At 38.9% G+C, this 72,089-nt stretch overlaps 3 protein-coding genes across 4 annotated transcripts; 2 read left to right on the top strand and 1 right to left on the bottom strand.

Moving 5' to 3' along the window:
• Nucleotides 1-40,140: 40,140 nt before the first annotated feature.
• On the bottom strand, nt 40,141-51,450 carry LOC135482362 (small ribosomal subunit protein uS15m-like). The gene is made up of 7 exons (XM_064762304.1): nt 51,237-51,450; nt 44,361-44,450; nt 43,764-43,839; nt 43,226-43,274; nt 41,925-42,009; nt 41,275-41,333; nt 40,141-40,820 (listed from the first exon to the last, which is right to left on the bottom strand). Exons 1-7 carry the CDS (start codon nt 51,448-51,450, stop codon nt 40,344-40,346), a joined length of 1,050 nt encoding a protein of 349 aa, XP_064618374.1. The 3' UTR covers nt 40,141-40,343.
• A 151-nt stretch (nt 51,451-51,601) lies between these two features.
• Nucleotides 51,602-54,921, top strand: LOC135482161 (parkin coregulated gene protein-like). The gene is made up of 5 exons (XM_064762016.1): nt 51,602-51,765; nt 52,303-52,437; nt 52,847-53,018; nt 53,274-53,423; nt 54,187-54,921. The coding sequence occupies exons 1-5, from the start codon at nt 51,694-51,696 to the stop codon at nt 54,345-54,347; spliced, it is 690 nt and encodes a 229-aa protein (XP_064618086.1). The 5' UTR covers nt 51,602-51,693; the 3' UTR covers nt 54,348-54,921.
• Nucleotides 54,922-58,326: 3,405 nt separating this feature from the next.
• On the top strand, nt 58,327-69,255 carry LOC135480768 (procathepsin L-like). Of its 2 annotated transcripts, none has more exons than XM_064760693.1 (10): nt 58,327-58,408; nt 61,583-61,766; nt 62,253-62,392; nt 62,901-63,056; nt 63,696-63,728; nt 63,927-64,118; nt 65,513-65,678; nt 66,576-66,681; nt 67,478-67,595; nt 68,057-69,255. In XM_064760693.1, exons 2-9 carry the CDS (start codon nt 61,592-61,594, stop codon nt 67,575-67,577), a joined length of 1,068 nt encoding a protein of 355 aa, XP_064616763.1. In that variant the 5' UTR covers nt 58,327-58,408; nt 61,583-61,591; the 3' UTR covers nt 67,578-67,595; nt 68,057-69,255. The 2 variants fall into 2 exon arrangements, with proteins under 2 accessions (XP_064616763.1, XP_064616772.1); XM_064760702.1 differs by lacking the exon at nt 58,327-58,408 and adding an exon at nt 61,028-61,147.
• The last annotated feature ends 2,834 nt before the right edge of the window (nt 69,256-72,089 follow it).

Raw genomic sequence — 72,089 nt, 5'->3', positions numbered from 1 at the left:
ACATTATATTAAAATTGAACTAAAACTGCTGCTGTTTGGTTAAAAATTTAAATATAAAATATGACTTAATACCAGTATTAGCTTAAAACACTTTAAAACAACTGGGCCCTGGCCCCCCGCAGTAACGACGCCTGAGATTTGTTTTGCTCACATAAATTACTATTGACAGGGCAATCAAGATTGAACTCCTACTGCAATTCTGGAAAACAAGAGAGCTACAATGAAAACACTTATCGGCGTGATCTACCAAAATGTCTTTTCTTGAACTGACCACTACATTGTTGCGTTATTGGCTTCATGGTGAAAAACGTGAAATCATGAAAAGAGTCATTTTGAACGCCCTCTGGCACCGCTCATGCGCTCATGAAGTAACTTTGCAATCCAGGTCAATGCGTTCATTACCATGTAAACTAATGATTCTGCACTTTTTTCTTGCTGTATGAACTATCTACTTGCTTATTCTTGTCAACAAAAATCAACAAAGGCTTTGGTAGCCTTGTAAGCATCATACGAACTGCCTATGCTTAAAACAGAAATTTTTTGCTTAGTCACAGAACGGTTTCCAAAAAAAAACTGCATTCGTGTTTGTGAATTAATCTTGAGTTCTGTGATTCAATCAGTTAATCAATAAGTCAGTCGATTTTGATACATTTTGTTCGGTGTCAGTGGGCAATATGCCAGGCGTTGGTCATAGAATCATATCTTCCCTTTGAATCATGATCTCGCAGGAAGGTTTCTTTGTTAATTTCACATTTTGTCTGTAAGGAAACAATGGTGAAACTGCTGTAGTGATTCAAGTGTTGAAAGTATGTTAACCTCTATTCGTGGAGGTACATAACTGAGGACGATTTGATATTGCTGAAACAATGACACGTCGACGAAGTAGTTCTACACGGTCACAGTTCGAGAACAAAACTCGAAGCAAAATAAGCACCAGGAAACAAGCTCCATGTATCCATATTAACTGTCAGGTATGATTCACATTCCGTCTTCAGGTAACACTAAGGAATAAAACAGTCGTGCACAAGCATTGCATTATCTGCACTTCAAGGTGTGGGGAGTACATTATACACAGTAAAACGAAAGCAGCGACGACAGTGTGATATAGTTGACAAATGGTCATATACATAGCCGGTGAAATACGACCTTGTCAATTTACCTCAGTTTGGGATTTATTCTAACTGTTCATTTGAATGCTTAAATAGTGGCAAATTACTCGCCCCTAGCACCATGATTTAAGCAGAATTAGGTAAAAAAATATGCAGTGGTGTTATTTGCAAAATACTAAACTTCGCTGGTCTAGAATTACTGAAAATTCATCACATTTAACAGACACATAGCGGATTATCTATAGATTACAGTGCAAGAATGCTCCTATATATGATTCGTAATGTCTCCAATGTCCCCATGCTGCCCTTCTGAGCACTGAGATAAGTGCTCATTGAAAACACGTGTATTTAGCATTAATACCTACGTTTATGAAACTGATCAGTGCTACACGAAATCCCACCACACACCCACCAATCAATACCCCCCCCACCCCCACCCGACTCCTCCCCAATAGCACGGTTTATAGTTTATATAAGATTTTATACGCCAGAAGTCGTATAAATAAGGGCACAGTGGTATTTCTCTACTGTGCATTTATCATCTGTATTAGTTAACTTCTTAAGCTTTATAAGCAGGATGAAGGCCTTATGTCCTTTTCAGTGGATGGCATATCCAATAAAGAATTTATAACTACTTGCTTTTAGAAGTTGGTGAGGAAATATACTGATAAGTTATTCTTTATGAATATACAGTTGGTTGCTAACTATAGCACCAGACAAACGTGGGCACACTCTTTAGTTAAAAGAAAAGAACACATTTATACAAACTATATCTTAAATGAAAGAGCTATATAAACTGTTTAGATTTTTAAAATAGTTTTCATAAGAGAGAAAGACGGTTTTAAACATCGTCATTTTTTTTCCAAAATCCACCAATTCGAGGCACATTGAAAGTCCCGGCATGTTTTATGGCTTGTCCCATGAAAAGCCTCCTTTCCACCCCTTGATATTCATTGTGCCGTCAATGGGCTCAAAGTTTTGCTCTCACCATATGATTAACGTGGATTTCCAGTCAGCTAAATACGTACGTATATCGTGATAATTGTGGATTTTAAGGTCTGTGGAAGCTTAGAAGAAAGGGTTTGGAACGTACTTCAGGGCCACATTAAACTATTAAATACTCAGATAACAAGTGCTGCTGACAGAAAATCTAGATATTTTATTTAATCATCAGTATAACTCTTTCATTTAAGGTATAGGTTGTATAAATGTGTTCTTTACTTGTAATTGTCTTTTGACTGTAGCGTGTTCTCACTACGACAGAACTGTAAATCCTTCAATGGAGAACGCTCGGCCGTCACCCATTATACTCTGGCCTCTGTCGTATAAATGAAACATTCTTGAGTACGATGTTAAAGACTAATCAGAGAATCAATCATAGGTGACGTGTGAACACATAAAAAATGATTTTCACTTTATGTTTGTTTAGGTTTAACCCAGTTGACTTTGATACCTTCTTGATTACATCCGCTGATTCCGATGCGAAGTCTTAAAAATTAGGGCAGACAGTAATTGTGTATGAGGCTGCAAATGACTGATACCCATAGTTACAATACAAAGGACTATAGCACTCGCGACAGTAGTTTTTGGCAAATGCATTGCCTCCCGTAACCTGTTAAATCAGGCCTCGTGTCAGTTTACCTCAGGATCTATTCTGTCTTTTCGAACAAATTCCTAAAACGTACTCACATCAACATCCCCCTATAGTACAATGGCTTAAGCAGCTTTTGTTAAAAAAAATAAATGCAATGATGTTAAATGAAAGGTTTCTTTCTAGAATGACGACAATTCCTGATCAAATGTCACCAAGGTTCTTTTAAATCTGTTTTTATCTGTTTTCGTTTAACCTTGAATCAAGGGATATGCGACTGGTCATGATCAAATGTCCTCAAGTCTCATTAAAGACAAAGAAAACACTAAAATGAAGTATGTTCGCTCATTTACTACCAGGAGAGATCATCGACTTCATGATAAAATATGATAAGAAATCTTCATTTATCATCGATGTTTTGAACAAATATAATTTAACATCCGCCCACTAGGGAATGGTGTGGTTTTGGTGGTGCTGCTTCCAATAACGGTGCCACGAATTTTTTTTGTTTGTGCGCTTGTTGGAATTCGTTTACTATAATAAGCACTAAAAGTTGAAGAATGGAAAGAGAATCGTAGTGCCAGTACTATGCTGCTACGGTCCTCGCCCAATGTAATAGTGTGTTTGATTATAGTCAGAACATTCCTTGCATCTTTCAGCATCAGTGTGAACTGCCGACTGATTCTCGTTACATGGTTCCATCCTAATTTTTGCACTATATATATTTTCATCGTTCGTTGGTGAGGTCGTTTTAGGAATTGACATTGCCATTATTGACCTAGAACGTCCATTGTGATTAATAGCTGCTATACGAATGTCAGTTTTGACGCATGGATTCAACCCTTGGCAGATATCACATGTGGAACAGTGACCGTTAAAAGCTGAAGGCTACAAGGATTTTGGTAATCCAGCCAACTTGGGCCATTGCTCTGTACTTTGTACTATTGGCAGCTTGGGAATAAGGTTTAACAAGGCTTGAACAGCGGGTACCCGATGGTACCAGATGAGGTATTTCCTGACAACGTACAGTCTTTAAAAAAGACATTATTGTGACTATTTATTTCAACAATTCTGAACACAATTTTTCTGTGATATAATTTCTCCAATCATTTATTATTTATACATTTGATTGGTGTTTTAGGCCGTATACAAGAATATTTCACTTATACGACGGCGGCACGCGTTATGGTGGGAGAAAACATGCAGATGGTCGTGGGAGTCGATCCACGAACATCTGCAGGTTGCTTGCAGACCTTCCCACGTACGGCCGGAGAGAAAGCCCAGCATGAGCTGGACTCACAGCGACCACAAGGGTGGGAGGCCCCGGGGCAATCGTTATGAAACATTTAGGCATTACAACCTCTATGGTCACGATGTTTATGTCGTCTGTGGTTTTATATCCTGAAAGCTCACATTCCAAGGCTGAAGTGTTTTAATTTTCACCGTTGTTTAATATGAGACTTGTCATCATGGTCTTATACAACGGGCAGCACTTCAAATAAGCGTATGTTGATTCATTTACTTCCCATTCCTTATGTATTGCAAGTCTTTGCATAGTTGAGAGTGAGTATCTCTGTGCCACAACAAGTTTTCCCATCGATATGAAATGTTTAAAACACTAAGCGTTTTACGCACGGTCCAATAAATCGCGTAGACCGTTCTCTTAAACCAGACTTGTTAGCTGTGTGAAATGAGTGAACGAGGTGTGTCAGAAATGCCTGGTTAGCCCTACAGGCATACATGCAAATAGCAGTTTGTTTGGTGACAAACTAAACACTTGTAACACGCTTCTTTTCTGTTATTATTTTGTTTTGAATATGCCCGTTTATTGCTCATATAGAAATCCGACGACAGCCCTAATAAATGTTGCCTTCTCGCAGACAATACCGGTGTGAATCATTTAATCCCGTCCATTGTCCTGACATTACCTTCAAAATGTCAAAGTGTAAGCATCCATGAAGACAACGCAGTCGCTAATGGCAAACCCTTCTCCAGAGATTGCGTTATTTTTCGTGGAATCTGCAGGAACCAACTGTACCATCTTTACCAGAAACACATGATGATATTGATTTTTTTTGGTCTCCTCACATCCTCTTTATTTTTCAATATGACAAGGTTACACTAAGGACTCCAGACACCCGCGAAATAACCTCAAACGCCCGACTTCATGCGTATAGATTTAGCTGATTCATATGCCACACATCGGCAACACCACTCCACAGGCACACAAGGATCACTAACCCAGTTTACAATATTGTCCTGGAATGATAGGTCAAATGAAAAAAAAAGGTCCTGGATCTTACACCAGAATACATGTTAGGCCTATAGTTCCTTATGTGTTCACAGTCTGGGCTGTGAGCCATCTGTTGTGGGCAGGTTTATGGGTAGCGAAAAGCGGATAGAGCTTAAGGGTAAACCAAAAAAAATGATATGGTAACCGGAAATATGGGATTCTGATTTCCTTCACGTTGTCACATTGGCTCTCAGCTAGATGCTGTTGCGTTTCGAATTTGAATGGGGACCTATCAAACGCTCTGCAGCAGGACGTTGACGTCATTTCATTGACGTCAGATGTTCCTTTCCTAGCTCATCATAATGACGTCACGTCAAAGACAGTACGACGTTACAGTGAAAACTGATACATTCTAACGGTGTAAACGGCACACTTCACACTAGTGCCACCTCATGGGATTCAAAAATAGGCCTCCTCCCCATTGTTGCTGTGCAATGACGATCGCCTTACGCTACTACAGAACATCCCCGAACCATTGTAAAACGGCTGCGTTAGTGTACAATCAGGATGTAAAGATATCCTGAAAACAGCATAGAGACATTCTGACGCAGACCAGAGTGTGGCTATCAAAGAAGAGGGGAATCGGGACAAAGCGTTATTCTAGACGTCTTGTATAATCCCAACGTATGGCTAAAAAATCCGCCTCAATAAATCCAATAAGGAATATTGTTTCAAAATATACTTTTTTAGACTTATATCTCATACTTTTCATCCCGATTGTCACCACATCACTATCATAATCATCCGTGCCACATCTTCATTACCATCGACAGCATCAACTTCACAATCACCACATCATGATCATCATCGTCATAGTTATCAAAGTAATCATCACCATCATCGTCGTCGTCGTCGTCATCACCATCGTAGTCGTCGTCATCATCATCGTCAACAACAACAACCTCATCATCATCTTCATCGTCGTCATAATCATCATCATCATCATCTGCAGCAGCACCACCACCACCACCACCACCACCACCACCACCATCATCATCATCATCCTGGCCTTTATATTACAATTTTGTAACGTTATTATCACCCATCGTGGAACTGGATCTTGTGAAATTTGCACGGACTGTAAAGAAGTCGTTTCATTCTAATATTTTATACCTGAAGCATAACTGAAATATTTGTTCACTGGGAGTTACAGATCCATTTTTAAATACACTTAATTATTTTTCTCATATTACCATTACAGACAGGAGCCGGTCAGTTAATTGCTCGGCCAAAGTGGATTCCTAAGATTTGTCATTGTACGGAAATTCATTGTTATCAATCACAGTGTTATTAACAACAAAGCGATATTCTTAGTCACTTTGGATTGATTGCCGCATAAGAGGGACCCGAACGCTGTCCTTAAACATCTGATGTACATCACGACATCAAAAAGCCCTACTTGATTTATCTATTCCGATAATCAACAATGTAATTACAGTCTGACAGAATAGTGTTAAGCCCTACTAAAAGCTGAAAGTTCTGACTGATATATCTGTAGACAAGCTTAAACTTTTGACCCTAGGACAGGGTGACCTAGGGATTTTTGGGGTTTCTCTTTGATCCTTTTGATGTACCATGGGTACTGCTTTCCAAAGGTTTCTCTTTTTGTGTTCATCAGACAGTGGCTCCAAATACATTTCGCAGCACGCTGTCCTCTCCACAATCTAGTATGCTTTCTCTTTTGCATTCATATTACCAACGTGTGTAAGGCGATATCGTCGTGGGGGAAATTAATGCCTAACACATACTACATGATTCCTTTTTGTTTTTGTTTAACAATAATGAAAAGTTCCACTGCCACGTTGAAGTTTGACCTTTTGGTATCCTTTTGTTGGAGGTGACCCATTTTATGAAGGCCATTTTTAATTTCTTTGACAGTTAGTTTCAAACGGAATCAGACGACCTCGCATTTATTTCAATTATCACGAACAAAAGAAAAACAGATAACAAAAACAGACATTGCTCTTACAGGTATAGTTTAAGTTTTACCAACCGCTGCATAGCTCGTTATTATTTTCGTCTACATTTAGCATTCGTTATTTAATGAAGAAATTCCAAGTCTACACAATAACTGAAGAGAAACCAACATCATGATGGGGATGACTGTTCTTTTAATGTGCCAGAAGAATGTGTAAGTAAACAAGGCAAACTAATCCTAATTGTAAAAGACGAAAAAATAGTCTTCATTAGCCATGGTAAAAGTAATACTACATAGGAAAACATGGGTTGACTTAAATGCTATACATTATGCATGCATAAGTAACTCACAATAGTGACTCTCATACAAACTTATATATACAGGGTGTGACATATATGTCATGTTGTAAGCCTATATTCCCATGACATAACACATGATGGCATTATTAACAGAAAAAATTGATATTTCACAGCTTGTCACTAGTTTTCATTGGGTAGAATGGTGCCAGATTTTGTGACCCAAGTTACACAAAAGTTTGTTTACATGTCAAAAACAATTCAAGATTGTGTAACCTCACAGATTTTATATATATTTAACTTTTGTTAGTACTAATCAATTTTCTAAAACACCATGTGGATCACAATGTGAGTTTCGACACTGTTGTTTACAACTGCGCACTTAACGAAAACAACTGCCACTGCTGACACAATACGTAACCAAACTTCAAGAGTACAAGAAAGCTTTCTAACACAAAGCACACAGAAAATGAATGTAATATGCTAACGATTAAGTTATATCTGACAAAAAGTACAATAAAACTGTATTTTACCTTGTTTTCTCGACAACGGTGTGACCAACTAAGCGAGGCATACCATATATGGGCATTGACTAAGCTACTGTGGTGGGCAGGACATCACATAGCAATTTATATGGCATATTCCAGCATATTACATTAAGCGAGGTCAAATTCTACTTACCTTCAAAAACCAGAGAGCACACCGAAAATTTTCTTAGCTACATTTCACGTTAAGTTTTAGTCCAGTGACCTAAGCAGTCCTTATGTAGAGGGCAAAATCTTTGAATTTGGTCTTAGAAGTCACGTAAGGACGAGACGGTTTCGTGGGTAGAGCAAACCATGATCTTAATCACGTCATTGTGGAAAGTGGCAATAGTGTTTTATCATATGGAACTCATCTGGCAGCAGGTGCGCGCATTGGGATATTGCTGTGTGGCGCACTGATACGAAACGGTTAAAAGTGGTTCCTTCGTATTCCATTACCATAGCATGTCACTGTCGCGGAAGGATTCTTCTTGCGCCTGTATTTTGCAATATCTCCACAGAAGCCGAGAACGCAGTCGTTCGTGGGGAAAATGTATATTGTGTAATAACTATATAAAGACGATAAAGACTAGCATAGAGAATAAATAAATAAAAGAAATAAAAGAAGCGTCGCGACGACAATATGATTATTGGCAAATGGTCACATGTAACTTGTGTAATACGGTCTCTTGCCAGTTTACCTCAATCAGGGTTTTATTCTAACTGATCACGTAAATGCTTAAATAGTAGCAAGTAACACGCTCCCTGACAACACGGCTTAAGCAGAATTAGATAGAAGAAACGTTAGCAGTGATGTTAATGGCAATATGGCCTATATTAAACGTCACTGGTTCAGAAGTACCCAAAATACTGTGCTGTCATCATATTTAAATATACAAACACACTCCGAGATGCTTAGTCCACCAGCAGAATCCTGGTTTATACAGGAATGAAATATAGTTATACTAGACGTATAGCACAGAGAGCAAAAAGCCAGAGCAGCGACGACAGAGTGGTATTTGGTAACTATGTATATATACGACCTCTTGTCAATTTATCTCAATTAGGGTTGTATTCTAACTGGATATGTAAATACTTACATAAGTATCTTAATTACTACGCTATATTCCTCCACCCCCATATATAAAATATAATTCCCAAAAAGGGGTTTTTTGTGCCACCTGATACACACTCCTTTGTGTTGAATTTTTGTGATAGGCGTCTATATATTACGCAAAATCGACCCCGCCTCCCCGCCTTGGCGTCAACCCTCCCAGCTCCTTTTGTGCTTCGTGGTTAGTGCCTCCCGGTCAGGGTAGATGGTGAGTAGTTGGATAATCAACAAATTTAGCAGAATGGAGGCAGTTAATATAACTGATATCAAGATAATTAAGTTAACCGTAGACAACATCGGTCTTAAACCTGACACGTTTCTTTGATTGCAAACTGGCAGCTAACTGTTAACTGGAAACTACAGGGGAACTAACACTGACATTGTGACCGATGCTTAGCAAAACATACGGTGGTTTCCTCCCAGTGCTGTCCGGTTTCTCCCAATGTATTAGCCTAATCACCATTCAGGATTTGAAAATCAATCAACGACTCAATCAATCAAAAAAAGTGTTTTTATTTGTATTTGAAACACAGGCGTTCAGTCTATCCTAAATTGTACAAATAATGGTTACGTGTAATGCACAATAGAAAGAAACCTGAAAAATAAGGTATGCATTTATAGAATTAAAAGTAAGGCTGATGTAGCGTGTGTTACTTATTATTTAATTTTTTAAAAATTTTTATATTTTGTTGTCACTGAATTAAAAGCACTCAGATGTCTGGGTTGTAAAGTAAATATGAACCATATTCATAATCTTTTCACGCACTGAGAGGTAAAAATAAGGAAACGGGGCTCTTTGGTACGATGCCAGTTCAAAAGTGACTGGGTAAGATGTCATGTGTGGGGTCTTCGGCATGATGCTTCAGCGGAGGAAGAACTTTCAACTCACCCTGCCACAAGAATGTACAGTATATGTACACACACCTGGTGATTCCTCGTCGTCATATATGACTGAAAAATTGTTATGTTAAACCAAAAGCATACATACATTCAAATCTCTATTTTGCACTCAGTAGTCCGCATACACTATTCACGATATATCAAACATAGCAACTCCATTCTTTGCTGTTAACCACACGCAATGATCGCTTAATATGTTTATCATTCACAGAGCAACCAAGCTCCCTAATGCTGTGAAAATCCTTCAAACAGAATTATTGCCCATGAAAGGCATTGTTACAGCAAAACAGCTCCAAAATGTCCATAAAATAGTGTTCGTACATCAACATAGCTCTTTGATGTCTCTAAAACATACCTCATACAGCGTTACGACTGCTAAAGAAATCTTTGCTAATTAGTTGCGATGAAAATCAACATGGCTGAAAGAATAACCTTTGTTTTCATTTGCACAAGCGCAACCCTTTGACCGTAAGGCGGCAAAGGCAACCAGGAGTGAGACTACCCGTTGGTGACAAACGGGACTGGTTTCGCAAGCTGATCCCGGATCTTGAAATTGACACAATTTTCAGCTATCCGAATTCGGTTAAAACAGGTCAACCCATACACCAGAGGGCTTCTCGGCTATCTTTTCCTATAGGTAGAGGGTAGAGTTTAGCTGTGTGCTTCGGTGTTTGTGCTGATTATCCTCTCTGGGTCATGGAACATCCAACCACGAACAATAAAGCATCCATTCCCAGAAAACTTAAACTGCTATGAAAAATACCTTGTTGTACATGGTACAAGCATAAATCATTTAGGCCTATGGTGCAAGGAAGTACAGTAGTTCCATTTGCCCTAATGGGCAGTTGACTAGCCAGGAGGTGATATTTTAGGTTAAAACGTCGCCTTAGCTAGTTGATGTACTGGTCAGAGCGCCAGGGCGACATTTTACCATAAAATGTCCTGTGGTCACGTTGGTGACATTGTCCCATTGCAACGTTTAAAGTTAAAATATCTGGATGTTGCGCTGGCGCATTGTGACCAATTAAACTTGTTGTCTTCCGGTTAAAGATATACGCATGTGCACAGTAGAACAATAAACACCATGCCGAGCAATCCGCGTAGTTTGCGCCCAGTGAAACTTTTGAAAATCATAGCTGTTTGAACTCCCGGCGACGCCCAAATGTGTTACCGGAAACGATATTTTTCAAATTAAATGCCGTGTTTCCAGGAACATGAAGAAAGGCATGCCAAAAAATGAGAACAGAATTATTTTAGAAACATATTAATTTCGAATTTTTTAATAATCTCTCTAATTTATACATATCTTCCCCGTCCGTGGTCGGGAATATTCGGAAATGAGGTCAGGGATTAACATACTGGGAACGCGGGACCAGCTTAGAGGCCCTAATTCGAACCCCCCCCCCTTCCTTTTCGCTCCAACCCCCACCAACAATGTTTTGACAGGTATCACTGTTGACGTTACCACAGCTGTCTACTTAATTTCCGTACCGACCGTTGGGGTTTTACGAAATCTGCAATTTTAAGCCATTTTCCCGCAAAACGAACAAAGCCGATACACTTTTGTGTAGTTTTACGTGTTAGGTCACATCATATGCGACGCATTAGGATATAAACACGTTTCATGTATCCTTTTAATTATAAAATATCGAGTTAGCAGTGGATGTAGGCTACCAAAAGTAGAAAACCTCGCCATCCCAAGGTTAAATTAGCGTGGTTCTTTGTCTCTCTCTTCTGTTTGATAGGCCAACAACTCGACAAGACGGCATTTTATTTTTAAAATGGCACGTGTTCCTCTTGTGCAAATAAAGAACGACGGAGTGACAGTGACAAAAATGACGTGTTGTCTTAAAACTATTCTGTTACGCTTTGAACACAGGAAGTTCATTTCTGCTTTGAGAAAACACTTGGTTTCCGATTTTCTCCATTTTATCATCTGAAATACCTGAGCTCTTAATATCTGGTTTTGCTCAGTTTGAAAGCCGAGGAGCTACAGGTCATGCATGCACTCATTTATCTTATTCTTCCACAAATGCATGCAGTCACCTACCCATAAAACTGGTCGCCCTTGCTTGTATGTAAATGTATCCACCTACGCTGGCTAGCAAATGTGCTCCACCAGCCTGAAAAAAAAATCTTCAAAACCGTCCCTGCATGTAAAGACACCAAGGCATCTCTAGAACGTAAAATGGAATCGTCCTATCGGGCAGTGCCTTGCCATGCAGCATGGTATACCGCTAGTCGAAAGGTGTTGACACCATGACAGCTCTCGATAAGCTAGAATGTGCTATACCTTACCAGGGGTGACTGAAAGGAATGTCACCTGGCGTTGTCGTGCACGGTCAGGGGAGGTGGGGGGTATTTTGCTCAGGTGATGCTCAAAGAATGTCTCATTAATTCAGTGACCTTCCAGGTGGGATCAAATAACGGGGAACCTGCTCTTCTTCCTGTGTCAGATCACCGGGCTTCCTCTTCAGTCAGACGAAAAATTGAGGTATTGTAGACCCTTTTTTGTATTTTGCCCTCCTTGATTTTCAGTTTGGTTATCTCACAGATCTTTCACTTAAGTTTGGGAATATGAAATGACTGATACATTGAATAACATGACGTTTTGATATTTGATCAACTAGAAATCAATTGAAAGGGATTCAATGTTTCCGTGATTTTCTGTATTTCGGTTTAAAGCTTTGGTTTTACAAAAGGTGTATAAGATTATCCCACTGGCACTGCTAACATAAATGCATCTATCAAACTGAAAATGATTTGTTACTGTTTGTACATTTAAACCTTTAAACCAGATACGCAGTTTATATTCAGTGGTGTTTGAAAACTATCATGTTGCTTGTGTATTTCAATAAATCAATATCACCCGTGTAGTTTCGTAACTTTAAGGAACGGCCTACCATGGAATCAAACTCGAAATCCCCTGTCTGTTTCCATATGTATGAATTGTATGAGATTGGCTAAACACCTTTATCTCATTATTAATAACTAAAAAAAACCAAGTCTAATTTGTTTTCGTAAGCTTAGAACCGTCAGGAGAAATTAGAAGTATTACATGGATTCATGTATCAAAACACTGATATATGAAGCAACTTGAAAACTTATTGCGGTTTGTAGCCAGTAGCATGCGTTACAAGAATGTCATATTGAAAGGGACAACTAAGGTGCCACTCAAAGCCGGTGTAGCCAGTAGCATGCGTTATAAGAATGTCATATTGAAAGGGATAACTAAGGTACCACTCAAAGCTGGTGTAGCCAGTAGCATGCGTTATAAGAATGTCATATTGAAAGGGACAATTAAGGTGCCACTCAAAGCCGGTGTAGCCAGTAGCATGCGTTATAAGAATGTCATATTGAAAGGGACAACTAAGGTGCCACTCAAAGCTGGTGTAGCCAGTAGCATGCGTTATAAGAATGTCATACTGAAAGGGACAACTAAGGTGCCACTCAAAGCTGGTGTAGCCAGTAGCATGCGTTATAAGAATGTCATATTGAAAGGGACAACTAAGTTGCCACTCAAAGCCGGTGTAGCCAGTAGCATGCGTTACAAGAATGTCATATTGAAAGGGACAACTAAGGTGCCAGTCAAAGCTGGTGTAGCCAGTAGCATGCGTTATAAGAATGTCATATTGAAAGGGACAACTAAGGCACCACTCAAAGCTGGTGTAGCCAGTAGCATGCGTTATAAGAATGTCATATTGAAAGGGACAACTAAGGCACCACTCAAAGCTGGTGTAGCCAGTAGCATGCGTTATAAGAATGTCATATTGAAAGGGACAACTAAGGCACCACTCAAAGCTGGTGTAGCCAGTAGCATGCGTTATAAGAATGTCATATTGAAAGGGACAATTAAGGTGCCACTCAAAGCTGGTGTAGCCAGTAGCATGCGTTATAAGAATGTCTTATTGAAAGGGGCAACTAAGGTGCCACTCAAAGCCGGTGTAGCCAGTAGCATGCGTTATAAGAATGTCATATTGAAAGGGACAACTAAGGTGCCACTCAAAGCTGGTGTAGCCAGTAGCATGCAAAGAAGTTGTAATAACAACTTAAGGGTATATATGTATTACGGGCATATATACAAGTGCCTTTGTAATTGTATCACGTTATAATAATTTGCTGTACTTTGGGATGTATGTTATTATTCACAAGTCTGCAAATACAACACAAAAAACTCACACCTATATTCACAAGATAACCCGCACCAAAGTAATGAAAAGACACAGCGCACTAGTGGCTTGACAGTGCATATTATTTAGAATTATTTATATGATAGTGAAACTGGAGGCACAATCCTGCATTTTCTTTCAAATCATAAATATTTTTTTTCTTATCATTATGATTGTCACTGTTAAACGTTTCACCTGATCGTTGTTATTGGAGAGGACAACTCCTCCGGGAAAAACATGTCTTTGTTATATATGATTTTATCCTCGTACTCTCCTCAGACTAGGCGTCTTATTACATATGTACTTTGTCCCACTGGGCTGATAATCTCCATGAACAACTGTAACATAGAAATCAGGAGATTCTTATCATATGTATATGCTTACTGGAAAAAACTCGCCAATATAATGACAGCTTAGATGTATATATACAGACATACATAAATATTAAAACATATTAGATATGGAAGTGTTTTTTCCAAAGTAAATAAAACAGACCATTAATTGCTCAATTAATTTACCAAGGATCATTTCTGCATTATACAGGAAATTTAACGCTGTACAACTCTTCGTCTTAAGTAAAAAACCTTTTTTCGAGCTGTATAACCTTTGCTTAAGAAGCAACTTGGCTTAGAGCATGAAATGATGTGCCACTCAGTCTTGGATCCTTTTGTGCCTGCCACCAGTTTCCCCCATTGCTCTTGTTTATGCAATGTACATATGAAAATAAGGCTAACCTGATTAAGTTGATCACGTACATGTACTTGACACTCTCTGCATGTGACGTGATTCGTTATCACATTATTCCGGGACAGTCCTGGACATTAACTGAGCCGAGTAAATTGATAACATGGTCATCTTGGAGATAAGGTGTGTTTCAGAAAGCTATTTCATTTCATTTATTTCACTAAGGTAATAGTCCCTCAACAATCTGTCATATATGAGTATTGGTATAAACAGTTAACACCGAAGGTGAAAGAGTGGTGGGTGTATAATATGAAATTCTTACTATAATACACTGTGTGGAAAGGTAAATATTCGTACATTGCTAAATATTAATATGAAGAAATTTATACTAGTTACACGTGGAAGAGTTTGTCTGTATTACTCTCCAAATGTTGACGGTTTACTTCAGGCTGTCCGTTTCCCCCCACCAATAAAACTGGACGCGATCGTATATAAAAGGAACAATTCATCAAATCAAATAAACAAATACAATGAATGAATTAATGTATGTATGCATGGATGGATGGATGAATGGATAAATGAATTAATTCATGAATGAAATGAATCTATAAATAAATAAAAAATAAACCTCTGCCTTGTATTTGCTAAAACATGTGTAATCCAATCCAGTCTACATATAGGCTTGGATATTAAATAATGGAAACTTAATATGTTCACAGTTGCTCCCTACTATGGCAAACAACAGCGACGTGGAGACAACACCTATCAACTATGTGACAGACCCACTTTCCAGGGAGGGTTACCTTGGCATGGCGGCCTATATTTCAGTGTTGAGTATGTACATTCTTTATATCCTATCACCAATGTGGTCGCCGTGAGTTCAAGTCCAGCTCATGCTGGCTTCCTTTTCGGTCGAACGTGGGAAGGTCTGCCAGCAACGTGCGGATGGTCGTGTGTTTCTTCCGGTTTTTACCTACTATGAGTGAAGTATTCGGGATAAAAGACCAATCAAATAAATAAATATAAATAAATTTAAGTTATCCTATATAATAAATATTACTTTACTAGGTAGATATTGTTGACATGGTGTTGGCAACATTGGTAACAAGACAGTTTCTCGCGAGATGATCTAAAACACAGAATCTGAATGTATTACTAAGTGTCTAAGGGTATAGCTAACCCAGATATCGTCGGGCAAACTTCCGGTCTGGACATTTCTGTTTGTTTGTTTCATACAAGTAGAGCAAGTTGTCACATGTGGCTATGTGTATGTATGCATGTATGTTTGGGGTTTAACGTCATACTTAACAATTTTCCGTCATATGACTAAGAGGAGTCATTAAGTTTGTGTACATATATTGTGTCTTCTTGTGGCGGGGCGAGTGCATGCTGCCAAAGTGCTGCAGCCACTGCAGTATCATTATGAAGACACCAGACATGACACCCCACCCAGTCACTCTACACTGACATTGGGCTAACCAGTCATGTTTCCTTGTTCTAACCTCTCTACGGCCGTACGTGGGAAGGTCTGCCTGCAAACTGCGGATGGTCGTGGGTTTCCGCCGGGCTCTGCCCGGTTTCCTCCCACCATAATGCTGGCCGCCGTCGTATAAGTGAAATATTCTTTGTACGGCGTAAAACACCAATCAAATAATAAATAAATAAATAAATTGTTCTAACCTCTCAGTGCTGAGCGCCCGGCGAGGCAACAGTCAGTATAGTTTTCAAATTCTTTGGTATGATCCGACCCGGGTTGGAGCCCGGCATTACCCTATTTCGTGGCGGACGTTCTAACGATGTGACGAAGTTAGTGCCAAAGCGCCTGCAAAACTATCATCGCAGTCTTCGGAAACATGCAATGTATATTGCTTATACCGCCTAAACAAGGAAACGACTCCGCGTGCTAGACACATGTTTTGGTCGATAGACTGAAATTCAAATGTGTGAAAACAGAAATAATATAGAATGTATTTTATCCGTATGATTCTTAAAATAATACAGTAAGATGGAAAATACAGGAAATGGCTTTGGCAATCAATTGCTACAGTGAATCTTATACCCCGTTCACACGGCCAAAGTTAAGCCGGTTTAACTTGCCAATTTCAGGTCAATAATCGTAAGATCATTTCCATACAACACTGAACAGAAGCCACCAAAGAACTAAGAACCAAGGACTGTTTCGTGGAAGAATGCTTTACTGGTATTGCTTCTAGAATGACTGCATGAAAGATCTGCGTGGACACAATTTAACTGTCGTCTAACAGTTTAACGTAAAAAACTGAAACCTGAAGATGGTTGTGGACATTTGAATAGTTGCTACTCGTTCGAAAGAAACTCTAATTAGGTGTTGTCTTATCAAGTATTACCAAGATTTATTTTTGGAAATTTATTCCATCTTCAGTTTTGTTTTTGGAGATTGATTCCATTTTCAGTTAAAAGCCATTCATTGTCCACATGGGGCCTACGTGTCCTAGTTAGTTAGCCGGCTAGTGCAGCACTCTGACCCCAGTGCGGTCACTGTGAGTTAAAGTCCAGCTCATCCTGGCTGCCTATCCAGCGGTACGTTTGAAGATCTGCCAGTTGTCTGCGGATGGTCGTGGGTTTCCCCGGTCTCTGCCCGGTTTCCTTTCGCCATAATGATGGCTCTCGTCGTATAAGTGAACTATTCTTTAGTACGGCGTAAAACACCAAAGAAATAAATGAATAAAAAAGGTCCCACAACATATGTGGTAAAACAGTTTTGCCTATTTTTTCCCCAATCTTTTCCAGTTTGCATCGCGGTCACGGGAAATGTTCTGATCATTGTCGCCTTCTTCAAAAGCCCCAAGCTGAGAGTTAACGTTCACAACTGGTTGCTGGTTAACGTCGCCTTTGCCGATCTCGCCATCTGCTTATTCGGCTACTCGTGCACTATGTTATCTGGTTACGCTGGTGGATGGCTCTTTGGAGATGTTGGATGTACCATTTATGGTTTCCTGTGCTTTACCTTTTCACAGACTGATATGAACACCTTGGCTATATTAGCCTTCTACCGCTACATTATTGTGTGCAAACCTCAATGGAGTAAGTGAATATTTCATATACATTTTTTGCTTTTCAAGCCTAGGACAGAAAGGAGCAATTCCATCAGTTCTGAAGATATTAGCAAGGTGAATTAAAGTAACAGTTATTTCATGTATAACTTCAGGTATTTCCTGAAAAAAATCCCAACTGGTAACGAAGTTAATGACGATCACCAGTGAGCCTAATTTTTGTCCAAATAGTAAAGACAATATTATAGAACTGATAAATGGCATTAATCTACTACCAGAATAAGTGAAATTTGGACCATCTTTTCTGTTCTTAACCATCAGCGCTACCTGTGCAGCGCTACGGGTGCAGACTGTCTTTGACATTGTATTACATACTGTATACTTCTTGTTACCTATAAAATGTCCATATGTTTAAAAGCTATTTACCGCGCTGCTTCACTCTGTAAGTACCTATTTTTCCATGCCTTAGAACATTCCACATCATCGTTTAGTTTTCGTTCAGAATGATTGTTCTTCGTCAATGTCTTCGTTCTTGTTGTCCCGAAAGAGTGAGGATCCATATCTTACGATTGTCCTTAGTGATCATCTTGACATTCTTAGATGTGTTTCATCTTTTTAACGGCCTTAGCGAACGTTGGCAAACTAAGCTTCCCGAAAACTGGAGCTCGTATTCATGATTCATGTTATCATGTTTTTCTCGGCATTGTCTATAGTCGCCGAATACTTAAATACTGTCAATTAACGCATCGCGATAAAACCACTCAGAAAATGTGCCAAAGCGCAAATATTTCTCATACAGGTACTTAATCCCATTTTCTTGTATGGCAATTGTTCTGGCAAAAGTACATTAGTCTGGAAAATGCTGACATTGTATTTTGTTCACGTTTTCGTGCTGTTATTATCTTACAAACCAATGGCACCAAATATCAGTAAGCACCCTGTATTCGCGCTTACATTCACAATATAGCTACGCCAGATCGTGCCTTTAGGCCAAAACCCGTCAGTTTTAAGAAACATCCACCCATTAGACCTAAGATCTGTATCATTCTTGCCAGCTTAGCTTTCTAAATATATCTAATGCGGAAGCCAAGCTGGGGATCATAGAACTAACCCCTAGCCTAACATCATAAATATTTTATCATCGACACTCTTGCGTTTACTTTGGATGTCTTAGGGCAGGGTATAAGTTCACGCCAACTAGGTAGCTTTGAGAAACCTTCACTAGATCTCAGGGCTCGTATTTATCAAGCGACTTAAGACTGAAGTCATAAACTGCAAGTCTCTAAAAGCCAAAGTCAAAGTGTGGTTGTTATATTGTTTTGAAGTAAAAAATGTAATGCACAAATTTAAACTTCAGAAGGAAAACATGTTAACTGTAGCTGTTCCTTACCTTAAGCCTTAAGACGTTAACTATGGCCCCAGATCTGTATCATTGTTACAGTTGACAGTGTTCCCAGCTTTGCTTCCACATCAGACGTGTTCCGAAAGCTCAGCTACATGTAGTAACATGGTCAACCGATCTCATAGCTAACCCTAGAGCCTAAAATAATAAATGTTAACTCACTGCAGGCCTAAAATGCATATATTTTTAATTTCTGTCTTTCATATCCACAGGGTACAAACTAAGTATTCGGAATACAGTATATGTCATCATTTTAACATGGCTCTATTCCGTGCTGTGGTCGGCCCCGCCGTTGGTGGGCTGGAGTCGGTACGTCCAAGAGCCATTCGGCACCACCTGCAGTATAGACTGGACGAGCGCCATGCCGGCCGACGTCGCCTACACCATCGTTCTTTGCTTCACGTGCTATGGTTTTCACGTGGTCATCATGGGCGTATGTTACTTGAAAGTCTGGAAAGTTTGGGTACACACAAAAAACAGCCTTTCTCAGAGCGATCAGAGGATTCACGCAAATTCCAATCATGCCACCAGGATTGGCATTTTTTCCTCGATGAAACTCAACAAGGTAAAGACTAAGGATTCATTAACTTCAAATTTGTATAGCACGAACGTGTATTTGGATGGTTAGATACGGACGCAAAGACCACTTATCCAATGAAATGAAAGCACTGTTTTTATTTCCCTCACAGACCAAACCCAATAAACAGATGCAACACAAGACAGCAAATTTTCTGCTCCTCAACAATGACAATCAGAGTTGTGAATTGTTGGCCTGCTAATCAGAAGGCTTCTTTTGACGTCGATTTAATATTGGCTTGAAAATTCTTCCTCTCAAATTTTAATTCTGGGCAACGACGTTTTGATTTGTTAATGAGTAGCCTAACTGACAAGTTAATCACAACTCTGTGCTCTAGTCATTTCCATAGTCTTACATCCTAATTAAGTCGCCATCCTTCTACAAAGGGAAGCAAAATCATGGATTAACTTTGACCTCTACCTACTCGCATAAGATTACCAGGGATCCCAAAGGCAACACAGGTCATAATAAATGATAATAGCTGATATTGTATTCAAATTCGTGGAGAGCGCTATTGTTTTATGAGTTACAAGATTTGCTCCCCTTTGTACCGTGTCGGTGACCATCTGTCATTACACGCCTGTTATTTGTAATCAGGAATGCTGATTATTTCACAGGTGTTAACTGAGAAGTTTTAATTATCGACATGAGATTCTTTGCATGGGTTAATATAGAATTCCTTAAATCTGTGGTATGCTTGCTCCACATTCTCCAGGCGGTGTCAACACGTGGCACTTAAGAGCGCTGACTTATAAAGATGAAATTAGCAATTGTGTGATAGCGAGTACGGCCTACAATATATGCATTTCACATGCATTGTTATGGCAGACACTTACATGTCACCTGTATGGGGTGTCAGTGCCAGCCACGTGACTCAGATGTCCAGTCAGCCTTTCAGGCATGTCTTGTTATATAATGGATGGTCTAAAGTCAGACTTGAAATGGTCTAAACTAAATTAGAGTTGACAGGACCAGAGGTTTTGTGTGCGTATTTTGTCCCGGTCTTAGGGAAATGTATAGACAGTAATTTTCCTTCAGCTTTGCCCGCTTCACATGGGCCCACTTCATTCTGGCAGTATATTCGGCTAACTGTAAAAATCGCTGCTTTGAATAAGCTGGATTAGATAGTCCGGGCACAAGACAATTTATAACTTGACGTTTTTGGAATCTGTTCACTCACCGCCACAAGACTTGACGGGATGTTCGATACAGCTAAATGCCAAAGGGATTCCAGTGTGGAGACAGGACTTAACTGTGCAGATCGCAGGATTCTTGTTATGCAAAGTTTCCTGGTTAAGACCTTCTTTGGTCAGAATTCAGGCATTTTCCATACAACATGGGCGACACCTGATTCTATCAAGAATTGGACCAACCTTTTTAATTTTGACACTTTCTTGCTTCACTTCAGCATAGAAGGACTGGCTATATCTGGAGGGTGTCAGTATAGTATGACGTATATGGTGTCTTCCGTATGACATTTTTGTGGAGCAACATGCACTATGGCCATGCATTCAAGTAATTGAAAGGCCGTATTACAAAGAGAACATATCGCCATCACGAGACCGAAATAATGTTGACATTAAAGGTAAACGTCGAGCATTTCACTTCAATACCAATGGTAGTTAGTTGGTGAAACAATGAACAATATGTCAATCTTCAGGCAATGCTCCCAGTAGTATCTATTCCTCACACAATAATTCGATCTCTTGGTCCTACGAGGCCTAAGGCTTAGCGTTCTGGGGCACTTTGACCGAAGAGTATCTCAGTATGCGTTACTTGATACTCATGGAAAAGGCCGTCCTTTATGAAAGATATGAAAGTTTACGTACCCAAAGACACCAGAGTTTATTTAAGCCTTCGACGCAGACGTGCATAGTTTCCTGTTTCCGCCTGTCTCCGGAAATTAACATATCTTATAACTGTAGCGTGAAATGTTACACTGTAACAGTGGTTTAAATGGAGCTGGCTCCGAATTCAACATCTATTACATCTATGCTCACTGCATGTACTTGAACGACTACAATTTCTAAGAGGCCTGGTTGGTTAGCCTGCTAGTGCAGCACACTGACTCCTGAGCCTCTCCCCAATGCGATCGCTGTTGGTTGAAGTCTAGCTCATTCTGACTTTCTCTTCGGGTCAACGTGGGAAGGTCTGCCATCAACCTGCGGATGGTCGTGGGTTTCCCCCGAGGCTCCGCCTCTTATAAGTGAAATATTCTTGAGTACGGTGTAAAACATCAACTAAATGAATAAATAAAGAAATAAAGAAATAAAGAAATAAATATATAAATAAAAAAAATTACTATGTAAAATAACTAACTCATTTCCATGTTTATACTTTCAGCGCATGGCTGTATGTTCGTTGGTGTTCATAATAATCTGGTCCCCCTATGTGTTTGTGTGTCTCTGGGCCGTGTACGACACGAGCAGGCCTGGCTGGGTGACCACATTACCGACCATGTTCGCGAAATCAACCTGCGCCCTTAACCCTATCATGTACGCTGGGATGAACGATAACTTCAGGGAGGTCATTAAAGAGATGGTAACAGCACCGTGCACAAGAGAAGACGAAGACACCACAGAGGTTATCCACATACAAAGCGCAAACGGGAAAGTAGTCGAACAGAAGACATAGTCGACATGAAATTCCATCGATCTGTGGTTAAGCGTTGATGTTCCGATGTTCCGGCTTCAATTTGTTATCATCACAGCTAAAACCCCTTATGCCGCTATTGCGTGCTTATTTCACGTTGAGACAAATGTGCAGTTCTTAGGTGTAAATCCATCTTCTTTCAAAGACAAAGAAATGATTTTTTATCCTTCCTGAGAAGCGGTGATAAGGTTGGAGAATTTTAGAGAAGGGAACATAAATACACTTAAGCAGACTAAACCCAACATACCAATGTCAAGAAGTTCTAGTCAAGAAAATATTCTGACAGCAAATTTTTTTTGAGCTGCTAAGGATCGAAACGTACGGAATCTCCTCAAAAATCCGTATGAAAAGTTAAAATGCAGACATTGTTTTGCGATTTGATAGGGGACCCAAAATAAAACAGTCTGATGGTTTGCTTATGCAAAGACAGTATAAAAGCTGAACGACCCTACGCATTCAGAACAGCGTAATACAGCGTATACTTCCAAAGATCTCAGAGGAATGTGGAACAGGGTTTTGGGTTGGGTTTGCTGAAATTCGAACTAATACTAGTTTATTAACGACGTAATTGGCAATACCATGACCAAGGCTGCTTTATCGACAACAGCTGTTTCAAACTCTGAATCCATAGTGACCGAAACGTTATAAAGGTGTTAAAAAGAAACCATGGTTAAAAAGACCATGTATCAAACTTTCTCGAGGTTCAAAACGTCGTCGTTCGTTTTACGCCTTGAATTTCGTCTTAGAGATTCCAAGGATGTTGTCTGTGGCCATCCATGATTAGATGATTATGGCTAACGCCACATTGTCAATATTTGAGTCATATCGTGGCGACTCTACGGCCGCAAGACCGAATTTAAAAGTAAACACTGTATTTAGGTCTATGCGTCACTCTACGTTTGTAGAGAAGGTGATACAGGGTCTGTATAACTTGACTCACGATATGCCTTTATCGATCACCCTAATATCATGAATGGTTAGAAATTGTGCAGAAGTTTTAATTTTCCATATTTTGACTGGTATATTTATGTATTTGTTTATTTGATTGGTTGGTGTTTTACGGCGTACTTAAGAATATTTCACTTATACGACGGCGGCCAGGAAACCGGGCAGAGCTCCAGGGATACCCACGACCATCCTCAGGTTTTGACTGGCATAAGTTATTTACACGAAATGAATAGCTGAACATACGTTAGTGGCAAGGGCTAACTTAACCTTTGAAGGGTTCAGTATAAGTCTTGTAAATCATTCGTGATAAGTTCTGTTTATATCTATAAATTGCTAAAAACTACAACAAAATGCATGTGAATGGCAATGGTAGCCCGAGACATGAAATTGGTTTCAAAGTGGATATCTGGTTACATTATTACAGATTCTATTTTTGAGTTTGTGAATATGCTGAGTACTTAATCTTAGAAAGACGGGAAGTGTGGGGAGGGAGCTTCTATGTCGGGGACAGACGAATATAGCTTAAGGTAACTTGCCCAGATTTTTACCCATTCTTTTGTACATATACATGTAGTGACAGTTATTTTCTAGGAAATACTATATTGATGTAACGTTTATTGACCGAACACTGGGGGAAGTTTGATTCGGAAAAGGACGTTCAAAGTCATTCCTAATAATGCTGTAGCTTCAAATCTCACCCCTCATATCATATCAAGGTTGCACCGGATATATTACAGGAGGTGGAACTAAATGTGGACCATGCGAGTTTTTCGGACGGTGGAATAGCTCTTTGCAGGCAAATGTAAAAAAATTAATTGTAGTACTTCTGCTTGGCATCAACAAGGTCTAGTCGAAAAGGACGTGAGCAATGTGAGTACCACCGAAAAGGCGTCATTCATCTCTACTTTGACAGTGCTCTGCTCTGGTGTAAAGGATTTTACATGTACTGTACAGTTATGTATTCATCTCTCTTTGCTAGCCATTGCGTGCCTTCGTCGTGTCTGGAAACGCCTTCAGGAGACTTTCAACAGGGATCTACTATGTATAAATGTTGTGTGTGTTTATTTGGAATTTCATTTTGGTATTCAAATACGAATACGTGAAACGACTGTACGTTTCATTACAATGATAGTAGACTTATAGTAAGACATCCACACCATGACAATGATTTAAAAACGCACCTGAAATTGATCAACGATCAGGGAAGTATTCATATGAATATACGCCACTTTCTATCGGTGATTAAGCATCGTTTAAATCATGGTTATGCGCACTGGATATGCCATGAAGAAAGACATACGTGATTTCAGGTCACATATCCTAACATTTCCTGAAAGATTTATCTTCTATCTTGTACATATTTTTTGCATGTGTCATCTTCGTCGGTGTATTTATATCAATCTGTCGCGTTGTGTATGGGTAAAAGGACTGTTGCCACGTGTGTGTATCGTCTTTGTAAAGAACAATATAGCACTGAGTCGGGTATTTCATTTATTCATGAACGCTGAGGTCTCTGTGCGTTTCAGTTCCATATGGTATCGTGCTCAATGGCGACGATACGAAGGAGGCGTATACGTCAGGAAGTGGCTGATGTATCGGGAGCGGGTCGTGGGAAACTGGTTAAGACCCTTGTTTCTCTAAGACAAAGCTCTGTTGCTTACGGTTTAAGGTATTTGCGAAAACAGCGTTTCCTAAAGGTTTGTTACCTTCACCACGTAAGCCTTACCATCGCTGAATAAGTTGTGAAATATTCTTCATTGACGCGTAAATTGTGTTTAGTATAGCTATGTCTCATAGATAACAAGTGATTTGTGTATAATTAATCTTACTGAGAAAGGCTTATATAAATATAAAATGTTTTGAAAACATAGATCATGGAAAAACTGCGTTGTGAAAGCAGAGATGAACAGTCGCATGTTGAAAAACTTCCGAACAGAAAAATCTACATATGGTTTTCAGACAATAAATACTACCATGATTTATTCTTAGACAGTTTTCGGAATATTGCTGTTGCCATGACATGGTATGTGTTTGATTCATATATCCTTAAGCGTCCCTGATTTTGTTACGGATCCGACAGTATTACTAATCATGGTCAGTTGTTTTGGGTGGCTAAATGTGTCAAACACACACACAAAGTTGCAACAAAGTGTTCAGATTGCCCAGTACGGTTATCTGTTGCGTCCAAAGTATGTGCCTTTTGGCTTAACTGAAAAAAAAAATGCTCACCATTTGTAATCGGCAGATTAATCCTATATATACTTTCATACAAGTTATGTATCGTGCTGAACAATTTTAAACATGACTTGTACACCACTGTGTATTGCGTATAGTGATATGACCGTCTTCTCAAAAATACTATATTTTTAGTATTTGGTATTTATTGTTTGTGACCATCATGTATATGTAATAAAATATCTGTATATTTCTGTTGTGCTTCGAATTTTGTGTATCCGATTGAAGTGCATTTTTACGGTGCAAACCGCCAAATCAGTGACTGATTTTATGATGGATAAGCTAAGATTTCCATAAGGTTTGAAACTGGCCATATTATAATCAAACTGTCAAGGTTGAACCATTTTCAATGTCCATGTGTTTTGTCTAACCGCTGCAATAAGATATGCACTGATACACCACAGGCATAGAAACAGAAGGTGTTGTGCATTTATGATTTCAACACATTCCGTCTGAAAACACATCAAACACATCCATGAATGTTTTCCATACATTTATTTATTTGCGTATATTTATTTTTGATTGTTGTTCACTATATATACTATAGATTTTTTCACGAGGTGCCAGGAGTAACTGGTGGCTTCTCCCTCCCCCCCCCCCCCCCCCAGCCCCCCTCCCACATGTGGAATTTATGGGTTTCCACAGAACCTTTACCTAAGGCCATATTCAAGAGATAACTGCCGACAGCCACCAAAGCCCTGATAGCAATGAGAGCAGGGGAATCCTGAAAATTTCGATAATGCGACTAAACCCATTCCAAGTCTCTAAAACTGTTTTTAATTGGCAAAGCGGTTACCCCATAATTAATACATGTAGCTTGCTAAAGCTAATTATTTTTAATTAGAAAGTCTCCCGATTGGTGAATATTAAATATGAATTACAGTCGTCACTGGAAATGTATTAGTGGGCCTACTTATAACGCATGCCATCACTCAATGCATTAATATAATGTCATAATTAAGTCAGCAATCGTCCAACTCATGCTGGCTTTCTCTCCGGCCGTAAGTGGGAAGGTCTGCAGCAACCTGCGGATGGTCGTGGGTTTCCCCCGGGCTCTGCCCGGTTTCCTCCCACCACAAGGCTGGCCGCTGTCGTATAAGTGAAATATTCTTGAGTACGGCGTAAAACACCAATCAAAAAAAAAAAAAAAATAAGTCAGCAATCATAATCATTATTGAGGACAAGGAGCTTCAGCGGCATGGTTTGAGCCGTGAGATAATGGACAGACCTGCTATATGGTATAATTGTCATCAAATGCTATCGATTCAGAAAATGCTGGCCGCCATCGTGGTGAAATATTCTTGAGTACGGCGTAAAAAACACCAATGAAATAAATAAATAAATAAATTGCTGTCCATATTAATAGCGAATGCCGCTTTTTAATACATATTTTCGTAATAGTTAATATCCATTTTGCCCTCGATAACTTTTGTAAAATATGAAATAAATAATTAAAAATAAAGCCCATGTGGTATGTATTACATTAGTCTTTTCTTAGAAACTTATTATTTAGTTAATTGGTATGTTACTCCCTTCTCAAGAATCCCTTTTACCATGGCGGCTTGCACTATGGTGGGAGAAAAGCGGGCAGAACCCTGGGAAAACCGACGACCATCCACAGGTTGATGACAGACCTTCCTACGTTTAATGAGCTGGCTTTGAACTCACAGAGATCACAATGCTGAGATAATAGGGTCATTGTGCTGCACCAGCACCTTAACCAACTAAGATATCTTAATTTCCGGAGACAGGGGGAAACAGGAAACTCTGCTCTGTAGCGCGTCGGCGCCTCAAAAGAGACTCGGGCAACTGACTGTTACGGTCGTATCGTCTTCTATGGTCTTCTCCATCAGTATCAATTACCGAGGTGAACGTCCGATCATATATATATATCTTTCGTCCGTTCTCGTATACCCAACGGGCAGGCCATTTTGTGTCATTTGATCGCGGTAAAAGCATCACTGTTAATGTAGCACATGGCGGTGAGGCGAGTCACTCAACTTTTGTATTTTCCGTGAGATGTGATCAAAAGCACACTATTCTTTATCATTTGGAAAATATAGGCCCACAGCTAACAGTTAATAAACATATTTTTGTAGCGACAGTAAATACCACTTAGGCCTATAGAACTGAATTGTTGTTTATAAAGGTGGATTCTTTTTGTAGCCTGTGGATGGGAAAAGACAGCCGGGTTATCAGAAGTGATATTTCAGCGTCAGGCAAACCTGAAAACTAAATGGTTTAAGTTATAAAAAAAGCGTGGTGGGTCACACATATTATATTCTGAACATTCAACTTTTGTACGGACGTTTAACTGAAATGGACGGAAAACAAAGTGGTCTACAATTATTTATATTTTATTTATTTATTTGACTGGTGTTTTACGCCGTACTCAAGAAAACAATGTTGTATAGGACGTTAACACGTAAGTTTTTGCACGACACGATCAAATAAGGGAAAAATTCTTGAGTGTATAATCGAATAATCAATAATCGAATCACGTCAAATCAAGAAATTCGGAACATTTTGAGATTTGTAATTATCGTTTCTTAATTAATATATGAACACTTGCTCATGGAATTTGAAGTAATAAATGATAATCGTTACAGATCAAATCAGCAATATTTCAGGTACATCGTGGATTTAGTCAGTGAATGAGTGCTTACGGTTCAACGTCGTGGTTACTAATTTTTTAGTCATATGACGACGAAGGAATCCTTAGAGTGCATGTAATCTGCCTCCTTGTTGCAGGACGGATTTCCACCTCTCTTTTATCTAGTGCTGCTTCACTGAGACGCCTTACCGAAGGCAAGTAAGACGCCCAGCGCGAGGCTTTATGCTGATACAGGTCAACCAATCGTCGCACTATCCCCTTAATGCTTAACGCCAAGCGAGGAAGTTACAACATCATGGATTGAGGTTCACGTCATAAAGTACACATGCGCCCCTACAAGCACATGCATTCATAAATCAAAATTATTATTTGCATAAGTTATAAATATTAAGAATGAATAATGGTAAAGTGAAAATGAAAACATGCACGGTATATATACAGAAGTGTCAAGATTGTGTATAGGTAAAGACAAGTTAGAATTATGACAGTCTTGACGTGCTGTATATAGTTCGAGGAGTGGTCACACTTCCAAAGTGCTGCACATAACACTTTCAACTGTTACAAATGCCCTTACAGCTGTTACATATGAACACTTAAGGAGCTGCATGGTACACTTTCTAAATACAATCACTCCTCCAACCCTTTTAAATTAAGTATTACTGCAGCGCTTTAATTGTGGAACAGTCGTACGTGGGAAGGTCTGCAGCAGCCTGCGGATGGTCGTGTGTTTCCCCCGAGTTTCCTCCCACCATAATACTGGCCGCTGTCGTATAAGTAAAACACCAATCAAATAAATAAATAAATAATGTAAATGGTGCTTGTACAGGACTGGAGTTTTTCATTCCTTTTTGTGATTGACGTGTGGTTGTAATGAATATTATACACGATACATGCGAAAGCGTTCGCAAATATGAACATGTGTGATAGCAATAGAGTATGATAAATTACACTTCATCTTAAATGAAAGTGAGATAGTGTTAGATATGTATTTGTCTATGCTGTATAGTGTAGATGTAGGTGAGAATGTGAAAAATCAGACGACGTACTTGTATCTGAATATCTGAACTTGAGAAATGCTATCGTAACAGATATGATGCTGATGATCACGCTAATAAGAACGACGAATGCCAGCCCTTTGCACACTAAAAATAGGTGTTTCGATTATAAACGCATGTCTAGTACTGTTCATGACGCCAAAGTGTTGTGGTCACTGAAACATCATCCCGAAGACATCAGGCATGACATGTTCCCCCACTCAGTCCCTCTTCGAGGTGAACTCTGTAACCATTAGGCCACCGAAGCCGTCTTGTTTATTACATTACACAAGCGACATGTTTGCAGAGTAGTCTGGTGGATATTTTCAGCAAAGACATTTAGAGTAAAAGAGTACAAATATAAAGTAAACATGGCTTTGTGTAATTAAGTGTAAAAATCCGATAAACATGTACAACATGTAAAAGATATTTATACAACATGTCGATGACATGTGCTATGTAAACATGTGCAAATAAGTTGAAATGCAAACATTGTTACCACGCATATTTGTTTGAGTATGTGAATTTAAGAAATATAAATTGTTCTGCACAGTAGGCCCACCTCCGTGCAAGACGACACGAAATGAGATGCCCTGCGGTATCTTCACCAAATCAAACCAGAGACAACGCACATTGCTACGCCCTTTTTTGTCACTGCGTTTTCTGTCAAGATCTGCAGAAGTGTTCATAGTCATCCAGCCAGATACTTTCCTCCTAGAGTTGGCAAAGGGTTTGTCTCTGAGGATTGTTCTTCCCAGGTTTACTACCTATGAAAATTTCAGACGTGTCTATCAAATGTACTATTTAGGGCCTATAATGGAAGCTCTTGAACACATGACGCCGAGCCGGGGTACAAAAATATTTTGACATAACGTTTCGTCTTTCATGTTCATCATTAAGGAATGTACTATTCGACTGGATAATTGGATACTTAATTTATTAATTAATAATCATCATATATCGAGTCGGGTGGATCGGTTATATATGGCTGCAACATTGCCGAAGTCGTCTAATCATTACACAAGCGCACGCGCAAATGAACGGAAAGATGATACTTAAATTATTGAATTTAACAAGTAAACTTTGTTTTTCTCGTCAAGTACAGTGATTTTGGCGATTACAAACTGCTACAGTACAAGCAGACACGTTCATTCGATTCAGAGGTGTTTTACTAGTGACAACATGGCCAGCCGCATGTGCTGGCGAAAGATTATGGTATCAAAACGGTTAGATATAGGCCTACACATATCATGTGGCGATGACACATGATAAACACCCCATAAACAACCCACAGTTATGACACTCTGTATTCAGATTGATGCCTTAGGATGCAACGATCAGTTGAAGTCTCGGCGATAGTGTTCTGAATATAGACAGTAAATATTAACGAAACAGCTATAAATTTTAATTTTTTTAGAACAATTACGTCATCATACTGAGTTTTTGCCAACACAGTAGTCAGTATCGTACAAGTCAAGGTTTCTGATGAGTTGCGTTTCTCCTGGAGGAAGTTACATAGACAACTGAGATACCGATGGAGTTTTCTCTGAGTTTACGAAGCACTGGCATCGCTCGCTTAGTGTAATGTCCACAGAAACATACAGTGAACACATACGTCACCATGGTAAATGCGCTTGGCGTACCATTGCGTCCGAAATGTCAGACGGGCCACAAGCAGAGTGCTCTTAACTACCATGACAACGTATGTTGTAGAGATAGTAAAGTGCACTTAGCAAAGGGCAACTTAACACTGAGTAAGCTTCATAAAACCGGCCCCAGGACTTCGTTGTGCGACGTCAAGCATTTTGGTTGCTGTGGTTTTTCGTCTATGACGTTGATAGGATCTACTCATTATGACGTGGGGCTGTTGACGTAGAACGTTCAGTGTCATTGAAAGAACGTAATATGTCCCACTTCAGCTTTCTGTCGGCTTCCCATTTTGACCGTGCCCACTTTCATTAAATCAAGTCAGACTTTTTGTACATAGCCAGGCATTTATATCACTCCGTTTACGTAAACGTAGGTACAAAATTATGTGAAGTCTCTGCGTTGACAAAATCAAGATGAGTCATGTCATGACGTCAACCGCCGTCGCACGAAGGTCGATAGGGAATTACGTAACAACAGGTGACACCTAATGTATGTTACGTCATCTTGTGTCTTGTGACGCAATGTTGCCGGGTGAACGATCGACAAACAACAAAACCAACACAACATGATCTTCGTGGTTAGCCTGATCATCATCAAGTTAACAAGTTGTATTTGGATAAGAAACAGCGTATCGTAGATCAAGGTAATATGTTCAGCTAATCGATAACACGCAGGGAAATGGAAGGACGTTATCCAGATAACTATTGGAGGACGTTGACAGGAGCAACCGGTGACACGCCTTTGGGGAATTTTCTGGATTCGGATTCCCAGGAATGGATACCCTTCCCAGAATCCCATGACGATGAATCCGACGACTTCACGAGTACAAACGACTACACAGAAGTACCAGTGTATGAGCAGTTTTTCGCGCCGTCTACCGATAGTTTTCAGAGAACTACTTCCGAAGACTCTGACTCTGACAGCGCCACCTTGGTGATCGAATCTGTGCGAGTTACACGCTTAAAGGCCCCCCGTTCTCTCCTACCGTTTTTGTTTGATTGCGAAACAGTCGCCTTTCCGTTTGACGATTACAGACAAACTACGAATGATCATTTTTCAACTTATACGCAAAGCGACGACTTTGAAAACTGTAAGCAGAGATGTCAAAACTTTGACCAACAGAACGATTTCCTTGGAGAATTTCCGCCTCTTCAGGTAACTTGGTTGGAAAGCAGGTCTCCATCGCCTTGTGTGACCAAGGGTCACACACACGCCCAATCACCATGCTCAGGAGAACAACTATATCTAACTCCAGGGACTCAAAGGCACCTTGTAGACGATGTAACTCAGAGTCACCCACACGGTGCCACCTCTGGAGAGAGCTGTCCTTCAGCTATATTTAGAGTTGGAGAATTATGTCCAACTCAAACATCAGCTAATTATGTCAAATCTACAGAGTCTCACCAATCGTTAACATGTGAAGGTAACTCTAGCAAAACTGATCAGTCAAGACAACAACCTGTGATTTCATCCAAAAACCGGACACTTTCTACATGTAAAACCTTTGAGGGATCCGACTTTCCCAGCTCCTTGACTGGTCCTACAGTTTCAAAGTCAGGTGATAATCGGTTTTGTAGCCTGGGTGATTCAATAGACAAAGCGTCCTCAAATGACAGCGAATCAGCTTTAAGGCTACATCAAGCTTATGCTAAGACGGAAAAGACCTCGACGGCAAATCATTCAACATTAGAGCAAAGTAATGTCTTTTGTCAAGGTGAGCCAACGGTTGTGGAAGAGTCCTCTTCTCTGGAGTCAGAAAGTGTTTTTTTGGAAACGGTAAATTCTGCAAACGCTGGGAATGTTACGGCAGCACTGCTCGCAGAAGAGGATGAAATGAGGCATTGTCATAACTGGGTAGATGCAAAGCACTTCACAGAAACAGTTCTACCACAAGAGAAAGCGACTGAGGAGTGTTGCGATGCAAACGAAGAATTTTGTGATGATCCTACCGGCGACACGATGAGACTAGGAGAATATTACGATAAACCTGACCATGTAACACCTTGTGATACAGATACATATTTAGGATGTGCAGAAACTTTCACTGAATGTTATGATTCAGTCAGACAGACCAGCGGCTCAAGTGCTGACAAACCTTCCAAACAAAAGGCAAGTAATGATGCAGCATCCACAGTAAACGTAAATTCATCAACACATAAATATCTTGAATATAATATGCAAGCTGACGGATCAAGCAAAATCAATGCCAACAGTTTAAAAAAACAGAAAACACTGACACACACTGAACCGGGCGAAAATGTGATATCTACAGAACTCGACAAAATTGTTACACCAGCTGAACGGGATCAAACTGTTACATCTATTGAAGCGGACAAAAATGTTACATCTACTGCACCGGACAAAATTGTTACAGTTGTTGAACCGGACAAAATTGTTATATCTACTGAACTGGACAAACTTGTTACATCTACTGGGCCGAACAAAATTGTTACACCTGCTGAACCGGACAAAATGATTACATCTATTGAACCGGGCAAAACGGTTACATCAATTACCGCGGATGTTTCACCTACCGATTTCGACATAAATCTGGCACCTACTGAACCGGCCCAAAATGATACACTAACTGAACCGGACAAAAATGGGACATCAACTGAGTCTGAAGAGACTTCCTTCCAGTCGTTTATAAGGGACGAAGAATTCTCGCAGAGAGAAAAATCGTCACAGTCTAAAGCGGATGCGGTAATGGACTACAGTCTAACAGAGGAACAAGAATCAGAAGGTCCCTTAAAAGAATTAAAATCAAGCCCATATCTTGATGTAACACAGTGCACTGCTGAACAAGACATTCTAAGAACACCTATTTTGATACTTTCTTCAGAAGAATCAATCGATGCAAGTACATCTGAAACAAAAGGGAAACATGGCAAATTGCGCAAGAAATACAGCGTACATAGGGATTTAGTTAACGCAAGCGACATGTCTAAGATGTCAGAAAAAGATACTGCTAAGCAGTGTAAAGCCTATAAAGACCTAACGTCGAGGGGCATCAAACCTCACTTGGTTCGTAGCACGCTTGGTAACGGCAAAGCATTGTCCCAGGTTAGCCCCACTGCCTCGAATGACACACGCTCTACCGTTGAATTTCAAAAATGCTCCACACTTGGGCTTATTCATCCATCCAAAAGACATTTGTCGCCAACGTCAGGTAAATACACCAACCACAAAGTGACCAAACGCTCTAACATTTCCCAATTTGTTGAACCTGTCCACACCAAAGGGAAACTTCAGGACCAAGACTTGACAATCAAAAACCCACGTATGACAACACGTACAAACTCAGAAGGATCTTCCATACAGATCCCAAAATCAGGCAATGGTTCACAATTACAAGAAAATGTTGTGTCTTCAACGTTAACAAGTGAACCGCCACGTCAAGACAAATCCAGAGCCAGTGTAAAAGTAAAACATTCGAAACGGAAAGGGAAAGCAGTTCCAAATACGAACAAGCCTTCAAAGACAAACGATGTGTCGGAAACGACAAAAGAAGATGATGGAGAAAAGCACACGGGGTCCTCTAGACCGAAAGGGACTCCACTGCCAGTTATCTTCAAGACTTCAAAGACAGGCGATTGTGTGAGAGTTTGCAGTCCTACAGATGTTAAATGTTACATTGTCTCGTCAGAAAAGACAGAAGCGGGAGGGGAAGTACAGCATATTAACTCCTCTAGAAGAAAAGGCACCCCACTACCAAATATCTACAAGACTTCAAGGAAAAATGATAGCGTGTCGGAAGTGACAAAAACACACAGCGAGGTAAAACATACGAAATCTATCAGACGAAAATTGACCCCCTTGCCAAATATCTACAAGGTTTCAAGGAAAACCCATAACGTGTCGGGAACAACAAAACCAGAGAGTAGAGTAAAACATATGATCTCCTCTAAAAGAAAAATGACCCCATTACCAAATATCTTTGAACCCTCGAAGATAAACCATTACGCCAGGGACCCCAGACCTATCGGTGTAAAATATTACATTGACTCCTCGGCATCACCTGAATACGAAGATGATTTTGAAGACGATTGCGGTGACGCGTCCACTGACGACTCGGCCTCTGACTACAAGGACACGGATTATTCAGACCATGATGACTGGGAAGAATTCAGTGAGGAATCTCAAGACACTCAGCATACTGTTCTCAGCACTCAAAGCGTGTCGTATTTATCACCTCGTCAACTGGTTCCCTATTCAGATCAGGAGCTTTCATCGCAAGGCTCTACGCCGTCTCGGTCAACTTCAAACTCCAGAAGAAACTTCTTACCACCCATCAATCCAACAAAGCCGTGTGTATCCAAGACTGCTTCCGCTGGTCACGAGAAACCGCGAAAAGCGGTCAAACTGCCCAAACTGAGCTCTGCACCTTTGAAGAGTGTAAAAACTGTGAACAGGCATAAATCAACTGTACGGTGGCTCGACGACGCCGTAGAGTTTATACCCCAGTATGAGGAAGTGGACACGATTATTTCGAAAGAGTGGCGGGGACAAACTGCTTCTGTGTTTAAAGAAAAGATGCCGGTGAAAACAACGAATCTGCGCGGTGTACTGTCGGCTAAATCTCTGAAGAAAGCGATCGTCATTACAAACCGCAAAAAGCCAAAGTGTACCAGTGCAAAAAAGAAAAAGCAGGCCAAACGTGTGGAAGCTTACAGTGCGGATAGAAATGTGATAGAGAATAGAGCTAACTGGCCCCCATTTAACACCAAAGTACAGCAAGAAGCGCGTCTCCGGGCTATCAATCCGGCCGCCAACAGGATCAGGGACGATTACATGGAGAGACTATTTATTTAACATTATTTCTTTACCGCAGCTTCTGTTCAAACTAGTCACTTTGGGTATGGCGACCAAAATACTTATCCTACAATTATAACAGACGTACTGGGAAAAAAATCATATCTCGGCGGGATTATCTTGTTCATATTTTTTTTCATAAAAATAGGACAAATAGAAAAAAACGCCTTGTCACTCGTCATGCCGCGAGCAGTCGCTGCAGCACTCACATTGCTTCTGTGTCATTATTTCTCTCGTCTGTTATTTGCAATTCTATACGTTTACTCCCATGACCAGTAAATGCCTACCTGAAGTTCTAGCCTGTTTTTTGTAATTCAATTCACAATCCTAAAACCTTAATTACAGTTCTGAGTTGGGTATCTTCTTTCATCATGCCTTTCCCGCCAGTGAAAAGCACATGTGTGACAGGGATGAAGAGAGGTATTGCGTTACATGCCCAGCTTTACTGCGACGGAACTGCGTGAAGATCGTCGATTGCTGTAGCTACTGATAGAGGCTGTATTTGCATGATTACATGTGTGGGAAGCTTTTCGATACTCCTTTTGGCACGGCCATCTTTTAAAAAGGATGGAGTCTGGTAAGGTAGCTGACCGATGTGCAGTCTGGATATGTAATATTAAACCTATAACATACCTCCCCCTCCCCCTGAACATTCCTCCACTAAAGCTCACATGAAACATATAGGGGCAATTATGCTGGGTTTCAGCATGAATTTCCTGACCAGCCCGTAGTCAGGACATAAGTCTTGGATACGAATTCGGCGTCCTTCTTTCATTTTTTTTTTAATGCCCATTTCGTAAACTGGATTACATCAGTGGTAATCATGGCGGCCCTCATGATGCCTTACTCAATTGATGCATATGTTTTCTTTCCTTGTTAACTATGAAACTGAGAAAACAAATACACAGAATGTTCTAAATTCCTATGTCCGGATTGTACGGACATACGCTATTTTATTTATTTATTTGAGTTCATTGTTCTTCAAGACTATATACTAAAGTAAGAATTTCTCGCCCATGTATATGATGAAGATCAGGTTTATTGGTGGGGCAAATATGAGTGACGGGGAAAAGCAATAATCATTTCACAGCATTTAATCAAGTGAACGACAAGTGGTCTTTAAGGAGCCTAACACTGTTTAAATGGCCACACCAGAGTCATCAAACGTTTTATGTCTCTCTATTGCATTCCACTAGCAGCCAGGTTGCCGGTCCTCAGCCATCCTACACAATTTAATCCAGCTTATTGCTGGCGATCATAGATCTGAGGTACCTGACAAACCTCGGTGGGTAGCACCATAGCCGAATCAGGGACGCTGAATTTTAGCACGAGAGTTAGACAGCAGACGAGAATAGACCGTTGGTTAGAATTTCAAAGAAAGAAAAAACAAGCAAAGCAAAAACAACAAAAATCTATAATACTAATACGCTGGCACTGACATGACATCCTGTGTGTGCGTGTAGGGGGTGGGTGGGTGGCGGTGGGGCTGTGGTTGAGCTGGACACTGATCTGGCATCAATACAGCGGAAATATCACTCCATCCTGTCGAGGTTAAGATGGGTTGACGTCATTAGTGATTCGGATACTTTCTGGGACTACCGTCTTTACTAGTTCGCACGGGGTATAAATCTAACGGTATTATCTGGACAATCGATCATAAATATCCTGGACACATCCCAGACGACAGCGAGTATACGGCAACACCAATCGGTATACATTATTCACCGAGTGTTGAATGCTGTGTTAATCAGGAAGAAATATATACTTGTATATAACATGTCTCCTCGCCATGGAATCCTGAACCGACAGATTCCGGACACATTTGCTGAATTATATATATGGTTGATCTAAGACTATAATATATATATGCAGACGATGATAGGTAATCATTATTTATTGGGCTTCATAAAATTATCATCGTCGTCTACACGTGTCCAAGGAAATTAGGTCTTAATACAGGCAGTTATTAACAAGACGCGTGTGTAGATGAGCGCAAAATGTATCTTAAAGCAAGATTGAGATCCATTTACGATTATAAACAATATATATATATATATATATATATATATATATATATATATATATATATATATATATATATATATATATATATCTACATACATACGTATAAGGTATTCATTTAGACAGGTGGAAAAGAATCGTCGTGCAAATTATTATGAAATTAATGACAGATTTCTTGTCAAAAGGAAAGAAAAAAAAGCGACATTTTACATTTATTTTTGTGCCGATTTTGTTATGAAATTAATAAACACATCTCTATGTTTGGTAAAATTAAACATAAGCGTGGTTTACTGATAAATATACCGTAGCCATTTTCTTAATCCGTGATTGACTACATGTAAATATCAAAGATATGACTTCTCAATAGAATCCCCCGAACTTCACCTACAGTTTTGCTTTACCCCGACTTTAATGTTCACTTCGGTTTTGGTTGAACTTAATAACTTGTTTTTAAATCATTTTACTGGGTTGGAACAACGTTCACAGATATTTCACTTATACCTTGGGTGTCGGTCGAGAGAATACCACAGCCACTCGCTAGATATCCCTATAAACAATCTTCGAGGGCGAGAGCTGGATTCGAGCAAGAATCTACTGGCTGTTGCTCTGGCAACGCGTTAGACGAGTTAGCCAGTGAGGGTCCAATAGTAAAAGTATACATGTACTAGCGTCACCACAACACCGCCAACGTAAATATATGAAAAGTTGCTGACGAAAAAGTAACACTGCATGCACACGTAAGTACACGGTGGATATATAACTTAAATACGTCCCAGAATAATGGACAAAACTAAACGTAAGACAACATAGGCCTGAATGAAAACCAGCGATTGATAACAAACTAAGAAAGACAGAAGGTACAGAAACCAATCAAATCTTCATTTTAGGTGCGTTAATTACATTTAGATGAACAAAGACGCAATTTGGGAATCACTTGATTAGTTATTAGTTTATTTGTTTGTATAACGCTATACTTACTTATACACGGCAGCGGTAAGTTTTATGGTTAGGGGAAAGCGGAGTGCTCTTGGTAAGCCATGAACCGATCTTTGGTAAACGTTCTCACGAGACGACATATTGGTGGAAGGCCAGTGGTCTTCAACGAGCGTGTATTTATCCATTTGTTCACTTTATTTACTTGATTTGTTTATTCGCCTGAATGCCGATAGCATATGCCTGACTATTAAGATGTGAAGAGATGCAAAAATGCATAGAAACTTGGGTAATGTTGGAGATAAATATCACTTTTCTGCCATCTTCCTTTGTGAGAAAGAAGTACTAAAAAGAAATAAAATATGTACCGGTCCCAGCTTTAATTGATAAAGTTTCAATAACTGAAACACCAGATGATTCAAAAATCGAATATGACGGGAGAAGTATAACTGCTGGCAACTGCCCTGACCATTTTGCACGTGCCTGGAAATCAGGAACACTTCATTAATTAGGAGTCACAGAACAGCAGCCAAATAAAATTCTTCCATTCGTTTAAAAAAAAATACATGGCCATTTTAAGTGAGTGTGTTCCAGGATAGGAGTTATGAGTGAAGCTTAGGGTAAACCCAGCTCCGCCAGCTGGGACACGCCTCGCGATTGGTGGCGTTATAAAGCTGCAGTCAGGACCGTGGAATGGAGATTCTGCCTGAACTTCATGCAAGACTAAATAAAGGTTTGCAAGTTATAAAGGTTTAACAAGACTCTTGTTCGCATGCCAATTCCCGCATTTTCAAGAAAATCGTGGTGAAGATGATGGACTTCGCATTATATGAACCGTATTCCCTGGATTCGCACACGCAATCCAATTTTACCATGTTCAGCCGTACACTGGTTAGCAGTTAACAACCATTCTTACCTGCTTATCGAAACAGTACTTCTTCGATAAAAAAAAAAGAAAAAAAAAAGCGCACTTCCACAGCTTGGGTCCGTTCTGGGTAGATACTGAGATGACACATTGCCATGACTGTTGAACTTGCCGCAAAGTTTTGGCTTTGTAGAACATGCCTCTATTTTAGGGAAATGCCTGTGTTACTAGCGTCCTGTGCTGTGACTGCTTTTCGCACCAGTCTACTCCCCATGACACTTACGGAGCTAATCAGTAAGTCTTATTCACCACAGGAATTGGCGAGTTAGGGCGACAGATTGTACAGGGGCCTGACACTTCACCTAGGGTTCCTCGGTCTGACACGAGATGTGCTCACCAGTTCTGAATGCACCTCGAAAGCTAAATAATAATCAAAACATGCAACTGTCGCCATGTTAATTCAGTGTAATGTGAAAGTCTTCTTGCAATCTATTCCCTCTACTCACGAATTAATGTGGCTCTCTCGCGAAATATCATCAAAACTCGGATACAAATTATTGGTCTCACAGAGGTGGTAAGAGATGCATACTAGCGCTTCAGAAAATAGGACACAGGCTGATTCCTATCACGCAGGATACATATTCTGGTATTTGGAGAATAAGTATACACTACCCTTTTGTCACTATGGCTAAATAACAGCTCTTGTGTCTACCGTAATAACACCAATATCATCCTCGTGACTTCTCAAATATCCCATATTATATTTCCTTTTTAAGTTAAACCAAAAGTAGACCATTATGTATGTTTTCTACACAAGCACCTTTAATCAGCACGCTCAAGACCATGCATCAGACTTCAGACAATACAGTTCACTATGATTATAAAACGGTACGATTCTTTGTCCTTCTTAAAAGCATTACAAACATGGAATTCCGTACTGTACAGCTTCTTTTAAATGATGTCATTATCTCAACGAATTGGTGACATTGTTTTTTTCGGAACTAACTTTCCAGAGGCCACAGCCTCATCATAGTTTCTCAGAATTCTTTGGTAGTTTTTATTCACTGGCACGTGTTTTGGAGGTTCAAGGCTCTTCTGAAAGTCACTGAACACTTTGTGTTCGTCAATTTTAAGCTCTCGCATGTCCTTTCGCATTTCTTCAAGTATCTTCTCTTTCTTCTCGTAAAACTCTGCTTTCTCTGCTTCCACGGATTTCCTAAATGCTTCCATTTTGCTGTTCCATAATTCTCGGGCCTGCTTTCTGACTTCTTGCTTCCGTTTGTAACGCTTTGTAATGCGCACAGAGTAAAGAGGGAAGGGAGTATACCGTATCTTCAGCTCATTGAGTAACCAGTGGAAACGTTCGAAATCTAACCTCCGCAGAAACTTCAGTTGTTTTTTCCTGGCTGCTATTTTCTCAATCAAATTCACCTTGCCTTTTTTATCCTACAATAAATGCAATCAAACAAACAGCTGTTTGAACAAATCAAAATGCACAAAATAGAAATGCACTGATTAACTTTATGATTTATTAATTTATTTATCTGATTGGTGTTTTACGCCGTACTCAGGAATATTTCACTTATATGATGCCGGCCAGCATTATGGTGGGAAGAAACCTGGCAGAGCCTGGGGGAAACCCATGATCATCTGCAGGTTGCTGGCAGACCTTCCCACATACGGGATTAACTTTATGAACAACTTTAGTTAAAACACATGAATGAGTGGGGAAAACTGGAGGACAAGGATTGAAGCTTCATGTTGTACTGAAAAATACTTACTTGAGCTACTTCATTGTCAAAATCTTTGTGTTAAAAGCAAGATGAAATGATAAAGATTAGGATAATCTGCACTGCTTGCCTTAACTATTGCAGTGTATTTAAACCGTCAGATGCCTTACCCCACAATACACAGTGCAGTGCTTTATCTGGTTTCGGATTTCCAGCGTCCATCTGGCAACTGACAGAAACAAGTAGACAGTATAATGAACTAGTGAACAAAGAGCGAATACCACAAATTAACAGGCCTTTTGACACAAACCATTAATCATTTGTTTACAGAACATGCAAATAAAACTTCATCTACGTATCCTTTGAGGTTATATGTGCAGGAACCATTATAAAAGAGTAAATGCAATAAAATGTTTCACGTCACCAAAAGCAGTTTTTTTCTGCATGTATACCTCTGTAATTTTTGAATGACAACTTAAAGACAGAGGCACAACTGATATACAGCACTTAAGATTACCCTTCAAAGATTATAAGGGAAAAAGTTGTCTAGGGCAATTCATCAACCTTTTACACCAAGTTGGGGGGAATGAGTGAAATATTTTATGAGTATGTCTGTAAGGATTACCTCCCTTGATCGCAAGTAATGCATTCCAGAGTGAAGACATGCATGTGGACTGTGATACACAATGACTACGACTGTGAATATTATTTCATGCATCAGTAAATCTTTTTCAACTCTACTCCTTTCCCAAATATGTTCAATGCAATAATATTAATGCGCTATCAACAAACCTGAACAACTAATTCAAAAGCCACTCACTTATTTTTTCTTTGTCAACATCTCCATCTAGGTGGGTATCAATGTGTCTGATAATATCATACTTCCTATGTTTCTTCCTTGCATCCTGGGAAAATGAGAAAATATTGTAACAAATATTGTGAAACATTTCATTATCACACACAACACTTTGTGACAGGTGCTTTAAAAGTGAACAGCATTATTTTTTGAGTGTGATTTACTTATTTATTTGATTGATGTTTTACGCTGTACTCAAGAATATTTCACTTATACGACGGCGGTCATGGGCCAGAATAGATGTTCTGAATACAAAATCTTCCTGGCAATCAATGACACAGAAAATTAAACTGACAACCTGTTTTTGGAACATGTTCAGTTCCATGGGATCACAGAATAAATGATTGAAACTTGAATGATCATCCTATTCCAAACTCTATAAAGATGGAGAAAACATAAACATTACATGAAGTTGAGATGAAAGAGTTTGAAAAGTTAGCCATAAATGTGGTCTTAAATATTTTTTTTTCAATTTTTCCATAATGACAAGAAAACATTTGAAAAAGTTTTGTCTGGTGGATATGGGATTACCTCTTGGTATACATTGTCTCTCCATAATAATGTCCTATATTAGGATGTAACGAATGTTTAATAAATATCTTCATGCTAGAATTTGGCCTTTTCAGCTATTAAATGTGTTCAACGTGAATTTTCATCATGTTTCATCTATGTTCATAAATATTATCGTAATTAAGAAGCATCTCTCTGGATATCACCAACAAATTTGATTGGATATTTGCATAATTTTTATATTTTCAGCTCTTCAAATACAGCATACACATAAAACATCAATACCCTACAAAAAGGCGCATAACTAAGTAAATTTCAAAGTGATGGGCCTTGTTTTCAACAGTGTGGTGATAAAGAAATTTGGTAACTTTAGCAGTTTTGTAGATTTAGTAGTAATGACAACAAGTTTATGTAAGCACAGATGGCAATGGTCATCTGTCATTGCTGACGGGTGCATAATTTGATTTGATTTGATTTGATTGGTGTTTTACGCCGTACTCAAGAATATTTCACTTATATGACGGCGGCCAGCATTATGGTGGGTGGAAACCCATGACCATTCGCAGTTTGCTGCCAGACCTTCTCACTTACGGCCAGAGAGGAAGCCAGCATAAGCTGGACTTGAACTCACAGCGACTGCATTGGTGAGAGGCTCCTGGGTCATTACGTTGCGCTAGCGCGCTAACCAACTGAGCCACAGAGGCCACTGTTGGGTGCATAATAACGGATTCATCACCTGAACATTGGTGATTTACCTTGTCAGCAAACTCCAGACTAAGCAGCTTCTTCACAGCCTCAGGTACACTGAAATTTAAATTTCACATGACTCATTACTGCTGAAGACAAGTATTTTTCAGAAAACAGCCAATTTAAATTAGACGCACTAGCTTGAACAATACAATAATCACTAAATGAGTGAGAAAGTGGGTAGAGATTTTCAATACACAGTGCAAGGCAAATCTGCTCAAAATGTAGGTTCATTAAGGAGAAAGAATTAGCCTAGATCACTGATCCCTTCACAGATTCATTCAATATTACTGATTTGGTCATTATGATAATGTGCAGCATTTGTCCTAAAAATTCGCCTGGCAAGCATATTAGTGGAGACAAATAACGCCACAATGCCTGAATACACATTATTAAGATCAACAGAACTCCCAATGAATAACTTTGTTACAGCCAAAACATTAGGTTAAATACTGTAATCAGCGTGTTGTACATATCTCATCAATTCCTTTTTATTTATTTTAAATGTTTCCACTAAACATGCTCTTCTGAGAGCTATAACCTTACTTTTCCACCTGAGGAACATTTCTGTACTTATAAAGATATTCTTTAGGATCCACTGCAGGTACCTTCTTTAGGTCACCTGAAAGACAAAGGCAGAGTTGACAGATTCATAGTTTTTCTCATGAAACACATGTTTGAAATGTCGCTTTTCAAAACCATAGTCTTTTCTTCCCATGCCTACATTTCTCATCACCATTTAATCATGTCAGCGACGATTATGTTCAACATCATCTCATCTCTCGTAATTAATTATTACTTTAAAAAATTATGAAGCCTATAGTGGAGGATAAACCTTGCTGGCAGCATGGTGAGATTTCCCCTTGTACGCCTGGGCAGAAATAGTGATGATAAATGCATGTAGCTAGGGCAGAGGGTTCAAACAGGGAGGTTTTTTTTTGGCTTATAAATATACAAAACGGTTGCAATATTTACGGGAAACAGAATGGCCACTGATTGGCTTGGTGTGAGACACCAAGGCTGAAGGCTTTAACCTTGGAAATCTTCACTGTCAGCCAATCAGTCGCAATTTTGTATCCCATTAACAGGGAAACTGTACCAATAGAAACAATGAAGTACATGTAATAACACTACAAAACTTACCAGAATAATCGAAATTAAGTTCCTTTGTGTAAACAACTGGTTGTTTCCTGTAGCGTCTCTGTTCCAAATATCCATTGGAAATTGCTGGACCTTAAATGTTAAGATTGATTTATTGATTAATTGTTTGGAGTTCAATAAATTTTCACTTATTTTGAATTAAAAGAATGCCAGATTCAAGAAATTAGAATGTTCCATTTATTCATTTCATTGGTGTTTATTTCACTTGTACAGTGGTGGCTAGATTCATGGTTGAAGGAAACCTGGCACAGCGCGGGGCCCCAAGACTATTGCATTCATGCGCCTACATCCATTGTATAGGTACAGAACCATGAACAAAGCCTGGAAGTAACCAGTGCATCTGACCTAATGCCTGACATATCACATACACAGTCAGCAGTCAGAGACCTTAACATGATATATGCTGACAAGGATTTTTGAAAGAGTTTTACATGTGTAAGTATTTGATATATTAAGACTCTAATTGTAACACTACATGGGTACCTTTAGGTTTATGAGTACATGTACCTTAATTTGACCTACAGGTCATTCTGAACCGAAATCACTCAATATCTGGAATACTTCCTGGTCGACCGGGATATTATGAGATATTAAACAAATAAGTCTGGGCTGGTTTCCTGGATGAAAGATAGATTACGCTGTACTTCTTGATGTATTTACATTTCAGGCTATTGTGTTTGCATAATTGCATATGTTTTGGTTGCTAGAAGTCCAGTAGGATAGACTGTGGAGAAGCAGGGCGCTACGTCATCATAACTCTGTATGATATGGCAACTGGCAACGGATTACTGGCAACTGGCAACGGATTACTTACATAGTCGTACACAGCGCACCATTTTAGTCTGGTTTAATACCAGACCTAACACAAATCATCCAAAATATGGGGTGAACTGGGGCAACACAGGGCCAACTGGGACAGCACACGAGTTAAATGGGATGATGCTGGGTGACAAGGGACAAGGCACGGAACCAACATCTGTCAAATTTACTCAAGCACACTGTACTCAGGTCTAGATCACTGAAGTTTCTAATCATCACTATGACATATCTGGCATGCAAATAAGCCCTTGAGAATAGAAAATTCCCTGGAATTAAATGATATGTCCGAAGATGTTCTAATACTGTTATTAATTTCTTGAAAACAAATAACATCCTAACAAACAAAAATAAATGCTGAATTACATGTAATAATTTTATTATAGCACCTTTCCTGAGATTTTGCTTTCGTAGCTGTCAAATTTCCAGACATCCAAAATGAATGAGAAAATAAGACCATCTTTGCTTTTATTTGTGCTTTTCACTCTGACTGTCAAAAAATCTATTGTATATCCAGCCATTCAAAATCAATCTAACTCCTCACCAGTGAATGTGTGAGGGTCAAATGGCCAAGTGCCAGTGGCTTTAAAAACTAGCTATGATGTTTATGGTTATGGTCTTCCCTGGATTTTCCATCATCCAACTATACATGTAGCTTCTGCATTAAACAATTAATCCCTTGGTACTTATCACTTTCATTACCTTTCGCAATGCAAGTCCAGTTTTGTCCAAGTTATATATCCTTTGTCCACCTATTGCTGTTGTTTTTATAACTTCCTCAAAACAATTTCCCACCTGTAGCTTCAGGACTCCTCAATGCTAGGGAAGTGTCTCTCTTCGTGAATGCCCTTAGGCAATCATTGCCAGTTAATTTGTTTATTTTCCATGCATTGGTCATTGCAATTTTGCTTTTGTCCACCATTTCAAATGCGAGCTGTCATGTTTGCATTGGGGTAAGACCATGGAACATTTTGGAGGCACATTTAAAGTAATCTACAAGGGCATGTTCCTGTGCAATACTGAATACTTGACTGTGAAAGTAACGCGGCGAGAGAATAGCATTTTTGTTTTCTTCACATTTTTTCATGTAAAGCTGAAGAACACTTTTTGAAATTCCCTTTTGCTTAGCCACCTTTTGAATAGATCTTCCTCATTCCTTCATGAGGAACAAGTCAAGTTACAGTTTTTCTAGTATATTTCATTGGCATTGTAGCAGCAAGAACTGAAATTGAAAAAATATAATTCAATTTTAGAAATGACCTTTATGTTAACCACATAAGGGGAGAATTGGGATACACTGTCCCAGTTCACCCCACCCAATCAGCATAAACTTAATCAGAGATAGCTCACTGACCCTGCACATGAACATTCTGCTATCACTGCAGACTGTCCAACATTGGCCATACATTATTTAAAATCGATTTTTGTTTCGTTAATCAAGCACTCAGGTATATTTATGAAGTAAGCTAAAAAAAAAAAAAAAAAAAAATTTGGGGGACAAAATTCAACTTATTGCCCTAACACTTACATCAGAGCTCCATGTGACTTGACGTCATCAGGTGGAAAAGGGAGGATGAAGGCTCGCAGAAACAAGGCATCTGGAATCTAACTGGCTTAAAGACAAATGAATTCTGAGAGGTGTCCCAGTTCCCCCCTCTGCCAGTTTACCCCACTAGAGGGAGAGTGCACCTACCTTTTCCACTCGTGGATGACTTTTGATCTTTTTTCACGCTTTCTCATGGCAATATCTAAGCATTGCTTTTACATACAAGGTTCAATTTTTTATGCATGCCATTTGGTAACTATACACATTGGAAAGTAAGTCATATCTTTTATAATAGACATATTTGTCATTTTATAGATTGCTTAAAATTACTTTTCATTCAGTTTTGAATTTGGAGGCAAAAAGTGAAAGCCTATACAGATAAAACCAGTTACATGTAAAAATTATGAAGTTCTGAATTTTGAGGCAAAAAGTGAAAGCCTATACAGATAAAACCAGTTACATGCATAAATTGTAAAGAGTTTTTTCAATGATTTGTGAATGGTTGTCTCAACAGTTTCCAATATTCAAGGTGGGATTTCACCATGTGGGCTCCAACTCAAAATTTTAAAATTTATGTTCTTACAGCTATAGTGCAGAACTGTCAGCTTGGTCACAAAAATTCTTTCTCTAACTTAAAAAAACTAAAGTGAAATGTGAAATACAAAGTGTTCACTTTTGACAGTGAGGCACAAACATTGCATAAGAATAGTCAATAGTAATCCAGTTTAAATCTGTCCACCAAAATGGGAGAGAAGGGCAATTACTGAAGCATCAATGACATAGATGGTGTGTGAAAAATGGTAGACTTAAACAGAGGTATTTTGATATTTAAAAATAAGAAGGGATAGCTACAGCCTTGGATATACATGCATGTGTACAAATGGGTCTATTTTGTAAACACATATTTTAGATACAGCCAACGCACATGGTACTGATATATTATACTGAGGTATAATATTGCCGTCTGAAAACGTGAAAAAGCTTAAAAGTCATCCACTAGTGCAAGAAAAAGGGGCAGTCCTATTGCTTTAAAAGGGCACAACTTTAAAACTGTTGGGAGTTATAATCTAAGATTTTGCAGGTGTTTATCAGACATGTGTTCGTACGTTGAGTTCAAACTTCAGGAGTATTAGAGATAGTCACCTGGGAGGCTGTTGGTGATTTCACATGGAATGACCCATAGACAGAAATTTATTTATTTGGCTAGTGTTTTACGCTGTACCCAAGATCATGTCCCTTATAGGCTGGTGGCCATCGTTTTAGTGAGAGGAAACCCACCACCATCCGCAGGTTGCTCACAGATGTTGCCACGTAAGGCCAGGCTTAGACAAAATAATGATGACACATAAAACTGCAACTGTATACATGTGCACTTAAGTTCTAGCAACCAAAACCTGTGCAATTATACGAACACAATACCATAGCCTAGGGGTAATGTAAACTATATACACATCAGGATGTAATATATCTGTTGACAAGGAAACCAGCCCACTTAAGATCTCATCTACTGCTCCATATCAGGTCTGATTAGTTCAGAGGACAAGTCCAAACAAAAACATACTGGCCTATCAACAGAGTCGTAGATCTAGACCAGAATTTTCCTCTGTAATCCAGATTCTCTACATTGTTAGTGACAGAGGGAGTCAGAATCACTCCACCAACACAAAACATAAAGGGTATTCATGAACTAACGACTTCTTAAAGAGGGTTAATGTTAATTAGTTCAGCTGCTCTGCAGGATACTGAAGAATTTTGGAGACAAATTGTCTTATCAATGGAATCTATAGGCAGCCTGAAAAATGACAAATATGTCACAACACCATACGTGTGACAGTCAGGTGGCCTGTAGACAGCAAAGTTCAATAATTAGAATATAATAATATATCCGATTATTGCTAGCTGAGTCACATGTGCCATGCCAGTGCATCACAGACCATAATTAGTGGGCACATGCAAATGAACAACAGTTAGACATAAAGTGGAGATATGACACGCCTACACACATATCCCAAACTAAACTCCACCAGCTCGATGGTGTTTGGATTAAAGAATGAGGAAAGTTCAGTTTTAATATATCTAGCTGTGAGAGCTGCTTGTCTTACTGGGAAAGAAAACAGAAAAATGAAGTATTAACCATCAGTAGAAAGACCCTAAAAACTGCTTCTGAAAATACCTTCACATATGTTTTTCAGATTCACTTAATTAATTCAAATCAAATGTTTTGTCTGTAAAGTGGGCTTTATTGACTATACTGATAACACACATCACCAATGACATCACACCAACCTTTCTCTGGTTCTAAAACAGGTATTTACAGCCACATTTGCTTTTCTATTACGTTAAGTTCACAAGAATTTTATTCAAACCTACCTGCAAAAAGTGTAGAAAAAACTGTCATGCATTATCAATATCGAAAATACACTGCATTTCTTAAAGGGGTGAAAATCTGAACGTTAGTTGTGACCACAAATGACACGTTTGTGCATCATCATATGCACAAATCATACTACAGCACAGAAATGTGCAGACTTCAAATCAAACGAAAACGATTTTCACTTGAGGATATTTAGGGATCCCGTTCTTCCGGAACGGGATCCCTATTGTAATCGTTCTGTTTTTTCTTATTATTATTATTATTTTTTTTTCACCGACTTTGTTAGCAAGGAAACTTTTTTACTGTTCAACATAGAGGTCTGAAATTTTGCACACAAATTCTGGCGGAGATTTTCCAGGGATAAATTCTCAATTTTTTTTTCATGTCACGTGGTTCGGTCGCCATATTGGATTTTGTGTAAAACTTTTAAAAATCTTCTTCTCCAGAACCACTGAACCGATCGATTTCAAATTTGACATGCAGCTAGTAGGTTACGAATTCTTTAAAGTTTGAGAAAATAGTTCACTTCCGGTCAAAACTCTGGAAGCTCGCTATTGGTCGAATTTGTGACGACACAAAAACTTCTTAAAGTTCAATTGTTCTTAACGCATTCTGATGTATCTTGATCTGCTGATTCTGAATCTGGTTATATTTTTTGCATATCTGTGTAACTTTTTGAGATATGAGCAAAAAACTGAAAAAAGTTACGTAATTTCAATGGCGTTTTAATCGAGAACAATAGAAGCTAGAAATGTGCAACCTGCACGAAATTGTAGCTCAAGACATGCTCTTTCGATCAGTCGTCAATGGATTTGAGCTCCGATAAATAGTTTTCTCGCTAGAAGCGTTTAAATGACAACACTGTTTTTCGCTTATAAAAAGATGGGAATCCTATTGCTTTAACATGGAGTTAGATGGGGACTGGACTGGGTTTATAGTATTTGACCTGATGCTTTCGGTTACACTGTCCGTGATCTCCCCAAACGGTTGTAGGATGACATTGATTCCAGTTCCCATCTAACTCCAGTACTCTATTAGATGGCGTAGAGATCTATCTACAACAGCAACATCTATCTACAACTGACATGACTGACGCCTGTCAGTCATATCAGAGTTCGATCCCAGCTTAGCCAATTTGGACAGCGATGAAAATGTTGTCAACTTTAACGTTTTAAGTTGGCTGTTAGGCGTAGTTCGATGTTCTGATCACGAGTGTAGTATTTTTTTTTCTTCGACGCACGGTTTTGTCGCCAATTGCTATGAAAGTGCGAAAAAGTGTAATTTTCGCCCGTGTTTGGAAGTCACGTGACACAAAACTGCTGCAGCTGTGGAGCTGAAAATGACTGAGTGCAAAGGGCTATATGGGTGCAGTAGGCGTGCGGAAAATCGTTGAACTGTCATAATAAATGTGGGAGTTGGAGGTCTTGAAAAATTGTCCAAAGGCCGATTGGCTATGTTTGGCACTTTGACGTTCCCATGTTATATGATGCATTTTAAATGCATTTGCGACTAAGATGAACACACGAACATTGTAAGCATGTCACCGGAAGTAGTTTGACGTCCTGATCATCAATTTGGAAATATTTCTTGATGGCGACGTACAGTTTTTCCGAATATTGCCATCAAATAGCGAAATAAGCGGAATTTTTCACCATATTTGGAGGTCTGGTGAGAGATAACCGTTACAACTGTAAAGCTGAAAATCACTGAGTGCAAAGCGTTACACATGTAGTCTATGTGTGCTAAAACTCTTTGATCTGTGTCAACAAACACAGGACATGCACGTTTTCAAAGAATTCCTAAGGCAGGTTTACCAAATTCGGCACATTTACATAAACCTGCTGTTACAAGAGCCGTGTATTATTGGTTGGGGAAAACGTCATCGATCCGATCCGGGATCCCGGCCTAGGATCTGCTATTCGCAGATCCATTCTAGTTAATACTGTTTTTTTTGTTTGTTTAATTTTGATGTAACCAAGTTGTGGTACATGTACGAGACGCATGAGTTACTGACACATTTCTTATAGATACTGATTAAACACCACCAATATCTCTGACAGCTAATTTGTACCGATTTCGATGAAGCATGTAATATGTTAAACTGGCAAACAAACAGACAGACCTGCAGACGATTCATGAAGCACTGTCCTCCCGCATAAACATAGCTGATTTCCGGTAAAGCACATTGATTTAGTCATCAGACTGCGACAGCTCCACATTTGTGATATATTGTCTCTGAGCGCTGAAGTCCCTGAAGAACGGCTCCATTGATACCGCCCGAACACACTTATTTTATTTAGCAAACTGCGAGAATGGTTAACACAGTTTGCCGACATGTTGGCGGAAGCAGCATGTCGAGTCGTTCGGCAATGTCCGTCGTCTTCCGGAGTTATCCGAGCGGTGTTACATGGCAACTGACGTCATCAATCAACAATATCCGGGCTATGGTTGCCAAGAGACTGGCAGTTATTTTGGAAGCCATCTTGGGGCCTATAATAAGCCACATCGACTTTGGGACAGCAGAAAAGTCCAAAAACATCTCTCCGTGTTAACTCCTCGGTGGTTTATTCGCGTCCACAATGCAGTCTGCAAAAATATGCAACTACGAAAGCATTGCTTTCACTCCTAAGTCACTACAACCGAACGCAGTGGTGAGTACATTTAAGCATTCTTTTCAATTTATTGGGGTGCATTCAATTCACGTTCATAACGTTTACAGTGTGCAGCGAGTGTCGGTATTTTTTTTATGACTCTTGGTTGGGACTATCGGCTTAGTTATTTATTGCTTTACTGTCATGGTTACTGACTTGCAGATAGTATTATTTTAAATGACTGTTTGCATGCTGTTTTAATATAAATCTGAAGAAGACAAAATCTAGTTTTACATTTAGTATGGCAAGAGTTTGTATTTGCTTAGTAAACGATGCAGTAACGGCGAGAATCTACAAAAAAATGAAATGAAATATGTCACTATTTGGGCAGAGTGTTTACTTGTGAACTCAATTGCTTCCAAACTTAATTCGATGTGTTGTGTAATGTTGCAATCTGCAGTGTTATTCTTAAGCTTAATGACTATAGTTAAACGTCTACTCTCCTTAACTGCTTATGGGATTTGTTTAACAAACTTTGTCGACAGGGAACTTGATCTTTGTTAATGTTCTTTCCTAAATTGATTCATACTTTCCTAGGTTGGACCACCTCCTTCGGCTGGAGCTTTTAAAGTCAAACCCTCCAGACCCACAGCATTCAGAAAGTTTTATGAGAGAGGAGATTTCCCAATTGCTCTAGAACACGACACAAAAGGAAACAAAATCGCATGGAAGGTAAGGAGTTCTGTCTAAACAACTTTGTTACAGAATGATTTGCACGTGAAACTGCAATAGCAAATGACTTACAGTCTTCAAAAGCGTAAGCACATGCTTGCTGTGAGTCCAGCTTATGCTGTCTTCCTCTCCAGTCATATGTGAGAAGGTCTGTAAGCACTACCTCAACCCAGTTTCCTCCCCCCAGAATGCTGGCCACTGCCAAAGAACTGAAATATACTGAAGTACATAAATAAACTGTAGAAATCTTGCTGTAATTTACAGTTAAACATTGTTTTTTCTGCATTTGACATTTCCAGCATGAATATGCATGGAGATAGTCAGATAGTTAATATTGTTTCTGAAATTTTTTCATGTTTCATGCTTTTGTGATAGATAATGATTAAATCTTATTTTTGATTTACTACAGGTTGAAATTGAGAAGCTTGATTACCACCATTACCTCCCATTGTTGTTTGACGGACTCCGAGAAACCAAACACCCATATGAATTCTTTGCCAGACAAGGTGTCCATGACATGTTGGAACATGGAGGCTCTAAAATCATTCCTGTCATCCCACAACTGATCATTCCAATTAAAAGTAAGATTTTCAATATTCCTGTCATAATCACAATCCATAATCAGGATGGATGCTTATGTTAATACATAATTGAAGAGAACTCATTACTAATTTGTTAATTGATATCTCTTATATGCTAATATTGTACCTACAGATAACTGTTGTACAGGATTATTTTACTCACCCCTAACAAACACATCAATAATAACACAGGATTTATATTTTTTGTGTGAGGAAAGCTATGTTTACTTATGTGTTATATTTTTTGTCTTTCAGATGCACTCAATACAAAAGACCCCCAGGTAGTTTGTACTACATTGAAAGTATTACAACATTTAGTGGTCTCTGGTGAGCTGGTAGGAGAAGCCCTAGTACCATACTACAGACAGATTCTGCCAATATTGAACTTATTCAAAAGCAAAAATGGTAAGCAATGTATATATATATATACATATTTTCACTATTTCAAGTTGGTCAGTACCCTAAATGACCCAAAATTTTGCTCATTTTCTAGATTCTGGCAGATCTATTGATTTTAGAAAGGTGCTTTTAAAGGTGTTTGGAAGGTAGGATGATATCCTACTGGAAAAATGTAAATTTTAGCACCAGAAGTAATATCTCAAAAATGCTGTTTTGTGGTCAAATTTTTAGGTCATTTGGGATATTTTAGCCATAATTAATCAAGAAATTGCACATGGTTTGACCTATTTCTGGTTTTCATGTGGTTTTAGTACAGTATAATAATAGGGGAAAGTTACAAGGAAAAAGTAGAACAAAAAAAACATATTATCACATTGTTTTGTTAGATTTTCATTTACACTTGACTGATATTAGACTCTTCAGACTTTAAATATCAGTATTTTGTTCTATTTTATTTCATTTATCAAACTACATGTAGAACGGCAGTCCTGTAGGTGGAAAATATAGAAATGCAAGTAACTGGCTTAGTCAAGCACTCAGGCAATATGTTTCAATGTGAACACTAACTCTCCAACTTTCTTCAACTGTTGTTTCCTTTTATTCACTCTTCAACTATTGTTTCCTTTTAGTACAAAGGGAATTATTCACTCTTCAACTGTTGTTTGCTTTTAGTACAAGGGGATTATTCACTATTCAACTGTTGTTCCTTTTAGTACAAGGGGAATTAAGTGCTAATGAGGAAAAAATGTTTGTCATAATTACATTTCAGTGAATTCTGGAGATGGCATTGACTACAGTCAACAGAAACGAGAGAATGTTGGAGATTTGATTCAGGAAACATTGGAGACATTTGAGAAACGAGGTGGAGAAGATGCCTTTATCAACATCAAATACATGATTCCCACATACGAGTCTTGCATGCTGAACTAACTTCCTCCCCAACATCCAGAATTACAACTTTCACATGTTACCTAAGCAGTATACAATGACCTTTATTAAGTTTTTAAAAATTGTAAATACTGATATTATAAATATGAAGGTCATTTGAAACTAAATGTCATTGTGAAGCAATCCACTTAAAGTGTATCTTTTGTAATGGTGAATTGAAAATAGATGGCTGGTTCTCCATCATAAAAGTTCATTCAGCTGGATGTTTTTTTAGGATACCGTGAGTTGTAAGGTTTTTAAACATGTTACAGTTTTCTGTCCATGATTCAAAAGGTTAGGTTTTTTTTTAGACTTTATTCTTTCTGCTACCAGCATTAATGTCTATTTTCACAGTGCTGCAGGACAACCTGTTTTTCAATAACAGTACTTTACCTTTTAAATTTCATGTACTGTAATGTGTAATATAAGGGCCAGCTATTGACATTCCTTCATTCCATGTAGCTGTTAATGAGAAACATACCAACCATTTAACTTTATATCTCATTAATCTGTCTTGATGTAAATTATTTATGATGTAGATATATGTAATGTTATGGATTGCCAAATAAATACAAAAAACCTGACATTGGTGTTGATGATTTTTGCCTTAATCTGTGAAGCAGCCATGTATGGAAAAGCTTGTTATTTTGGAAACATTTGAATTTCTGTTACATTGTTTCACACTTAGGGTTGTCTTCATTCTGCCTTATGGAAACCCATACCCAGTTTCCTTAATCCCGTAATGTTTTATTGCATGTCTTTGGATGGGACAGGTGGTTGGTTAAAGTTACCGAACCAATCCTTTATACATGTATATCGCTGCGGTAATTGTAGGAGGAGCAAAGCCTAAAGCACCTAATTACTGGAAAACACCAATCCATTTCTCAGTATGGTACAAAAGACTACGGCATGGAGTGTAAAACTAGAGCAGCAACGAGAATGTGATAGTTGGCAAATGGTCAGACCTGGTGAAATCCGAATTGTTCTTGTCAGTTTACGTCAGGATTTTGTTATGTCTATGTAATAGATTTATAAGTACTTCTAGCAACTTGCACGCCCTCAGCACCGTGACCGTTTGCTTAGAAAAATATGCAATGGTTAAGGCAGTTTTTGATTTTTTAATACACATGCATGTTCTCCTCTACAAAGCAATCGGAGGCAAAGTTGTTATTGTAATTATAAACAGACTTACATGTACCATGGAATCATTTCTAGACGTGAAATATGGTTGTAGGCCCGTGTGGAACGACGTTGGTGTACTTAGCCTCAAGTCTAGGCCTGTACATAGGGGTGGCCCGGTTGGCACTTCACCGCCTTCATATTTGCTGACTTTATTTATATTCCCTTTATATTTTGTCACTCTTCTTGAAAATATTCCCTAAATACCGGACAGACGCAGTTGTTGAATGCACATGTGTAGATTCATTGCGTCAAAATCTTTTTGTGTGGTGTTTAACGCCTATTTGCCAATTGTATAAGGTTGATGGACGGAGAAAAAGGAAGAAAACAGTGTCAGGTATCCTGTATATAACAAAACTCCTGGGTATGTATATAATCAGTCGGATTGCATATACAAAGTCGTGCATACATATATAGTCAGTGTGCAGCAAGAAATGTGTGGGAATGCATGAAGATTCAATTAACCTTTGCATCGAAATTTGGTATTGTTGAGCTTTTCTTTGACAATACCGTTTTACGGTTGCTACCATAATGTGAAGTAGGTTTTGTTCTTGCGTAAAGTAAGGCTGAACAATGGCATTGAGGCAGGCCCTCTTAATATACCTCCGTAACGATATACTCGTTACCCCAATAAATAAAGCAGAAAAGTCAAGTGACACTTCCCACTGATCAGCAGTTGCATTACCCCTTTTTGGGAGGTAAAATGCTTACATGTAGCCCCCACCCCCCCCACCCCACCCCGACACTATGAAATCCTTTCTGAAGTGAATGCCCTACAACACTGGCAGATGACCGACCATGCATGTACTGGTGTGCGTGTAATTGATTCGTTTCCTATACCTCTAAAAGACATCCGTTCAACCTTCTGTTGTTCATGTATACACCCATATCGCTACCGCCAACTATATCTGGACCGTAATTGTTGTACTACAATATACGTTATATGTTCACGGCGTATACTGTTACACGTAGAACTTGAATCTTCTGTAGTGTATGCCAGCTTTCAGAAATAAGCATGAATGTCTTAGTATACGCAAGTATAAAATGATAGCAAACAATTAAATACATTAACATATAAATAAATTCTCGTTTGCCAATTTGATGGAAATTTACCGTTATAGATTTTGCTGATTTATCGATGTTGTATTGAAACAAATTATTGTGCAATAATCTGCATGCTTTATAGGAAATGCTGACGCAAGGAATATGCAGCAAAAAACTCTACCTGCCTTTAATTGTGTTTAGTGGAACAGAGTATATCCGTATATAGGCCTATGTATACACATATATGTATTAAAAGGGAAATAAAACTATTTAAGTGGGGGCAGATGTGGGGACAGAGCGGCTGAAGTCCCATTCCCGTCAAAGAAATAATAGTGGGAGGATTAAAGTTGAGCTAAGCGCCCCTGCCCTGATATAATGTTTTTTTCTTAAGACCATAATACATAGGCAGAGCGGTTTGAATAACAATGCTTAATAAATAAAGGATAACGTGCCGTTTATACCGGATTTATAACAATGTTTTTCACCAGAAATCGCCTAAATTGCGTCTCCAGCCTATAAATGGCGAGAACTTCCGAGGCCTAGGCGGCTTCTGGACCGTTGCCTGATGAGCTGGGATGCTAGTGCCAGCCCCCCAACAATTTAGAACGTTCGGCCACTGTTATATATAGAGCCATTAAGAATATATATGTTAATGGCTCATTCTTAGCTGTTGATAGTTTCATGCTTTTTTTGTAGCTCAATTCATATATAGAGCTATATATCTGCAAGTCTACATGTAGAACATAAATGGAGTCAGATGACCAGGTTTAAAGGATAGCCACGTGCAACAATTATTATTATATAACAATTTCCCTGATCATTAACGTCAGCAAAATATACAATACACAGATTCCTTTTCGATTGGGTTACCAACAGAACTTAGGTGTTCGGTTACCACTGCATAAAAGCCGAGAACCTATACTTCTGACACTCCTGTCGTCATAGCTATCAATTACAGGCGCCCCCTTGGTGAGCTTTTAAGTAAGGAAATGAACATCTTGCTCAACAGCATGGGGGCTTGCCTGAACTTGTAATGGCAATTAAGAAACTTTTTAATCCCATGCCACTTTGGGTGACGTGAGCTGGGCTTGTCGGGTATAGAACGTGTTATCAGCGGGATTTATTCTCATGATGATGCTGTTAATCCAATTTAAATTTTCTTATTTTAACACAGTTTAATGTTGATATATAGGCCGACTACACACGTAGGACAATCCTATAATCCTGTAAAAGTATTGTGTCAGTAATTATAAAAAAAATATTCATGATTGGCCTAAACATGTAAATGTGTGTTCATTCAAGTGTGTTTGCAAATTAAACGCAGGGGTACTTCATATTTTGCGAAGTTTGAACACATACATATTTGTTATTGCAAAATTTCTTAATGATAATCATCAACGAAGTGTCATACGTGTACTTTATTTGACTTTGTATCTAGCCCTATACGACACCATATACATACCGTACCGTGCGGCATGTGTGGAGAAAAGAAAATGTAGTTCAATTATATCATGTACAGTTCTTGTTTGCTTTTAAACACAATGGTACAATTATAACATGCTTACTGAATATAAACTATTTTAAATATGAATATTTAAATTGTTGTCACGTGCTATCACGAGAGCAACGTGGGGACAATCATATACAACGTAGCACACGTGGGAAGGTCCGCTCAGTCTGAACATGTGACGATTACTGGTCATTCAGAGTTATCGTTCCTGGCGTTAAGCTGACGTAACCAGGAAGCGCAGTCATATGACTTCGGGTCACATGAGTGAGTGAGCTGTTACTTCGAATTGGGATTTGGAGAAGAAAAGACGTACTTTAAAGCTTCTCATTTGGTAAGTATTGTGCGAGCATATAAGTCACACAGACGTCCATGTCTTCAATCGTTTATGCAAGTTCATAAATTCGGTTTAAACCTTGGTGAGTTATTTTTCTGTCAAGAAATGAGTAAATTTGCTGGTCGCTCTTAGCGGCAGCACAGCGAAGTTCCGAATGTTCCATTCAAACATTCGAAACTTCTACATACTTTCTGAAAGTGTGGTGAAAAGCTGAACTAGATATTTCCCTTCATGATACACTGTTCGTGTGACTGAAACTGGGTGTGTGCACTGCAGATGCTGTAGGGCTCTTTTTAAATCAGAGCTTGAAGTGTTAACAAAGGATAGGGACCTAATTTATGTTTTGTGACCCTTCTTTCTTCTTCAAAAATTTCCGAATACAGAAAAAGTATTTCTCAGAAGTCCTTAACTGGCTTTCGCATCGTCCCTAAAGATATTTGGTTTACTTAAACAGATATGTATAAGTAACACACACTCTTGGAACAGTTGCATTTGACTAAAATGAACATTATTTCATGTAATTCACTGACTGCAACCAAAGCAAATGTGGCAATACCAGCCACTACATTTGAACACAGACAGTTTTGGGTTTGTGCAGATAGGTGAAAGTCCAGCAAATGGCAGAAAAAAGAAATTGACACAATAGATAATCGGCATTAATTTTTGTGAACACTTGTAGTGAGTCTGTACTCTGTTGTGCATCAACATTGGCATTGGCATCGGCATTGGCATCCAATAGTAGGGTATTTTAAAAAATGTACCCCGGTACTGCCAGAATTGATCTCGGGGGGAATACATGCAGAGCACAATAGCACAAGGGGGTGTTCAATTATTGATACTTTGTGGACATATTACATGTAATTGCCATGTATGACAGAATTTACAATTTTGAGTACTTTTGAGTAGTGAAAAGTAGATGAATTGGGCTTAAGTCTCCTACAGGGGAGCTTTTTCGTAGGTTTGCTACTGTATTTAAATTAAATTGTTATATCTCTGTCAGTTAAACAGATTTTTTTGCTGCTAAAAGTGGAAAAGGTATATTTTTAGCTAGAATTTTTTAAGTATAATTAATGCATATGGGAATTATTAATTCACCCACTTGTATCAAGAGTGTCCTGATCAAATTTCTCTTTATCGTTATAAAGCACAATAATTCTGTTACTTAAACAGTATATCACCTTGTAAGTTTTACATTTAAAAAGTTAAATGTTTGTAAAGATTTAGCAGAAGCAGAAACATGGTCACGTTGAAATGTTCAAGAAGGCAGTTATAATAACTTGTAAATATAAAATGCATCAAACATGTGCTTGTTGTGCACATGAATTAAACATCCAAAAAGAAACTAATAGCCTATCAAAGAATGGCTTTCCACCCCCAGATTTATGCATGTTTTTTTTTTTAACTTGAATGAGTCAACAGAAATGCAGGTATTACTCATTATGTATAAGCTCACTCTCTGCTGACCCATTTAACATTGATATGAAACAAGGACAAATAACTATGAGTATAAGATAACGTATGGGGTTATGTGGAAATTGAAAGAACATCTGCTACTCAATATGGTAATAGATTCCAGAGCTCTGATGTCATGCTGAGCTTCCATCATCTGCTGTTTAGCATCCTGTTCCATTATTGAAGACTGTCACATGACAGTGCTGTGTCTCCCCATGGTATCTGGGTCAGTCATATGACTTGTCTGCATACAGGCTCCCTCCCTACAGGTTTATAAATGTGTGTCTCCTAGGGTTTGGCATAGTTTAAACTGGAAATCTGGGGATAGGTGTGTATAGTCCAGTTTGTTTGTGGTCATCCACGAGGTCTCTTAGATTTACTAAGTACAGGTGTACTAGGTTTATGCTTTCTTAAGTTGACTCAGTGGCAGGAAAAATTTATATATGTATGAAAAGTCTCCACAGTAACCTACTTTAAAAATAAGATAACCAAGCTCAGTTACCTGACCTACATGTATTTACCAGAAAAACTTGCATATGGCTTTGTCCATGGTTAACAAAAGAGCAGGAAAGTGTGTTCAAACAGAACACAGTTCAGGCTTACGGTTTTTTTAACACCATAGGGGACGATAGACATTTTGTTTTACTGTTTATGTAAAGAGAAAACTCAGCTCCAGGGAAAAATTCATGAATTTGGACTGGTATTTTTCATAATTGGTAAGTGTTAACATGGCTGTAATGAGTCAAAATCTAGAATCAGAAATTTAACACATCTTACATTCTTTAGCCTTTGTATTTGTTGAGAGCGTTAGCTAAAATATGCCCTTAAAGTGATAGACATCTCTATGTTTTCGTTTCACTGCAACTGTCTTCAAGACTTCAAATGATCATATTGACAGATCAGAGTCTGTAGAATGTAGGTCTACATGTAAAGTTCTGTCAGTGGTCATTGGTGTGAAATTAACTCAAAACTGAAGGAGGATAGTCTGACCTCCGCCATCTTATATAACTGTACACTAATACGGCCATGTCACTCACTGTCAGAGATTTCTCCATCCATCAGTGCCTGTCACTGACTGACTTCTCAAGTTCCTGAAGCAAACAGTCTACAGATGAGCAGTTAGTGAGGTGTGACAGCTTTGTTGTGAGAGATGTTACCAGTATGTACTTGGTAGGCGGATCACTATACCCAGAGATGTGGCCTCTGGCCATTAGCTCCAAATACAAGCACATCTGTATCCTGTGATGTAGAATGAAATTGTACATGTGTGCATGTTTACATTAGGTAAATAGCCTGAAGTTTTATAGGTCTAGGTACATGTACTTCTATATGTAGAGATCATTTCAAGTTAAATTGAGGGAGACTAAAACTCATTTATTGTATGAATTCTGTTAGGAAATCCATACAGTTTCAACAATGTATCCAATATGTTACATATTGAGGAAGGAACAAAATGTCTGCACAAGCACAAGAAGTGAAGGCACACCATCTCAAAGCTGAGAACTAAAAACAAAACTTGATTTGCCAAATTTTCTGCAAAATTTTTGTGAACTTCATATAAATTTCCAGCATAAAAATTTTGTTGCGTATTATTATTAAAAATCCTAAATTCCAGATAAATCCTGTAAAGCTTTCGTTTTATTCTCTGGCAATACAGACTATAGGAGACATGCAGAAATCTTAGTTGAACTAAACCATGGTTTTGTTTTTAACTTTCAGTTTGTCATCATGATTAAGCTGACATTGTTGAGCGTTCTGGTCACCTGTGCGTGGGCTTTCCCTCAGAAGTCTGTGGAGTGGTTTGAGCTTTCTGTTGCCAAAAAGGTTGTAACTGCCAACAAAACAGTTCAGCTGACATACCAGCCATACACCGAGCAGTGGCAGAAGTTTAAGGTTCAACATGGTAAGCAGGAAGTGTTAATACATCAAGCTCTCTCTCTTTTAGAGGAAATGATGATTATATAGATATGATATGTAATTAAAATTAATGATTTTTACATACAAGGAAGAAAAAGACTGGCACATGTACACCAAATAAATTGATGTAAGGATATTAAAGGTTCTATCAAATAAATTCTGTTTTTTCCAAAGTGTACTCTTATGCTGACTGCATATGCCAGATCAAATATACATAGATCTTAAAGATAATGCTAAGATATTGTGAGCTATCCATACATCTGATTGTAACATTGGGATGGAAAGACACTGGTTGGTAATTCTGGCTTATACTCCATGAGGTAGTGTATAGTATAGTGGCTCCAGTCTCTTACACAGTGTAGCAAATTTAATACCAAGTGAGAAGTCCACAAAACTTTTTTAACAATGTACCCAATTTTGTTTACAAGTGTATATATTTGTAGTTACATAAGTATTTTGTAATTGTTTGCAGGAAAATCATATGAAGGTGATGAAGAAGACCGTAGATTTGGAATCTTTGTAGAGAATGTGAAGAAGATAGAATCTCACAATGCACTTTTCTTGGCTGGGAAAAAATCTTTCTTCCTTGGGTTAAACCAATTCACTGACTGGGTAAGTCTTCAAAACACCATGAGTACTGAAGTTTGTGCTTGATGAACTTAGCACACGTAGTAGTACTACCACTTTCCATGTGTCCTGGATATAACCTCCACTGTATGAGAAAATCAGTATGTTCTAAAGAGTGGAAAAAATCTGGAATTTACCGCAACTAATTTCTCAGAGCTGGAATAGGAAAGTTTGTAGTTAAATCGGTTTTAATGCTGTAAAATCAAAGATAAAAAGACTGACACAATTCAGACATGCATAAATCAGTGTGAACGGAACTCAGAATATGGTATGCGTGGTTCTGTTTTCATAGGTTATATATGGACTGTTATACATGCATGTACTTTAGCCAATCAGCTTTGACGGTGACCTTTAATCACAATAGTTACAGTTCAACACATTGTATGCTTTGCTTGAAAACAGCAAACAGATGATATGGCTGGTCTTTAGACCCGAAGATGTTATTACATGCCTTGAGAGGTAATGATCAAATTGCCCACTTTTGTTGTAACAGGAATTTGGAGAATTCAGTCAGTACAATGGTTACCAGCCCAAGTTTAACTTGACCAAACCTTTGGACAGAGCCTCATACTTGTCTCCTAGCTTTGTCAATCTACCCAAGACTGTAGATTGGAGAGAGAAGGGCTACGTTACACCAGTGAAGAACCAGGTAAGATATAACACTGTTAGGTATTATGCTCATATATACTTGTATAGTTATATTCTTAAGTTCATATGTAAGAGATGTGTGTCACATTTTAAGATTCCCATTCCACATTGATTGGTGCATAGAGTCACAGCAATAGCCGATCTGACATGTCAGTTTATAGATGAATGCGTCACAGTGCATTCTGGTGAAACTGACAGTACAGCTGATTGTAACTACAATTATTTCCCATAATTCCTCAGTATCGCCTTGTGTATTTTTAGTAACATTGCCCCAGTGACTTAAGCAGGTGTTTACATATAACACTGTGGCAGGCTACTCGCTGTTTATGTACTCCTCTTATAAACTGTAGCAGGCTGTTATAAAACTATGGGTAAAAACATCAGCATTGGTTGTTTGTAATTTAAAAAGAGATAATAATTACTGATGAATTCCATGTAAAATTTCAGACAAACGGAAGTAAAGAACAAAAGAGTAAAATAGTAAAAAGTTTATAACGGTTCCTGGTTACTGTTCAGAACTGTATACATGTAATAGAAAATCTTTGCTACGTGTGGATGGTAGGCTGATATATCTTTGCTTTTGTATGTTTGTTTTCATGGTCAGTTCTGTAAAAGTTAATCCTTTTTATCTGATTTACAGGGTCAGTGTGGATCTTGTTGGGCCTTCAGCACTGTAAGTATTGCCTGGTTTCATTGTCTAGGGCCCAGTGTAAGAGTTTGTTGTATTTTCTGGGAAGACGTTGCTCACTGCTTCAGTAGTTTAAAATACAATCAGGTCATTTAATTATATATATGGCAGTATAGAATTAAAGCCATTTGTATTATAGAATAATGTCTGTAAGGTAAGTCAAGTGGCTTTTCGTGATTTCAGACTGGATCTCTGGAAGGCCAGCATTTCAAGAAGACAGGTACTCTGGTATCCCTCAGTGAGCAGCAGCTTGTGGACTGCTCCAAGTCATTCGGTAACCAGGGTTGTAATGGTGGACTGATGGACCAGGCCTTCCAGTACATCAAGGCTAACAAGGGGCTGGACACAGAGGAGACCTATCCATATGATGCTAGGGTATGTCTGCAAATTTTGTTACACAGTCCGTAAAGATTCTTTGTTTTAAGGGTTAGGAGGGGGTAACATGAAGCTATGAGAAAAAATGGGGTTGGTCAATACATGTAGCAGGGTTCCTGGAGCCCTAGAAAATGCTTGAAAGTCATGGAATTTGAAACTAAAGTTTTCAGGCCTTGAAAGCTTTGAAATAGTTGTGTGCAGGTCATTGAATTTCTATGCTAATCTTGGAAATTGATTAAAACTTTCAAAACTGTTGACTGCATGTTTTAGGTTTGATGATGACCTTACCCAATCTCATAAAATGATGATTGTTTTTTTGGTGTCTATATGATATACAAGCATCATCCAGGCATGAGGATTTCAGAATTGCTGGGAAACACTTTTTGGTTCCCTGTACCTTTGACCTGGGAAACGGTGGGAACCATTTTTTCAGCTCCAAACAATTTCTGCTTTGCAATCAAGCAAATCTCAGAATCCGAATTTCATATGAGTCACAATTTCCTTCGTCAAGGACCTTGATTGGCTTTCTGTCGCAGATGTAATTTATCGGCTGTGCTTCTGCCTGTCATCATGGCAGATAGCATTGCAGGCTCACTGTACACAGAGAGATGAAAAAGGTCCATTTTCATTAGACCACTCGTGGCAACAAAGTACAAGTGCCAAGTGACACCTTAGCCACAATCTGAGGCTCACAACTCAAGTCTTCAGACAATAAACTCTGTTCAATGTTTACTAAGCAGTACTGAACGAGGAGCCAAGCCTTTTTTTGAAATGAGAAACAGACTTTCGGCTCCATGAATTTTTAAACTGGGAACGGAAACGGAACAGTCGTTTCCGTGAAATCCCCATGCCTGATCATCATCATCATTATTGTAATTGACGTTTAAAATGTTATGAGGATAATACCAATAATTGATCATTCAGTAGTCACTGTTCAGTCAAGGATGAAAGGTGTCTTGCCTTTATGTGTGGTATGAATCCCTTGCAGTTACCCTAGTTCCTCAAGCTTTTCGACAAAACTTCGATTGGATTGGTCAATTTATGGGCTTCACAAATAGTGTATTATTAGCTGTTGGCAGAGAATAAGGTTTTAAGAATAGGCTCAAAAAAACACCTTGGAAACCTGTGAAAAGGTTGAAGAATTACAGTATGTTAGTTTTGGTTTATATTTGGAGCTAACACTTTTTCAACTTGTAAATTTTACCGCCATCGTACAGTGGAAATGTTTTTGAGTGAGGCATTAGACTGCAATCAGATAAATTTTACGTAAAATTTAACCATTTAACTCATTTTGAAATTTATAAGTTGTGTTGCGTTGTTTACCATTGTTACCTTTACTAATGCTTGTTTGTAGGGAAAGTCTTTGTAAACTGTTACGGTTGTTGTTGCTTCAGGAGGAGAAATGCCACTTTGACCCCTCTGATGTTGGAGCCACTGACACTGGGTTTGTTGATGTGACAAAGGACGACGAGGACAAACTGAAGGAAGCTGTTGCCACAGTGGGCCCTGTCTCAGTAGCTATTGATGCCAGTCACTCGTCATTCCAGATGTACCGTGGAGGTAAACAAAATAATAATGACTGTATTGTTGACTTGAGAAGTCTTGAAGGGCTATATTTATAAGAACAAAGAATATGAATACCCATGTGTTCATTTTAAGACATGCAGTAAACAACCTAAAACTTTTTTTCCAATCACAAAGTTACACAGGTTGCCCGATTCAGAAAATCCTACTGGTCTCAGAAAAGTGTGTTGAGGTTTGGTTGGATGATCATATCTTACTAGTAAAATATACTTTTCAGTTTACAATATAAGTTTTAAGTAACGATTTATGATATTTATTTTCCTCCAAACTTGGGGTGAAATTTGATTTGACTTACTAGGGCTCTTGATGACTGGGCCTTTCAATCTATACAGCTAATATTGTTTGATAAATTAACATATGTTTTCCCAGGGTTTTACTTTTTAAGTTTTTCAACCCTTCATTTATGATCAGCACCCGTCCATTTCCGCTTGTAGCTCTTAGGGTCCTAATGAATATTATATCAGGTTTTGATCATTAATGTTAGGCCAAAACAAAAATACTGTACATTGCTCTAAAGACTTAACTCATTCCCTGTATTACATGTATTCACAGCTGACTGATCAGAAAATACATATCCTTGTGTAGTCTGCAATTACCTTGGGGCTGATAGCACAAACACAATTCTGACCTGAGTCAAAATTTTAAAACCTTGCCACAATGCTTAGTATTTGTTAATGGAACTTGGAGTTTTGACACATTTGTCTTAGAGAACATTGTTGAGGTGGTCCAAATTTTCGTTTACAGTGCCCAAAAATAAACTCTAAAATCCTATCTCAAGTTTTGACTTGCGTCAAAATTAGCTTTGTGGAATGAGCCCTAGGTTTTGGTTTCAGTTAGGTAACATCCTGACATGTTAGTTATGTTGGTTTGTAGGCGTATACGATGAACCGGAGTGCTCTCAGACTGCACTGGATCATGGAGTGCTGGTAGTAGGTTATGGAACTGAAGATGAGCAGGATTACTGGCTTGTTAAAAACAGGTCAGTGTTATTAGAGTGGCACAGCTTCAATATTCCTTTTGATTTCTGTGAGTTCAAGTAACCTACTGATGGTCGTGGGTTTGCTTGGTTACCTCCCACCATAATGCTGGCTTCCCTCGTGGAGGTGAAATATTCTTGAGTGTGGCATGAAACACCAATCAAATCAAATGCATGTATTATTCCAGGCTGTATTTATTATACCTTTACATATTATGAGAGGGCTTAGATTTTATTTCTTTATATTGTTTACTTCAATAGATAAAATTGGGAATATTCTTCATTAAATGTATTAAAGATATATCATATATCTAGACCAATAACTGATAAGGGCTTTATATAAGTACCCAAATAAAAGTAAACTTAGTAGAATTTGGTAAAAAGTAGTTTTTTGGGCCTAGGACATTGTAGACTAAAAGCAGATGTGCCCTTAAATGTGTGTAACATTCTGAACAATTCCTGTTTGTCTGTTATAAACTTCATTTGTCACCCAATGTGGCATTTTCCACTGCTTATATGACTGTTAAAAGGATTGTTTCCCAACTTGCATTTGGCTATAAAGAGGATGGTTTCCCAACTTGCATTTGACTATTAAAGGGATGGTTTCCCCGCTTTAATTTGGCACTTAAAAGAATGGTTTCTCAACTTCCATTTGACTATTAAAGGGATGGTTTCCTCACTCAATTTGACAATTAAAGGGATGGTTTCCCAACATTCATTTGACTAAGGAGTAATAACTGTTTAACAGTACTTAGGTTAGTTCTTAGGTGATTAACTGATTTTTCGTTTGCCGTCACAGCTGGGGAACAACCTGGGGAGAGGATGGATATGTGAGGATGTCCCGTAACAAAGACAACCAGTGTGGCATTGCTTCTCAGGCCAGCTACCCTCTTGTCTAAACGAAAATTGGATACATGGTAAGGATAAAGTGACATTGTTTTTCTCTGAAACCATGCGCACATTTTGTGCTTGTGTACTGTCTTAGTATTGTAGAAATGATGTTAGCATTAGCATTATTATCCTATGTAGACTTGAATCTAAATATTCAGGTGGCTAGCCCCCCCAATGGATCCGCTGCAGACTTACCTAGCTTAGGAAGTTTATCATTTGCCTTATTAACTGTGGTAGTTTCCTTAGAGCTTTGTCTGGTTTCCCCCACCCATTAACTTGGTTACAATCATACAAAGTGAAACGTTCTGGAGTGTACATTCTAGTCTTTGTTTGGCAATCTACCAATTTCCAAAGTGTAAAGTGTATTACTACATGTACATACCATTTCTTGGGTTACCTTTTGATCATAAAATTTTATTCACATTCTGATAATAAAACACATGAAACCTCATTTGAGTTATTTACTATTTTTTTGCCTTTTCCACAGATATGGACTCATGACGAGATATGTTGTGAGAGAGTTCTCCTCAGCAAAGATCTGATGACAAGGATCTCACTTCTGAACAAGAATGTCTTTCTAGGACGTTACAAAGCCTCAAAACCTGTTTTTACACAACTTTCCATTGTAAATGGGATTCCTATCAAAGAAACATGATGGACTCCGTGGTAGTTTTAAGCTGTCTTTGGGTTTGTCTTGTCCTGCTTGGTTTTTACCAGTTGTCTAAATATTTACAATGACATAATCCATCAAGAAGTGAGTGTGGTGTAATTTGCATGTGTGCCAACATGAAAGACTGCCTAAAGTATATTCTGTGTGATTGAATGTACAGGTATGAATTAAAAAATATTAAATCAGTGAGCAAATAAGAATAAGATATTTAATATTATTAAAGAAAAAATAATAATAATCCAAAAACCAAGAAAAACCAAAACAAGCCTTTGAGTGTGTGTTGATACAGTCGTATATTTCCAGATGATTTGTCCTTTGTAAATATCAATCTCACCATCGCAGCTAAGATAATTTTTATAAGTGATACGTGATTGAATTTGGTGATTTGTGACTTCTTGTTATACAGTTTTACCCCAAGATTTGAAAACATTCCCTAAAATGTAATCTGTTTTTACCAGTATGTAAGTTAAGATTCTGATGTTGGTGCTTATACCTTCAACATTACCCCCTCCCCCCTCCCCTCCCTTTTTTTTTTCTTGGTGTTGCAAATGTAGGAATTTATATTGTGTTTTCACTGCATGTCTTAATAGTCCTGGTTGGGATTATTTTTCTTACTGTATTCGTATATGTTTTTATCCAATTTCTTTCCTGTAAAATATCAATTAACCTTGACGATACCTTTTAACGATAAAATGTAAAAGTCCCTGCAGTCTGAGCGGAGATTTTCTCCATATCTACTTATGTTGTGGTATGGTGAACGATGAGATAATCAGAAAATGAACTTGCATGTTTACCGATGTCCGTATTCCATACAAACATTTTTACATTTGCATCTTAAAAAGAATTGGTCAATGCAAACAGGCTCATTTTATCACATTAACAGCCATTGTGTTACCTGATCTGATGCGTCACGGCTGGTATTTTATATTTAATAAATGAAAGTGTAGTTGTAAATGCATCAGTGTCGTGTCTCTTCAGGAAGAATTTTTAAAATAAAATATTTTTTTTACACCAAACTAACGAGTGTTGCTGAATACTTGTGTGAAAACGTACATGTAGTAATGGTTTCTTAGACGGTTTTGTGGCACAGTGGATAATATGCTGGCCTTTCAAATGTTAGGTACCGGCCCGGATAGCACAGTTGGTAGAGCGTCCGCTTCGGGACCGGTAGATCCAGGATCAATCCTTGATCGAGTCGCACCTAAGACTTTAAAAGAGGAAGTTGTAACTTCCTCGCTTGGCGTTCAGCATGAAGGGGATAGTGCAACGACTGGTTGACCCGTATCAGTATAATGGCTCGGGCGGGGCGGCTTACTTGCCTTCGGTAAGTCGTCTCAGTGAAGCAGCACTAAATAAAAGAGCGGTGGAAATCCGTCCTGCAACAAGGAGGCACATTATACGTACATGCACCCTAATGATTCCTTCGTCGTCATATGACTGAAAAATTGTTGAGTACGACGTTAAACCCCAAGCACTCACTCACTCAAATGTTAGGTCACGTGGAGACGTATGTCCAATACGATTCGTATGCGGAATGGTTAAGACTCCTGTGCTTCCCGTGTACTCCAAACCTCGGTGACAATAAGCTACTCTCTCGAGCTGGTTTATCTTCCACCCGTATGACTTGAGTCAAACGTTGAAAAGGTGGCAAAGCTTAAAAAATAGTCTGTGGTTTACTCTGGGCATTTCTGTTTTATTTTACTGCACATATGATGTGCCGAATGCCTGACATGCCCGAAATATTCTTAAGAAAAATTTTAAAAATAATTACATAAATCTGATGAAGAAGGGGTCGCTGTCTGGCTATTTTATACTACGCCGTCACATTTAGATCTCAAGCTTAGCTGCATATGTAAGGTTCGTCTTCTACCTGATGTGAAAAGGTTTCAGTCAGGTACATGTGCGTGTGTCTGGTATGACGAGTGCAGAGTTCTCCACACATAAGCCTGGCCGCTGTCGTGTTTAGCATAAGTGAAATGCTCTTCACGAAAACTTCAGTGATAATGAAACTATAAAATCTGATATTTCGTTGCCATGCACTTGAATATGGACAGTCCACTTCCCTCTACTTATTTACTTATTTGATTGGAGTTTTGCCCCATACTCAACAGTATTTCAAATATACTAAATTCCGAAAGAAACGCGAATGGAAGAAATAGTATAAATTGCAAACGAGTGAGAGCCGGTTGACTTGATTAAATCATATTTTTCTTACACAACAAGAGAATAAAAACTCATATCGTACTGATTCTTCTGAATAAATGGAAATGGGAGAACTCATTTAATCTGCCTCAACAGCCACGCCTTTTGGGGATTGTATTTCCGATGGAATAAAAATTAACGTCAATAACGAGTGTGACCCCCATTAGCGTCAACAACAGCAGCACATCTTCTACCCGTGCTGGTGAAGAGACTTGGATGAACCTCCGAAGAATGTTATTGTAAGTGTCAACGACGCTTTGTTGCAGTTGTTGCAAGGCAACTGGCTGCATAAGTTGATGGCAAATGCGGCGTTCAATTTCATTCCAGAGGTGCTCGATAGGAGTTAAATCCGGACTTAAACCTGGCCAATCCATCGTCAGGATGCCGTTGTTCAGTAGAAATGTCTGCGTCAATCTTGCAGTATGTGCTCTTGCATTATTTTGCTGTAGAACAAGATTGCGTCTTCGAGCAAAAAATGGAACGACTACAGGCCTCAACACTTCATCGACGTAGCGCTGCGCTGTGACATCTCTTCCACGTCTCTGTCCATTGTTTTGGGAGATCACAGGCGGAACCTGACGTCCCCAGCTGATTGCGCTCCCCCCCCCTCCCCCCCCCCCCCCCAAAGCGTGACGGAAGGCCCTCCCCAAAGGCCATTCTCCAATACACATGGATTACTGAACTTTCCCCCTCTATGTCGCCATACTCTCACTTGGCCGTCCACTGCGTCGATGCAAAATCGAAAAGAATCGATATTCTCCCATTGCCCTTTAGGCCAGTTCCGCGGTCCAGTTAAGTCGAGCGCGTCTGTGACGCGGAATCAAACGTGAACAAACATAAGGTCGACGACAACGCAAACCCGCGTCGTTGAGTCGGCAACGTACAGTATTGGCGCTAATGGGATCTGTTCGTTGTTCCAAGTGTGTTTCGAGCTGTAGTGGCTGCTTACAGGAACCGATTCCGACGATGGGAATTGACAACCAAGCGGTGTTGACGGTTTGACGTCACACGAGGTCGTCCGTTCTCAGCACAGTCATTAATGGTGTTTGTCTCCTGGTAGCGTTCAGTGAGTCTGTATATGGTGGACTGATGAGTACCATAATGCCTGGCGACACAAGACGTTCCAACCTGCCTCAATGTTGCCCATGACTCTTTGACGTTCATCAGCACTCAGATGTGACATGGTCTCTGTTGCATCTAAATGCGAATGCAACAGTTCTGCGATTTATGTTCCTTAAGCTGCATTCTGAGACCAAGAATCTCGTGAAAAGAAAAGCACATTCAACTCAACTAGCAAACAATTCACAAGGATATATATATATATATATATATATATATATATTGCGCTAAAACTGCATCTCACTTAGACTTATATGCGCCGAGTACATGCAGGGTACATATATCAGTTGACACTTCATCTGTTTGCCTCAGAGATGCATGTAAGCAGGCCTAGCTCAATAACAAATGTAAACCACCAGGATAATCAGGAGCGAGGCACACGAGGTTCAACCCCGGTCTTGAACACGGGACTTGTACATGTAGGTATATACGCCTATACGGTCTCCCAGCCGCTCTCAGTGTATGCGCGGGTGCCTCGTTGACCATGTTGAGATACTGCAAGTATAACCCTGTGCGCACTATGGCTACG

This window comes from Liolophura sinensis, chromosome 1 (genome assembly GCF_032854445.1).
Source record: "Liolophura sinensis isolate JHLJ2023 chromosome 1, CUHK_Ljap_v2, whole genome shotgun sequence".
NCBI classification, from domain to species: domain Eukaryota; kingdom Metazoa; phylum Mollusca; class Polyplacophora; order Chitonida; family Chitonidae; genus Liolophura; species Liolophura sinensis.
Note: the sequence above shows the minus strand (reverse complement) of the source record. Positions and strands in the feature narration are given on the sequence as shown.

Coding starts and splice junctions, on each gene's coding strand:
- LOC135480768 (XM_064760693.1), top strand. CDS start 61,592: ATGATTAAGCTGACATTGTTGAGCGTTCTGGTCACCTGTGCGTGGGCT. Junction 63,057..63,695: donor TTACACCAGTGAAGAACCAG/GTAAGATATAAC, acceptor TCTGATTTACAG/GGTCAGTGTGGATCTTGTTG. Junction 64,119..65,512: donor CCTATCCATATGATGCTAGG/GTATGTCTGCAA, acceptor TTGTTGCTTCAG/GAGGAGAAATGCCACTTTGA.
- LOC135482161 (XM_064762016.1), top strand. CDS start 51,694: ATGCAGTCTGCAAAAATATGCAACTACGAAAGCATTGCTTTCACTCCT. Junction 53,019..53,273: donor ACTGATCATTCCAATTAAAA/GTAAGATTTTCA, acceptor TTTGTCTTTCAG/ATGCACTCAATACAAAAGAC. Junction 53,424..54,186: donor CTTATTCAAAAGCAAAAATG/GTAAGCAATGTA, acceptor ATTACATTTCAG/TGAATTCTGGAGATGGCATT.
- LOC135482362 (XM_064762304.1), bottom strand. CDS start 51,450: ATGTCGGCAAACTGTGTTAACCATTCTCGCAGTTTGCTAAATAAAATA. Junction 42,010..43,225: donor GTCTGGAGTTTGCTGACAAG/GTAAATCACCAA, acceptor TCATTTTCCCAG/GATGCAAGGAAGAAACATAG. Junction 41,334..41,924: donor TGTTGACAAAGAAAAAATAA/GTGAGTGGCTTT, acceptor TGTTTCTGTCAG/TTGCCAGATGGACGCTGGAA.